Source organism: Crocodylus siamensis, chromosome 1 (genome assembly GCF_052110815.1).
Source record: "Crocodylus siamensis isolate JL-2025a chromosome 1, ASM5211081v1, whole genome shotgun sequence".
Taxonomy (NCBI): domain Eukaryota; kingdom Metazoa; phylum Chordata; order Crocodylia; family Crocodylidae; genus Crocodylus; species Crocodylus siamensis.
In genome coordinates, this window is record NC_143395.1 from 287,943,712 (window position 1) to 288,015,800 (window position 72,089).

The window sequence follows — 72,089 nt, forward strand, 5'->3', positions numbered from 1 at the left end:
GAATACTCAGGCAGGGACTTCTGGGGGGAAGACCTCCAGGGAGAGTATAGTGGCAAGACAATGTCCAGAAGAACTGCGAGGCTTGGGGCATGCTAAAGGGGAGGCCGGAGGCATGCATAGCCCATAAGGCTGGGGTGCACCAGATCACTGCATAGAGTAGAGCCAGTACGAGAGCACCGTGTCCAAAGGGACAGAAGGCAGCTCCCATATAAAACTGTATATAAAACCAAGACGTGGCGGGTGAGAAAGAGGGTGCGTTCAAGACCCAAATTGGCACGGTAGGAGCGCTGGGGAGATCATGGCCGCTCCTGCGCCCTGCCCCGTGACACCCATGAACTATGAATCAAACCACTGGCTATAAGTAGTTTCCCAATGTGTAGTGAACCATAATTGTAAGACAGCTCCAGCACGGACCCTGGAATTAACGCTTTAGGGAGTCCCAAGTCTCTGGCCAGGGCTGGGATGAAGTCTCTTTAATGAGGTTCAACCTATGAACTGTAGTTGTAGAGATAATATTTATATTGTGTTTAAAACTTTGGTTTTTTATTTGTTATTTGTGTTGTTATAGTATTGTATTTGTTGGTTTATACTTCTTGCAAAAATGAGGATTTGTCTGTGTGGAATACTCCAGTCAAATTTAGCATTCCCAGATTTCTTGATGGGGGGCTTGAGCCACTGGTATAATTCATTCAGTACCCTGAAATGTAAAGACAGCCCTTCTTGCTGCCAGCAGGTGCCTGGCAGAAGTGTTACACCTTTATGATAAAAAGTGATGCACTATCTGAATATCCCAGAGTGCATAACTCCAGGTCTTCTGCCTCCCCTTCAGTAAGAAAGTCTGTCACCGAGGCTGCACTCTTCTTTTGTAGCCCAGGCACAGCAAACCATCTCCCTGACAGCTGAGAGACTGAGCATACCCACCCCATTTCCACAGCCCCAAGATTTTGAAGCCCTACCACCCCAAGTAGGTGAAGGAACCCCACCCACAAATACCTGACCTCAAACCACAGACTTATCCCCGCCGTGGACTCAGAGCAGCTGAGCCCAACACAGCTCCTACTGGATCCACAAATCCTGTCTCAACTCCTGATTTGAAGACCAACTCAACCCACCACTACTGTTCCAGCAGAAGCCAGCCCTCTCCCACCCCTGTACATGAACATGGACAGGCCCTCCCACCCCTTCTTTCCTAGAGCCTGCTGACCCACCCCATCCCTGGACTTGACCCTGAAAGGCCGGTCTGTGTCTGTTAGGAGGGGTGGGAGTTGAAGACTCCAGTCTTGGTGAGGGCTGGGTCTATGCAGATTGGGTAGCTATGCCAGAACCCAGCCTACACAAACATCAAAGGGAACAAGTGCCTAAACTTTTGGCTCCACTGACCAGGTGAATAATGCAGAGTCTGTCCATGGGCCTGATCTACGCACCAGATTGGGGCCTGGCCCCATGCACCAGTTTATGATTCTGATCCTGGTCCTCCATGCTAGATTATGACACACAGCCCTGGCTCCAGCCTTGTACAATAGATCAGACCCATGGGGCAAAGATTAAGCACCACTGTCATAGACCTCACCCTGCTGTTCCTGGAACCCCCTGAGTATTCCCCTCTATATGGAATGGCCCATCCTGCTCCCACCATTGTTGGAGCCCCCTGATCCCCACCTCCACAGACTCATATCTGGCAGCATCTGGACACAATAGTGCTCAACCTGGAAGCATCTAATTTTGGTCCACAAACACTCAACCCAGCAGTAGTTAACCTGACAGCACCTTACTTGGAAGAGGCCTGACCCCAACCAGGCTCAACTGACCTGCACTAGAACTCGGTCCATCAGTTGGTGTCAGAGGGGAGGGGCTCCATAATGGTCTGCTGGAGAGGAAAATGATGGGCTTGAACAGACAGCAGATAGCCCCTGGGTCTACTGTCTTAAAACCTGACAGCTAAGAAAGGGGAGCAAGGGAGAGAGACAGGGACATATTGTGGGAAGTGGGGCATAGTACTCCAGGAAGACCAGCCACTCAACCCTAATCTGTGCCCTCAACTGCTGTCATTTGTCCCTAAGCAGGCAGGGAAACTGCAAAGCATGTCCTGGGACTCACATACATGGAGGCTCCTTGGCTAGGTGCCATCAGCTAAATAGGTTGCCTGCAGAGCACCTAGGCTGGCCATATAACACTTGTACAATGCTTTACCAATAGGTTTTTCTATAAGGAGAATAAAATCAGTAGAGTTTCCTTAGATATTTTGAATGCTTGTATGCACACACAATGTACTTAGGTAGGACCTGAGCATATCCTTCGTATCTTGCCCCTCAGAGATCATAAGAACAACTTAGTATCTGACTCACAATGGGGATTAGAGGGGAGTCATGTGCCCAGCAGGTCTGACTGGGGTAGTACTGGGTTTGTGTGAACACACAAAACTAACCATCTTCTAATGAACTTTCATGTTAAGGTCTAATAATCAGTGACCTTAATTCACTTTGAGGCTGATATACTGTATATACTATAAATTCACACCAAATTTTACCACAGAATAACTTGTTTATATATCTGTCTCTTTAGTCTGAGTCCAGAATTCAGTGGTCAGTAGACAAACCTATAATCTATCACATTTCCCTGGACCAGGTACTTGCTTGGTCCTCTTTTAGAGGAATATCTAATATGTTTAGAGAAATGGTAGACAAAAGCATAAAGGAAAACAATATTTAAAATTAAATAAACACATTTTTTATTAGATTTTGCCTTTGCTATTAGCCAAATACTTTTACCTACATTCACCACCTACCAGTGTAGACCTGCAGTTACTCATTTATGCTGGCTGCCCTTGTTTATCTTTAAAGGTCTGTCTCAGTGCCTCTTATGAAGCTGGTCCCTCGCTTGTTCTTCAGGACTATTACCACATTCAGAAAGATTGATCTCTCTCTCTCCCTTTCAGGCTACTCAGGGTGTTTCTGACTGGTTTGATTGGTTTCTTAAGAGTAATGCTTTTGGCTATGAACCAGAATAGCTTTTGTACATAGGTTAGTTTCTTAAGCACTGCATGCGGATCTCTAAACTGGGAGTGCAATTATTGTATTCTGGAGAAAAACACCAGGGATATCAGTAATTAAATCCTATTAGCAACGTATACTCAATGCATAATTTTTTCCTGTTAGACTCCTAAGCAATAATTAATAAGAAAACAATAAAAAATGAAGGATCTCTTCTTTTGTTGCCAAAGCACCTTAAAAACTCTTTTATGTAGCAAATTTGAATTTCCTGGAAGCTAAAGAAAAATTGGGATGGTCTTTATGTTACTGACAATATCACTTTGATAATCTATAGTTGGGTGATCCTGCCTATTTTGGCTCTACAGAAGACTTCATCAATAATTGTTTTTTTTTTCTTTCCCTTTTCAATATCCAGTAATGATGCAACAGGAAACACTTATGCATGTTGATAGCTGCATACATGTAAATAGTTCCATTCAATGTATTGGGAATACTTGCATGTTACATCCATTCATAGAAAGGTGCATGAAGAACTGAAGCTTTGGTCAGCAAATATAAACTATTCAGTCCTTAGTGCATTTTAGTCTTTCCCCATATAGTTCTTCGTAATTGATACCTATAGAGAAAGTAAACGCTTTCTAACATAAGAAAATGTAATCAATATTTTTGCTAGTTAGACCCTCAATATTATTCTGTGATGAGCAGTAAAATTAATCAAAATTTGAATGCATATTATTTATTTATTTTAAAGTGTAAAAGAATGCACATCTGGTAGTGCAAGATGACTGGAAAACCACAGCAGAGATACCTCATACAGGTAAAGCTTCTCAGTCAACCCCCATGCAATATACAATCATTCCATAATTATCAGCAAATAATGAGGTCATAATGTAATATGCCTGAGAAGATGTAGCCAGATATAAAGAATACAGTCACACAGCTAATGACTACAACCTTAATGTGGACCTTAGCCAAGATCCAGAGTAGACATAATAAGTGTTTGTCCCCTCCTGATTTTGTTCTCTCACCATGCTAATAAATAGTTAAGTTCAGATCAGAAAGATCTTGAAGTAACATGAGTATTTCTCAAAGCAAAATGAATTTGATTCTGACTTCAGATAGAAGCAGTCCAGATTAAATAGGCTGTCAATCAGCTCTATACCTCAGAACTTTGCAGATATACCATACTGATGAAGAAGCTCCTATATCCCTTTTATAAAGTCTTCAAGCACTGTCCGGCACAGCTTTGAATGAGACTTCTGCCACCAGCTGTCTTTCTTTTAACTCATCTGGTGCAGGCCATCTGTGTATCAGGCTGGCTTGAAAAGGCATTGGAAAGGAAAGGAAATTAAGGAACAGTGATACTAAGAGCAAATGCTTATTAGAATGCCCTACTCAGCCTTCTTTAGAGTATATGTTAAAGCACTCTTCTTTGTGTATAAATGTAAAAGCAACAGGATCATTAGCGCATTATTTGCTTCACAAATAGGAGGGCCTGAGTTTTGACTACTAGTCAGCCAAGGACATAACAATATTATCCCACAAAAGCTCCTGGAAACGTAGTAGTTCCATTAGTCTGCTTGGATGGACCTTCAGAATTACACCAGTATACTAACACAGAAGAGTCATCCCACTCTCAAACAAGAGAGTGTGATGATCAGTTCACAACAAATGTGAAAACTAATCTCCACACCTAATTCAAAGTGCGGGTCATCCGTAGACACCAGATATGAACAAGTTTTCAAAAAACCCAACTCAGGTTATGCATCTTACTTTGAGTTGCCTAAACCTGAGTCAGGTTCTGCTACATGCAGGTGTTTGCCTGGGCAGCTGGAGCACAATCAATCAGAAGAGAAGGAGACAACAGGATTGGCAGGTATGTGGAGTGGACTGGGGATTGTAGGGTAGTCAAGAGATTATAACAGCACAGCCCTAGGAATGAGGTGAGTGACTAGGCTTTCCCAGCCCCAGGGCTGTGCTGTGAATGCAGGCAGGTGTTCATTAGGCTACTTTTACCCATTTTAGATCAGGTTAACCTATGTCATTCTAAAGTTAGTTCACCTTCCAAGGACATTTTCTTAGGGTGATTTAGGCCTTGTGAATGCCTGCATAACTGGGCTTTTAGGTCAACCTGACTGGGTTGATCGAAATGTAACGTGTACATATCCAATAGGGCTGTGAAAAGCTTCATTAGCCGATTCAATTCGGAGGAGATTTGGCCCGATTCAGTGGCCGAATCTCTGAATTCAAATCGAAATGGGAGACCAATTAAAAGCTACGAATTGAATTGGAAGCCTCTGAATAGATTCAGAAAAGATCTGGGCCAATTCGGAGTTTTGGCCATAAACTAAACAGGCAGCAATCTTCACCATGCTGGACACAGCTGCTTCCAGTTGTTAAGTCTGCTGTGGTGGGCAGAGAGGGGAGGGAAGGGGCGTGGAGTGGGGGAAGATCAACCCCCCCACAGTGAGGGAGAGATTGGGGCTGGAGCTGGGACAAGCTACGCAGCTGAGGTTGGGGGGCATGGGACTTAGGGAGGAGGGGAGGACATGGGAGTGGTGTGTGCTCCCAGATCCATGCAGGGTGGGCTGGCATGGGCTGTGCTCTAGGTGGCTAGCTCTAGCTGCCCACCACTGGGCTGAGCTCCGTAAGGTGGGTAGAGCTAGAGGTGCACTCCGGTTGGCTAGCCCCAGCTACAGCCCGGAGTGCAGCCCTGGCTCCACCTGCCTCACAGAACGCAGTGGAGCAGGGGCTATGAGGGGGCTGCAGCCACCCTAAAAATCCCCATAGCCCCTGCTGCCAGCCCCTCCCCAGTCAGGGTACACACACACACTGCCATGCCCTGCCACTGTTCACCCAGCTGGGGTGAAACCACAGCTTGTCCAGGAGTTACAGGGAGGCTGGGTGAGCAGCAGAAGGGCATAACCCCTGCTCCCAGCACCTTCTGCTGCCAATCTGGAGCGCAGCCCTGCCCAGTGCGCCCTGTGCAGATCTGGGGGCACACATCCACTCCCATGCCCTCCTGGACTGGCAGTGCATGGAAGTGTGCAGTAGTGGGAGCCCCCTCTTCCCTGAGCTCTGTAGCCCTCCCAGCAGGGCAGCTTTTCCCAGCCCCAGCCACAATCCCTCCCTTGCTGTGTGGGCATTGATTTCCCCCCTCATGCCCCTTCCCTCCCCGCTATAGACTTACCAGATGGAGGCAGCTGCATCCTGTGCGGTGAAGACTGCCGCCTGTTTAGTCTATGGCTGAATCTCCGAATTGGCACCAAATCTTCAAATCTGAATCAGCTGAATTGAATCAAGACACCAAATTGAATCTCTGTGCCTCCAAATTGGCTGAATCTGAATCCAAAGTGAATACTTGCCACTTTGCACAGGCCTAATATCCAATGAACCAACAGCCAGGTGGGATAGTGCCATGACTATCATGATAAGTATAAGATTATTGCTTGTTAACTAAAAGATTACCAGAACAGTTGTAATGTACATGGATGTTGAAGTCCACTAGAGTAATCTTACAGGCATATTTGGTATTTAGAGAAATTTGCATTTATTTACAATAAATGTTCACCATGAGTATTGTAGCAGGAAAGATTGAAGATTTCTAATTATAGGACAGGTTTAATTTGGATGCAGATTTCATACACTTTTCCATCTTATTAACTTTCACCATGACCTCTTTTCTTGATATGGTAAGATAATTTATACTCATTCACTTGTTTAATTTGTGCCACTTACGCAACAGCTGTTAACTATGATAGTACAAACCACTCTGCTGAATTGACTTGTGATGATGTTAAACACTGTCTGTATTTAAACTCTTAATTACTTATATTGCCTTCCTGCATAAAAATGTATGAACAGAAGGTCTATCTGAAAAGATGGATGTGGCATGAAAGCCTCTGTACTGGTGTTTACTGTCTTACTGTTTCTGGAAGGCCCTGAATTGGCTGTGTAGCTTAGGGAACCACAAGGAACTCTGACCCAAATATCTCTGACTATATCTCTCTCTTCTCATTCCCACAGCCCCACATCCCTACTCCACCTAGCACCCTTCCCTCATCAACAGCAGCAAAGACAATCTAGGTGCCGTTTACCATTAGTTCTTGTGCTAAAACACACTTTCTGTGGAGATTACAACAAAATGGAGAAGTTAACGTAATGTTAATGAAGGCTCAATTTTCTTTTATTTGGAAATAAGGGAAGGAGAAGGAAAGTGCTAGATGCTGTTTCCTAGTTCTTCCTACTTCCTCCTGCAACTTCCCCTTATACTGTCTTTTGCTCCTGAATAAGGAAAGCAACATACTGTGAAGATAATGGCAGTGTTTCTTTAATTCTTCCTAATTCTCAAACATTTATATCATGAACATACATCTAAGCTAAATATGGAAAAATAAATGCCACTGATACTGTCAAAACAGACATTCTTACATTTATTTTCTTTTTTTATAAAAGTGTTTGTTTTCATGGAAAAAAAATCATGTTTTGTCAAAAAACAAAAGACCCTAAACCATAATATTTTTTTTTTAAATGTTCCCAGGGCTTTTCAAGGTAAATGAAGTTCAACTGTTTCATGTCCCTATTTTCTACCTTATCTGGTGGTTTTTGGGGTATACTATAACATTCTTTTAAGATGCTCCAAACAAGGGACTCTCATGACGTATCACCTTTGCTGTCCCAAAGAGTTCAATGAGATACAGTATAGAAAGTATAATGTGACCCATCTATAATGGCCAAATGGAGCCTGTCTATAAAGTCAAATGAGAGCTTGCTCCTGAACAGTGACAACTTGAGACATCACAGTACCATTTCTGAATAAAATCATTTTAGTTTTCAGTCAACATTTAATCACTCTCTGAGTTTCTATTCATTTTTTTTTCCAGAAGATGATCCAGGTTTTACACAATATATCAAATTGCCTAATAAAAATCAATGTGAAATTAGGATATCACAAACTCTCAGTTTACTTTCTTTATGGGAATTCCAGATTATTCACAGGGTACTAATCCTAACTGTAAGAGAGAATAAGACTCTAGAAGAAAAAATGTTTCTGTTTTTAGGTGTCATCATTTTATTTACAGGTCTTTGGGCTTTCAGTATTTTGTTTCTTTTTCCCTTCCTTTGTTTCTTGAAGTTATTCTTCACCAGGTTAGTCCAACATTTTTTGTATGTAAAAGTTTATAACTACTGCTATGACTCATTTTTGTGTCATCAAAGTTATTTTTAAACTTCTCATATTTCTGGATGCTTTCCAAACCCCCATGAAGATATTTTTGAAATTCATGCTTGGTTTCCTCTTATTTTGTCCTATGCTAATGCCAAAGATCCTCTAAAATCCCTTAAAACAGTAATTGTTAATTTTAATCAAGGACTTAATTAGAAAGTAGCTCCACTTCCTTGCAATTCAACCTCCACCCACATGATGGATGAAATAGCCCTTTTTTAAAAAAATCTGTCTTTGGGATACCATATGTGCTACTAAAATAAGCTCTCTCTTTAAGGTACTTATGAATTCAGTCCAATCAATTATTCCTATTTAGTGAAGGAAGAAATATAATAGTGAAGAACATTTGCAATTCATATTGAATATTTGCAGTCGAATAAACATAGGGAATAAAATCTTCAAAGGCTTTGAAAAGTGAATTGCAAAGCAATTAATAAAGGCTAATTTGCTGTTAAGTTAGAAGAACACTTTCAAGTGCAGTGTTTGTGCAGGCAACTGTTCACTTGGAAATTGATTAGGATGTTTCCATCCAGTGTGTAATGAGAAAACATTGACATTTGCAGTTCAGTTGTTTGAGAAGTAAAAATAGAGGACCTACAAGAAACTAGAGTTTAAAACTGTTTTCTTTGGTTGGTTTATCATCTCCATTAGTAAGACCTGTTATTGAGGTTTTCACTGAGATTCTGTTGGTGCTCAATGAGATGAGAAGGAAATTTAATTTCATTAATTGATGCCAGGTTTTGACTCAACTAGCTACCATCAATGATTATTTAAACTCATCTGGCCTTGCTTTGTGTCGGAGTATAGCTGAGAGCTGCTTCAATACAGCAGTATTATATGAAACATAGTTTTTGCTTAAATATTGTGCGTGTGCATATTTGTAAATGCACTAATGGAAAAATTACTTAAAATGTAAGCAAAAATGTTTCTTTGTCTCAAGAAGGGAAAACTTGCCTTTTTGACATGGTGTTTCCATGCTTGTGCCGCTATTTTCTCCTATTTAGTTTTTAACCATTATGATAGAAAGAGGGATAATGCCTACCATAGAGAAGTTGGTTTGTTCTCAAAATGCTTCACCCAACTCCAGGAGTATAGCTGTGCCATAAACTGTAAAAACAGACCTCACTGAATATTTCCAACATGTGTGGACTCCTGAGAAGGCAAAGTGTCTACGTTATCCCAATTCACCATCACTTGTGTGAGAGATATGGTGAGGGGGAAGAGGCTAGGAAAACGATGGAATTGATTTGATACCATGTGGACTTATTCATCTTAGTATGACTTAAAGCAGTTCTGAGATTACTTTGATATCCAGCAGAAGCGAAATAAAACCTGTAATGCAGATAGTTTTCAGGTCATTTTTGTCTCTCTCTGAGTCCTCTGTTAAAGATAAGCATCATTTGACAGCATCTATTAGGCCTATGATTCTCAGTGAGAAAACTGGCTAGATCCGGGGTGCTCAGCCCATCTCCCACAAGCTAAATCTCACCCGCAGAACCATGGCATCTGGCCCATGGGGCTCTTCACAGGTCAGGAAATCTGATAGCTGGAGAGCAGTGGCAGTTAATACTGTCACTCCTTTCCTGCTGCCAAATTCCTAAGTCCGATGCAGTTGGATCAGGCCCAGGTTAGCCTGATAGTTTTCCAGGTACCTATTATGTCAATTTCCTTATTTACTGCTAAACATTCAAGTTCCCCAACCTTTGATCTTAGACTTCTACAAAAGCATGTCATCTTTGTAATGTTACATACAGTTTGGTACCATTTTGGTTCAGGTGGAGACCATCCCTTCTGTACATGCTCCCCCTGTCCCAAAAGGTCCCCCTGGTCCCAATAAACTGAAACCTGTCCTTCCTACACCCTTGTTTCATCCATGCATTAAGACTGTGGAGCTCTGCCTGCTTATCTGGCCATGCGCATGGCACTGGAAACATTTCAGAGAATACTACCATAGAATGCCTCCAGCCCACTGTAGTTCAGAAGAGCTGATATCATCTAGGGCCTCAAACCTCTCTCCAATGGACTGATTCTAATTTTCTAGAAGACATGGAATAGTTTTTTGGTTTCCAGCCAGTCTAAAGAGCTGTGATGGTGAATGTCACAGTGGTGCTGTTATCACTTTGAGAAGTATGTGGAGAGCAAAATGAGGAAGTCTGGCCGTGGTATACAGGCAGAGACTATGAGAAGTATGCCTTGACCCCTGGATTGATTAATTAATTCAAAAACTAAGTTAAGACTCATTATAGTGTATATTAAGCAATATAGTGGAAACTGGTTTGCTGACCTGTGGTGATTTTTTTTTTTAAGATTCCAACATATATATGTCCAATAAAATTAATCATCCATTACAACAGTTCTTCTCCCTCAGCCTTTTTCCATTTGCTTATACTGCTTCTAAAAATAAAGCAAGTTACCATACATTAAAAAATATACAGTGAGCTTTCTTGCTAGATTAAACAAAAAACCCTTTAGGAAAAAAAACCCTAAGAAAACCCTTTATACAAACTTCCTCTCATCCAGGGTTACTGTAGGAATGGCAAGTTACAGAACATAATCTTTTTACTAACTGACTTATGGCATAAGCATCTTCAAAGGTTTATAACAGAGAATCAAAAGTCATAATGTTCCATGTATATTAATGCATTTCAATCAACCTTTCACTAATGTGAAAAGCATACTTTAGTTCTCCTACAACACTCTGAAGTTTGTTTCTGTAATTTATTTCTCACAGATAGGCTTATTTCATATGGAAGTCTTTAATATTTATCTTACTTGTATCTAGAATGGTTTCCATGTTTCCAGCCAGACTAGCAGAGAAGGTGTCCCCAGGGTCCTCCTGCCTACCACATTGAATTTATTTCCTCTGATGTTGCTGGGTTCCTTTGAGAATTTAAACTTGAACGCACCTAGCCAGAATCTGCTTTCATAATCAGACACACTAGCATATGGCAGACATTACTCTAAATGGATTCAAATGCCTCATTTTAAAGAGTCTCAGTACTGGGTCTATACATACCTATTACCCATGATCTATTTGCAAACCAGTCAAAATGTTGAGATCTATCAACTGTTTCCACTTTTTGGGAGCCACATGCCTAACTCTGGCCAATAGATGGACTTGAACACAGCTGGTGAACTTTCAGAATCAATATGAGAAGTCTTTAATAGAATGGTCCCAGGAAAAAAAATAAAAAAGGCCAAGAAGGATGTCATATTGATTGCATTATTAATAATGAATCAAAACACATTTTGGCAGAGGTGTAACTAGCAATTTTGGTGCCCTGGGCAGAGATGTTGAAAAGCAGAATGCAAAGAGTTTTAGTTGACTAGTTTTTTTTCCCTGCCTTTTTAAAGCCTGTTTGATTCTTTTTACTTCACATCCATGAATCTTCAATTAATCTTGACAATCCAATTGTTTTACCCTGATTAATCTACCTTGCCCCTAATTCTGCTGACTATTCTGTACATTTGCCTTGGATAACCTGGGGTGTGAAGTCTGACTGAAACAGTGAGCCTATATATAGTGATGGAGTGAATTATAGATGCCACTAAGACAAATACATTGTCTTCTTTCCAGGATTTGGTGCAGGTGGAGTGGAACAAAGTAGATAGACATGTCTTTCAGCAGAACTGGTTGTGTCACAACAGCAACATGTACATTAATCTAGATGTGGCAGGACGGCCCCTAGGGGTGCCGTGACCTCCCCTAGTGTCCTTGTCTACCGTGCCAAGTCTGGGTCTTTAACACATCCTCCGTCTCGCCCGCCACATCTTTGATCTTGTTAGTTCAGTGAAGGAGGCTGCTTTCCTACCCTTCTTGGCACGGGGCCGGACTTACTACGCTGGGATTTCCTCTGAGTCCTGGTGCTGGTCTTCTCCCGGGGCCAACTCAATACACGTGCCCCCTCCCCGGGTTGGCTCTCCTTCTGATCGTGTCCCTTCTCACCCAGCCCAGACTTCCCAACAGGCTTACTCTCCTCTCGGTGTTTCATATCTCTCAGGCAGCACCCCACTTGGGCCTGCCTCCCCTATATTCCGCGGCACTCACGTCCTGACCTGTGTCCCACACTCTCCGCGGTCTCTATGCCCGCATTCGGGCCTGTGGTCGCCTTCCGAGCTCACTGCCCACCTTGGGGCCCTCGCTCACGCCTCTTGCGCTCGCTGCCCGCACCCGGGCCTTCTATGCCCCCACTGGGGCCTTGGTCACGCCTCTTGCACTCCCCGCCCACACTCGGGCCTATCTATGCCCAACTTGGGCCACTGGGGCTCTTCCCAATTGGGGCTTCCACTTGGGGCCTGTCCCGGTAATGCCCACGCTGGGCTGGGGTCAGGACCCCCCACTGCTTAGGCCCACATTCCTGGGCCTACCCCCTACTGGGCTTCCACCTCTGCTAAACTCTTCCTGAAGTCTCCCCAATGGGCTGGGGTTGGGACAACCCCACTCGCGGCACTCTCCTTGGTGCCAGGAACTCCCCCACCTTACTGGGGAGCTCCTGCTGAGGCCTCCTCCACCCCTACAGCCTTGCCCAGTCCTCCGGTGTAATAATCACAACTCCACAAACTATGTTGGCTCTCTCCAATACCTTTCTCAGGGGTTCTCTCCCTCCCCTCACATCACATCACATCACTGCAGTGGTCAAACTGCCAGCGTAAGCTTTGCTGCTCAGCTCTCCACTGCAGAGCTCCTGCTCCTGCAGTGGCCAGAGGGGAACTGTTTCTGGCCTCAGCCTTCCCTTCCTTATGAAGGCCAAGCCTCGCCCCCTGGTGATCAGCTGATTTACTCAGCTCCAACAGCTAACACCTGCTGCCTTACTAACTGGCAGCTAAGCCACTTCCTATCTTCAGTAGCAGGCATCCTAGTGCCCTACTAAACTAGAGTACAAAACTCTGCTCAGCTTTTATGAGGCAGAAGTAGTACATGGGGCTTTATGGAGGATAAGCAGTTGAAAAGCTTTTGATCAGACTGGGTGATGGCCAGAGATATGGGAAGGAGTAAAATTGGGGGTAGAAAAATGAGAGTTAAGAGGAATATATAAAACCTGGGTAAAAGGTTGTGGCCCATATCCCATTCCACTTAGAGATTGGAAAGTAGCACATGTAACATTAGCTGGTGACATTTTGGGCTATTCCTGGATGGAGTATGGCTCACTGAAATGAGTACTTTACCAAGAGAAAGGAGGTCCTGCTTTCTAGCCCCAGGACATTTTGCATTTAGTAGTCACTGGATACAATAGATAGAACAGCAGCAAAATAGCACCTGCCTTTTCCTTTTTAAGGCTTGATGGGCTATGTTCAACAGGAGGAAGGGTAGAGTAAATTTGTTTTAATAAGGCTTTGACACTTGACTAGGAAGTGGAAGAAGTAGGTTTAAATCTCATCTAAGTAAAAGTAAAGGTAGCCTAGAGCCTGAGTCTCTCATTCCCTGGGCAAGTCCCCAAGCTAAAAGGTAGGAGGCTTGTCTTCTTCCTTTAGTGTCAAATGATATTTGTTTTTCTGAAACTAGAATTTCAGGAACTTAGACTTTATGCATTTATCTGGATGAAATAGGATTACAGCAGATGTAAGTTACCAGATCAAGTCCTTCTAAACATGCTTAGAAGGATCACATAAGTTTCACAAGGGGGTGGGTGTAGGTTTAAAATGCATGTTGGTAGTCTAAGTTTAAAATGTGCATTGGTAGTCTAAAGTTAGCCACATAAACACTACTTTCCTTCCTAAAGAAACGTTGGATATGAATTCTTTTTTCTGAAAACTAGTGCTGAGGGTGGAATTCCATAAACACAGGTGGAAATGCCATGTAAGCCTCATCCTGTTCCCTACTGCCTCAGCTCTCTGCAAGCCAAGAAGAAAGAATTGGTTGCCAAAGGGAACCACTGTACTGTTGGGTTTTTTCCTTTGAATATGTATGATTTTATATTTTTCTCAGCCTGATATCTGTGAAACTTAACCAGTGCAATGAATAGAGATAATTATTGTCCTTTCTCTATTGCATAGTCTTTAAGCATCAACATTCAAACATCTCCAATTTCAATTATTTTTGCCCATAAAACTGCCAGACAGGAACATAGGAATTACAAATGACATTTCATCCTTCAAGCTAGTAAAATCAAATCCTTTCTTTCTCAATTTAATTTTGAAAGAGAATTCAATCTGTAGTCCAACAAAAGCTATGTTTGTCTGTTCTAAATTTGGTTTGGACAGAAAAAAGGCTAAGAACTGCTATAAGGAATCATGTTATTAATCAGATTAGTCTCAATTACTTCAGTACAACTTTTGTGTCTGTGCTAAGAAAGGTTGTAGAAGCAATCAACCAGCAGTTTGGAGGGTGGCAGTGCTAAAGCTATTACTTTATTTATTTTTAAACTAGACCTTTTTAAGATGAAACAGATTGCTTCTGACTCTCGTAAAGGTGTGTAAATATTTGGAGAGCACAGTGGTCCAGTGTCTTTCCAAGCTGCAATGACTACCTATACTTCATAAGGGCAAAATAACTGTATTCTTATAATATCTCTTTAAGTGAGCCCCCAAATGAGGTAGCCAGAAGCAAGAAAGAATGTATGTGGCTATGCATGTGTGTACACACATACACACTAGTCCCGATCTTCCTCAGAAGACTGAACATATTCTTCCTGGAGAAAGTAATCTCTCTCCTTTTCTTTCATTAGGCAACCTTTTGTGCCTTTACATCATTAAGTACTGAGTAAGCGATTGCTTACAGACAGCCAATAGGAAATGTTAGACATTGCCATATGGTGATGCATATTATCAGGGATCCTGGTTTTCTCTGATTTTTAAAAAAAACCCAATTTTCAGTTTAAAAAGTTACCCCAAATCCACATTTTCCCATGATTTAAATATTTAAATGAAACACCACTAATACATAAATACAGAGAGGGATATATTTGCCCTTCATAAGGTGACCCACAAAACACTATCCACTCACATTTTTCTGAGACCCACTTGTACACTAGTGCCTATAAAGTCAATAAGGAGTAATTCCTTTATCTGTTCTTCAAATATTTGCGTTTTTGTTTTGTTCTTTTCTGTTGCTTTGTTCCAGCAATTAATTAATCGTTTTGACTCAAGACAAAAATCCAGATTGTACCACTAGGTGCCTCCAATCTACATGTTGCAACACACCTGGTCCAATAAAGATATTTTTAAAAATGTGGTTAGGGGGCTAAGATTCTTATACATAGCCAATAGAGAGAGTTAGGCACCTCCAAAAAGTGATTCAGAAACCTCAGGTGATGTTAAGTGGGAGCCACTGGGAGAATTAGCCCATAAAAAACCATAATAAGCACAGGATATGTCTTAAATACTGCCCCTCTCCGGAGATTAGATGTCTGAGCCAGACTCCAGAGTCTTCTTCTGAGAGTAGATGCTTGTTTTTGACACATAATTGAAGTAGTGATGCTTTTTGCTATGAAAGTGAAAGGGTTTTTTTTCCCTTGGGTACTTAATGAATTGCGTTGCAGCTAGAATAGGGGTATTCTGGTTTAGTTTTGGTGACTCAGAGAGCATCTACATATTACCCTATGTTGCTGTAGCAATGCACTATGTCACCTTACAACATATTATGGCAATGTAGTTATCACGTGAGTTTGCTTATGATCGGCAGCTACTTCATCATAGTGGTGAGCTCCTCCATTTTAGCATGCCACTATAGCAAAGTAGCACAAGAACTAATTGTGTGCCTCATGCACAGTGCAGTATGGGCAGAAGTGAAGCATGGCACTATAATAACGTCATTGTTGGGTGATATGTAAACATGCCCTCAGGTTCCTAAATTCTGCTTTTGACCCATTGAGGCACCTAGTTTACCAATCTAGATCTGTTCCTAATATTGGGCAATCTTAGTAACTGATCAGGCCTAACTATACCAATAAGTATAACTAGGATGCTAGTATAACTATCCTATTAATTCATCTATAGTTTAAACTATATCCCTAACATATCAATACATTTTTTCCTATAAAGTTTTTGAAAAAGTTAATCCTGACAAAAATCTATGATATATTAAGGTAATAACTATATGCTATAAATACAGTGCTCTGCTGAGTAATACATCTCTGCTTAAACTGGTCTTTATAAAATTACTTTGATTATTGAGCCAGGAATAGTTGTAATAATGAACCCCTAATTGCACTGAATATGCAGTATTCGATATATAGATTTCTGCCTTATCTTGACTGTTCCTACATTAATGTATATGCTATATATTTGTAATCTGGTTGTATTATTTGCTTCAAATAGTTTGAAGCACTGGACCAGTTTGAATGTGCATGCAGGTGCTCAAGGTTATTGGTGTGCTTGCCAGGCACAGAATAACCTTTGTGAAGATCTCTGTCATCCAGGAAAGGATGTTTGAAGGCTGAATGGTTACATAATAGTACTCATCTCTAAAGATAATTTTTGAGTAGATATGAAGAGAAATAGAGTGTACTTTATAAAGCCTTTCAATGTCATCATTATGGTCCTGTATCTTTCTCATAAAACAAAATAGAGTAGAGCCTGTTTCTATCTAACTTTCTCCTTGTGCACTGTTATGGGTCAGATGGAATTTACTTTACTAGGCAAAGATGAGTAGGGAAATATTTACACTTTTACTGTTCTGACAGAACGATCAGATGTGGCAAAATGTTTTTGAACGGTTTAGGTCAGGAAAGCAGAACTTGAAAAATAGACTTGGTATCCACATTCAAGAAAAAAAATGTTGTCTTAAGACTATTGAAAAGTGAAAAGATATAGCTCATATTAAAAATGCTGCATTTTGTCAATTGGTTGAATTTTTCATTGACACATTGAATCAGTTCCGCCATTAAAAATATTACCTTATATGAAAGTCTGAGTCCCATAAACATAGAAAGTGGGACTTAAGGCACCAATGCTACAAAACTTATACAGGGTGCATCTACACGAGATACTATGTCTCTGTAGCAATGCACTATGGCAACATAGAGTTGGAGGACAAAAGCTGTGATGTTGCAGGGACATCACCTGTAGCTATATGCGCCGTTGCTACAGTGATGTAGTGGCTAAAAATAACTGTCTGCTGTTGGCTTTAGGAAGTACTAAATGATGCTGCAGTAACAACAGTGCTGTACGGGTATGTATAGATGCACCCACAGGAATTTTTTTTTTCAAATGAATAATTTAGTCAAACTTTGGGATAGTACTTGTATGAATACAATTGAAAACATGCTTAAGTGACTGCAGCATGAGGACCTTGTTTTTCTAAATGGAGCTCTATTGAATCTTTTAACCTTAGCCACAACCATGGGTCATTTCTAAAAAAGGGCCACTTCCAAAAGCGTTACAATGTCCTGCAGTCATTTGTGCATGCAGCTGGTATGAGAGGTTTGAATGTCTTGAGTTAATTGTTTCTGCAATTAAAAAGTGGTAGGAAAGTACCATGCCTCAGCTTTTCCATGGTAGCTGGTCTTAAGCCTGATTTTACTCCATTGTGGTCATGACTACATGAGATGTTTACCATGGAGCCAACTAATTAGCTCCACAGTAAATTTCTCAGCATCTATATGTGTGCCCCTATTACGGTGCAGAAAACTAATAAACCCTGCTTCAGAGTGGTTTCATGTGCAGCAGTGCATGTTTAGATGCTGACCCAACTGGCTGGGGTATATGGGTGCTTCAGTGCGGGGGCTGTCTGCTAGCTAGCCCCACACTGAAGCACCCTTGTGCCCCAGCCAGCCCCTTCACAGAACATTCAGCTTGTTTGGAGCTGTCCTAGGCTGGCAGGCTGACCATGGAACCCCCGCCAGCCAGGACTCCTCCAACTCGACTCAATGTGCTGTGCATAAATAAATTCCAGAGCTGATTGCTCTAGAGTTAATTGCTCCCAGGCACATATTCAAACAGTGCACCCAGAAGCAAAAAACTCCATAGCAATAAGCTCCAGAATTTATTGCATGTTTAGATGTGCCCTGTGAGAGCTAAACCAATGAATCTTATTCCTGAAAAAAAAAACCAACAAAAAAAGAGGGTTAAGTGGCCCTGGCTTTGATCCCATTTACTAAGGGATAATTAGTGGTACACTGCAGACAAACTAAGATGTGTTAACATGAAATCTTCTGTTAGTTGCAGACCCATGTGCTGTTCATGGTCCTGCAATTGCCCTACTTACTCCCAATGACCAACCAGTACTTGTAGCGGTTTGGCCTCATTGATGATGCACCTCCAGTCTCACCTACTGTGAATTATCTCCTCCCAGTGCTATCCTACTGGAGGGCTGTACCCACAGGGTGGTGCTGGATTGGTCTTATTTGACCTGGAGGGATGTGGGCAGTGGGGTTCCACAGGACATGGTCCTCAGGCCTGAATTGTTCAACATCTTCATCAGCGACTTGGACGAAGGGGTAAAAAGCACCCAGTTCAAATTCTCAGACAACACTAAGATGTGGGGGGAAGTGGGCATGCTAGAAGGGAGGAATAGGCTGCAATATGACCTAGACGGGTTACAAGGGTGGGCGGATGAGAACAGGATGGGTTTCAACACTAACAAGTGCAAGGTACTGCACCTGGGGAGGAAGAACCGGCAGCATACCTACAGGTTGGGGAACTCCCTTCTCGTCAGTGAAGAGGCAGAAAAGGATCCTGGAGTCGTCATTGATTCCAAGATGAACATGGGCCGGCAATGTGGGGATGCGGTCAAGAAGGCCAACCACACCTTGTCATGCATCCACAGATGCATCTCAAGCAGGTCCAAGGAGGTGATCCTCCCCCTCTATGAGGCACTGGTCAGGTCGCAGCTGGAGTACTGCATCTAGTTCTGGGTGCCGCACTTCAGGAGGGATGTGGACAACATGTAGAGGGTCTAGAGGAGAGCCACTCGCATGATCAGGGGTCAGCAGGGCAGGCCCTATGAGGAAAGGCTATGGAACCTGAACCTGTTCAGCCTCCACAAGAGAAGTCTGAGGGGGGATCTAGTGACCTGTTACAAACTAGTCAGAGGGGGCCAGCAGGCACTGGGGGAGTCCTTGTTCCCCCAAGCACTACCAGGAGTGACTAGAAATAATGCTCACAAGCTGGCAGAGGGTAGATTCAAACTAGACATCAGGAGGCACTACTTCATTGTCAGGGCAGCTAGCATCTGGAACCAACTTCCAAGTGAAGTGGTGCTGGCTCCTATCCTGGGGGTCTTTAAGAGGAGGCTAGATGAATACCTTGCCGGGGTTATTTGACCCCAGTACTCTTTCCTGCCGTGGCAGGGGGTCAGACTTGATGATCTGCTCAGGTCCCTTCCGACCCTACCAACTGTGAAACTACGAAACTACTTAATGTACCTTCAGGTCTCTTCTTATGTTGTCCATCAACTGTTAGTGAGTGTAACAGGGAACCAGCATCCTATAACAGGGAAAGGGCTACAAAGCCAACCATACCAGTGAGGGCCATTTAAGAGAAGGATTTTTTTGGACCTTTTCAAAGGTAGCTGGCAGGACTAGGACTAATGAGCAGCCCCTGTGTTCAGACCAGCTAACAGGCCAGGGTGGCCAGAAAGGGTAGGACTCGAGGTAACTAGGCTTGCCCTCAGGCTGGAGGGGAACTCTGTCTCTAACTTTGGAAGAGGCAGGATCCCTCTAGGGAGGCTGCAGTGATGCCTGGAAGCAAACAGAGAAGCCCTAGTATCTAAGGACCAAGAGGAGAGATTTTTCTGGCTTTTTCCTTTTTTCTTTCACAGGACCTAGAAGGGATGAAGGATTGATGTTCAGGAAGTTCTTGTTTATGAGTGCCTGGAGAGGTGGTATTTTTAGTTGAAAGAGGTTGCCTGCATTTTTATTTTAGTCTATCCAGAGGACCAGAAGTGACTGCAAGATAGATGCTGCTTTGGAGGTACCTTAAAGTACCCTGTATCCAAGAGGCCATACACTGAGAGAAAGAAGGAGAGAAGTCAGTGGAATTGAACCCCTTTTATAGGCTGGGCAACCTAGAGGGCCAGAGACCTATTGTGGAGCCTAATTCCCAGCTGTACCACTTCTCCTGAACGGCCAAGGCTAGACTAGGTGGACCCTGGGCTGGAGGGAGCAGCTAAAGCAAATTAGACCCCAGCCAAGAGGGTCAAGGTCTGGACAATTATGAAAGGCTCAAGTGGCCCAAAATAAGCCATACCCCATACCTGCTGTTCTCAGAAGCTAAGGGTGCCTCCAGCATGATTGATTCTATCAAGGTGTGGCAGGAAAGATAGAGGGAAACATCTCAGAACAGCTAGAGAAGGGGAAAGGAAAGGCTAGCCAGCTGCTGGGGCATATGTAGGGTAGCCATGCAGCCCAGTTTGGCTGGGACACACCAAGATTCCGTAGTCCAGTCCCAGATGATTGATCAAAAGTCCCAGACCAGGGTCTGGCAGGGAAGTGGAGCAACATGGTGCACCAGGCAGGTGGCTGGGTAGGCACCACTGCTTCTAGGCGGGAACAAGTTGGGTAGACTGGAACAGGCACCACCCTGCCCATAGGTGGAATGTCCTTGCTCCTCCAAAGGAGTAGTGGTGCCTTCCCAGCTGCTTGCCTTGCATAGCTTACTGCTCCACCTACCCCCCAGACTCAGACCTGGGACATAGCTAGAAGCTGAGCTAGTCAAAGAGGAACCTGAGACAAAATAGATCTTCTAGGAAGAAGGATGAAAAATATATCTTCTTACCAACTTATATTTTGGACTAAAACATTTCAAATAATGTCAAAGTCTCTAATTTAAGTGAAATGATTCCCTTTCAGATACAACAGAGGCTATGGGCCTAAATCTGATTTCACATATAGCTGTATAAAACAGGAGTGCCCCTATAGTGATCAGCAGTGCTACCCTTGGAGACAATAATAGGAAGATAAGACGCTATCCCCCCGTATATGCAAGCAGTTCTAGAGAGGTTCAGATCCCAGATATTTCAATTACAAGAGTAAGAATAATTTGCCATTATTCAGACCTCTGGCAGACAGGGTGCTTGCTGATAGAAGTAGCACCATCTTATCTTTTTTTATATGATGAAAAACCATTAATTATTATAATTAATTGAATACCTGTCAAAAAGTCATGTCTTTTAAAGTTCAGTAATGAAGGGATTAAATTAATGGAGGCAAACACAATATAGCTTTCTATTGATTTTAGGAACTCTAATGGGGCTGTGTAACATGGTCAGTATTTGCTATTACTTTGTTAATGGATTTGAACAGACTTCATGACCATATTAGAAAAAAGAGAATGGAAGAAAGATGGTGATTATGTAATAGGCTTAGTAGTTGTTCATGTCAGATTAGTGTTCAATGATTCAGCATTACACCTTCTATTTTGATCATGTTGAAGTTTACTAATCAATTAGATTGCTAGCTCTAGGGGTACTATATAGCTTTAGAAAAATCAATAATTCTATCATCTTCCCTTTTAAAGATAAGATGAACAGTTGGAACAGCCCGGACACATTACTATTATGAATTATTAGTAGTACAGAAACCAAAGATATATTAAATGCTTATTTAGCTAGGATGAAAGGTTGAACTCAGATTTTCACAACTCCTATTTCAGGAAACCATTGCACACTAAAGATCTTTTGCAGATAAACGTTTTTACTTATACATAATTTTAGATATGTTCATTGCTAAACTGGAGTCTGCAAAACTTACTGCTTATCCAACATAAAACAAGGACATGCACATCATCTGTATTCCAGAGGACCATGTTACTGTGAAGGTCAGAACTTAGAGAACTGAAGAGAAATTTTCCCAGGATATGAAACAGTATTGTGTGTATGACACCAGCTGAGAAATAATTAGCTAGCAAATATGCAAACATTGAGCTTTATATGGTCTCCTGATAGTTTGGTAGCACTACCCACAGTACTTACTCACCTGAAAAAATGTAACTTGGGCTTTAAAGAAAAACTGTGAGAAAGTTCAATTCTTCCATGCATACAGACAGAATACGGATGGTTGTTGCTCCTGTCATAACAAAGCACATACTCATGCAGTTCCAAAAGGCTCTGCTTTTTTCCATATCCCCTTTAACGCTTTATATGAAACCATGGAAAGAAATCACAGGGACTCAAATGCTACCAATATAAAGCTCTGCAACTTGTACACTCCAGTTGCTAATAGTATTAACAAATTATTTGCTCTTTGCTCATGGCTATCTGCTAGATACAGTTCTATGAATTAGGGGTGTACAAAGTGGGCAGTATTCAATTCAGATTTGGATTCAGCCCGATTTGGGGGACAATGATTCAATTAGCTGATTCAGATCATTGTTCCAGTTTGATTCACCCAAATCTGAATCTGAAGATTCAGTTCTGATTCACAGAATCAGTGATTCGGCCACAGACACAGCTTTACATCTTACATACTTCAAGGTACCAGATGCAGCTCGTGAATGCTGAGATAGTGGGGCGGATGGAGCATCCCATGCCAGCATGGGGGAGGGGGTTTCCCCTGCACTCGGTGGCGGACCCAGAAGTGGACCGGAAGTACTTCTGGTCCACTTCCAGGTCTGCCATGGAGTGCAGGAGGGGACCTCACTGTGCTCCCATGGGATGCTGCATCTGTCGCACCATCTCAGCACTCATGAGCCATGCCTGGTACCTCAAACTACATAGAAAAAATATATAAAGTTGTTTTAAAATACAGCATCCCTTCCTTTTTTGTGCTCCACAGCAAAATCTGAGAAATGTGGAAAATTCTTAAATGCCACATTGCTGCTGCTGATGCCACCATGGAAGCAGAAGTACAGCAAAGCAGGGTTCTGGCAACACTTGTAGCAGCCAGATCATCTGTATGAGACAACATTGACCCACCCTTTTGGGATATGTGCCCCAATGTCTCATACCTATGGTAAGCATGCCATGTTGACAAAAACCACTACAATCCCCAATATAAAAACAATGGGGAGAAACAAAGAAGCTTGCTTGGGTAGGGCTGTCCCAGACCTCTAGACCTGGATCCAGTGGTCCATCATCTTTCTGGTATCAGTTTTCATCTGCAACAGCTGATTCAATTAGTCTGGTACTTCAAATGGTAATATTCTGTGTTGTGAGTTCAGGATTCAAAAGATGCTAATGGCAAAAGATTTATGTTATAAAAAGATATGGCATAACATATGCTAACACTTTTTCCTGGGACATATTTGTAAGCTTGTTTCAGGTCATTCCTGGGATTAGCTGGCTAGGCCATGGGCTATTATTGATCACCAACTAGAGTGGCAGCAACTTGGCTTGGAAGGGCAATATGGCCAGATACAGATGTGAAGACACATGTAGCTGGTGTTGCCACAGACCTCTTTTGGTGCCCACTGCCCACATGCCTGGCACACTAAACCATGCATGATGCTGCTAATTTACAGAGCTGGGGCAAAATTTGCTACTGAGATTTCCCGGTAGCAAAAAAAACAAACCCCTGAATAAAAAAAGGGGCACAAAGTGGTGTGCAGGAGGACAAACATGGAAATGTAGCCCTGCTTTTCACCTCTGCACACTGTGGAGCCCCTATGCTGAGGCATCCTTCCTGGCTGGCTGGGACACAGTGTGCCTCAAGACAGGGAATCAGGCAGCCCTAGGCTGGCTGCTCCCTGGTCTCTGTGAGTCTCAACTCTGGGGCTTTGCTGTGGAACCCGCACTCAGAGCCCTCATCTTGAGGCACCCTGCACTCCAGCCAGCCACAGAGCAGCTTGTGGGGATGCAGTTTGCCTCAAGATGGGGAACCAGGTACCCCGTGGTGGCTGACTGGGATGCAGGGTGCCTCAGCATGGGGGCTCTGCTGTGCACGGAGATGGGGGACAGGCAGCACATGCCTCTCCCTGGCTGGCTGGGGCACTGGACTTTTCAGTGTGGGGGCTACATGCTGACTAGCCCCCATGGTGTGGCATCCTATGGCTCAGTGAGCCCCTTTGTAGCACATGGAGCAGTGGGGCAATGTATCCCAATGCAAAGCATATAGCTTCTGTACTTTTTAAAATAGTCATGGAGCACTTTAAATCTCATTGAATGAGCTTTAGATAAAGTGTCCCACAGCCTTTTTAAAGTCTGTGGGGGCTTCATACATATGACAGTGAGCCATTTTAATTAGAGCAGGTGTCCTGGAACTGTTTTAATTAAAACATTCTCCTCACCCTGATCACATGTATAGGCAGCCTACATCTCGTGATCTGTCAGATTCAATCAAGTCTTTCATTTCATATCCTTTTGATATTAATCTGTTTTTGGTTGAGATGCTGCTGTGCCTAAGATACATGCCTCTTGTTCCCGTTATCCTCGATAGTGTGGGCTCCCTAGCTAGACGATCTTATATACTATGCTTTCCCCTTTGCAGACCCATTACAGTGCATCATGCTATTTAAGAAGGAAAGTATTTGTACCATTTCTGCATATGGGCAACCTTGAGTACTTGGTAGTTATCAATGGATCTGGCAGAAACAATTGCTTAGTGCAGCCCAGTTAACTGAACCTAAATGCCAGTGAAATAGAGATTATATCTATAGCCATTATGGGCACATCTACACATGCAAGCATGTGCGCTTACAACAACTCAAATAAAAGCGGTGCAAATTTGAGCTGGGGCTTTTTGCCTCCGCGCACATGCTCAGACATGCACTTTGTTGTGGAGCAAATTGAGCCACTTGGGGCAAAATAACCCTGCCTGGCTCCTTCTGGATCTGCAGCCAGGGGAAGCTAGACCCCAGGGCCAGCAACTTTGCTTTCCCCAGCAGTATAAAAAGTTTCCCAGTCCTGGCCCCAGCAATACAAAAAGTTGCCCTGGCAAGTAGCTCAGGGCTACTTGCTCTCAGGAGCTTCTGGGACCCAGCTGACTGGTACCCGGAGACACTACCCTTTGTGCCAGCTGGAATGCTGAAGTAGCCCTGAAAGTTCCCTGCACCCTTTATCCACTGCAGCAGTCTGGCAGTAGGGGATGCTGCCTGGCTGTGACCTGCTGTGCACCTGCCAGACCCGGATGGGTTGTGGCTGCAGGGTTGGCCTCTGTGTGGCAGTACTGTCATTTGCGCCCCCTGCCAGGCCATCTGGGAAGCTATCACCTGGAAGATATTCTGGGTGTGGGGGCCTGCTTTCAACTGTCAAAGCATGTCCTCCTGGCCCCATTTGGCTAGGAGGTCAGCCACAGTCAGCTGTGTCCAAGGTGCCAGCTCTGAGCAGGCAGGGTCCTGCCACTAGCCTCCCTAGCAGGAATTCTGGTGTTCCCTATTGGAAAACTGAAAAATCCCTGATAAAAAAAATCCCAAAGTCACTCTGTAAAATACCCCCAAATCCATGTTCCTCCACAAGTAAAACAAAAAACCACTATAAAGAGGAGAGAGAGTGAGACAGAGACAATGATCAGTTGGACAACGTTTTATTGATATATCTACAGTGTTAAAGCATGTCTTAGACATAGAATTCATAAACTGAATTCTAAATACATTTTATGAATTCATGAATACATAAATATATATTTTTCTGCCCTCCCACAGGGGCTACAGCTCCCATACAGGGGTTACGGCCCCCCAACAGGGGTTCATCCCCCACACAAGGGCTATGGCCTCCCAACAGGGGAAAATGGTCCTTGGAGGGGCTCCCCCCCCCCAGTAAGTGCCACAAAACTCACCCCAGTCCCCAATTGCTACCCCACCTGGCCCCATCCCCCACCAGCTACTGCAGACCCCCCGATGGCTGCCCTACCCAGCCCCACCCCCTCTACCCCAGACCCTCCAATGGCTGGCCTGCCCAGCCCCACCCCTCCCTTGTACCCCCAGTCCCCTATGGCTGCCCCCCCAACCCAGGTACCATCACTTTAAAGGAAAAATAAACAAAAAAGAAATTTAAAAAAGGAAAAAAATTAAGCCTCTACTTACCCTAGAAGCAAGGGGGGGAGGTCCAGGGCCTCCCGGCACAGCCTCCCTGGGCAGCACAGGGCATCAGGGAGCAGGAGGGCCCAGGACGGGGCTTCTGGGGCTGGCTCTCTGCCCCACACTATGCGGGCAGGGCCCCAGTGACACAGACAGCAGCTCAAACTGCTGGTAAGTGCTAGGGGGTGTTGTTTTTTTAAAAACTATGGGGATGCTGGGGTGGTGGGGCATGGACTGGGAGGGACTGCGGGGCAGGAGGGGGAAAGGCTGGGCAGGGAAGTGATGCAGGCAGGGGGTGGGGCCTGGCAGGGCAGGGATTGGGGGTATTGAGGGAATGGACAGGGCAACACCCCCCGTTGGTCCCCTCCCCCCTCCTCCAGCCCTCCTTAACCCCTTACTTATGGCACTGGAGCCCTACTGCTGCACTTCTTGGCAGGTTGCGTGTTCAGCACCAGGGCAAGAGACCAACCATAGAGATGCTTTGGCAGACAGTGTCTCCATGAAGGACCCAGCCACCAATTGCCTCAGGGCATGGCCCTGCTTTTTTTAACTTTGAGTTTTTTTAGACCCCTGGATATCCAGGGGTCTTATTTTCTGCCCATGCAAAAACATTTTTTTGTTCCTGCATGTGCCTCTTGCCCCATCTCAAAGGTGTTTGAGATGAGGCAAGAGGCATGTGCATGCTCATCTGGACAAGCCCTACTATAGGATCACACTGAAAGGAAGGACTGTGCTGTCAAATAATTAAGCCAGATTTTAGACTTACAGTCCTTTGTGCTCCTGGATATTCAAAGAAAAGACTGCTAAAACCACAAAAATCTTGTCAATCATATATAGAAATGAGTAGTGTAATATTTCTATTGAGCTAAATGTTGATAAATTTACCTATTTCACTCAGTCTACTCTAAAAAATAAAGAAGTAAGTAAATTGGTGCACCATTAAAATTGTATTATGTTATAAATATAGATAAAATAAACAATTATGGATAATATACGAGGGCTTCTCTGAAAGTAAGCAAGTGCTACAGACTAAGTTTTGGGACTGAATCTCGTACTTCTTATTCACACATGAGGTATCAAATAGACCAAGTATGCATTTTAGGAATAGGACGCTTCTGACCAAAGTTAATGTTGTTTCATCTCTAATATCTGGAGAAATAGGCCATAAATACCATATCTGGAGGACACCATCTTTGCCTTTCTTTTTCATAGAGAGTGTATTATACACAAACTATCTAAATGCAAAAGAGGATAACAGGGATATTTTAGCTACAGTATAGATTTTTTAAACATTAATTCATCTGGGAAATTTTTCTTTTCCTTGATATGTTTTAGTTTTTATCTGATCATATGACTAAATTCTCTTTAAGGTGTTATTGAAATGCAATAATGACCTTCACACTCAATTATTTTCCACTGTATCCTTTACAGAGGTTTGGAAGTGCTGACATTTAAAATATAGATATAAAATTAAACCTGTGTCAAGAGAAGCAATGTATATAGCATATATGATTAGAGAAAAAAAATGAAGACAATGAAAGAGCAGGCAGTGCAATGGCAGACCAAATAACTTATCTAAATGGGGAAACTTTTATTCAATGACAGGAAATGAATCCATCAAGTTATTTGTTCTGTGCTCATCACCACAAAGAATTCTAGTGACTGAAAGAACTCTGCTTTGCTCCTATGAATTCAGTGTGACTTAATAACATTATTACTGTCATCACCATCATCATCTGGTTGATCTTTTTTCACTAGCTATCAAAGCACATTATAAAGGAAGTCAGCATCCTAAAAGGATCAGGATCCATCCCTTTACAAAAAAAGGCTATAGTACAGATGGGGAAAAACATAAAAAGGAATTCAGGTGCCTAAAACAAATGGATCAAAATGCCATTTGTGGCCACCAAATCCCATTGGTATTGGAGCTCACAAAACACCTCTCTGTTAGACACAAAAGTTCCTTAAACACACGTGTCTCTTCTGCATGTGGTCAGAACTATTCTATTATGAATAGATGGAAGCTAACCAGTATAAGTATCGGGGTGCCTAGCTCCTAGCTAAACTCAACTGAATATGGAAATTAAGCAGTTTACTACTGACATCTCCTGAGAGGTGTAATCCAGCATGCATGCATAGAACTAGAATAAAGTGCATCAGCAGGTCCTGTTTCTGTAAAAAAAAAAAAAAATGGTTGCATTTTTTTTTAAGCGGACTGCTGGAGGTGTGAATGCCCTTTTAATGGCTTGGTGATTCATTAGGAAATGGGACCCCCATGTTTTATGCCTTCCACAGCCTGATGACTTCCAGTCCACACGTCCAGCAAAATGCCACAAACTGTGGGAAGCCTCCAGTTCAACTTGTAACACTTGTTGTCACTAGATTCACAACCCAGCCCCGATACCTTGCTCTGGGTGAACATAGCCTTCAGACTGACCACAACTCCTCCAGTTGATAATAGGCAAATTTTATTGATACACAGTGATAGGAAATAAAAACAATGCAGGCAAAACAAAGTTGATTATAACTTACATTATCCAAATTCCCCAGGGTCCAGAATATATACAAGGCAAGCAGTGCATCTGGTCAATACATAAATGCCGGTTCTTTGCTTGGCTATCTGACATCAGCAACCTTGGAAGTCAGGGGCTATTGCCAAATTGCTGTTTTCAAAATTCCTCTGTTTGTATTCTATCTCCTCTGATGACTCTTCATTTTTGGGCATTGTTGATTAATCTCCCTGCGGTTGTCATAGTCTCCACATTCTTTGTCAGCCAGAATTCTATTTTCATAAACCTATCACATGCATACATCTTAATTTGGTAATTTCATCTGAAATCAGAAATCCCAAGAGTTTTTACAAGTGGGAACTGTAGCCCCAAAGCCAGGACTATCTCTATTATGAAAATAAAGTTTGAATGTTTTCAGTTTCACAAGATGTGTATGTCCGTTGGCCTCAGATACCCTGTCTGCCTTGAAGACTGTGAAACTGTATGACAAACAGGCTTTTAGAAATAAATTAATGCTTGGCATTCTCCTAAACCATTATTTCATAGATTTAATAGATATTAAGGCTGGAAGGGACCTTGCAAGATCATCAGGTCCAGCCCCCTGGAGGAAGTCAGCTGGGGTCAGGTCACCCCAGCAATATAAGCATCCAAGCATTTCCAAAGTAGATGCTTCCACCATTTCTGGGAAGAGTCTTTTCCAGATTCTGGAGAATTGGACAATAAAGAAGTTTTTTCCTTATGTCCATATACAATGGTCTTCCAGCAGTTTGTGACCACTGACCTTATTTTCTCTTGGGCTGCCCTGGTGAACAGACATTCTCCCAATTCCTGATGCACACCTCTTATGTACCTATGGGCTGCCACCAAGTCACCCTTGAGCCTTTGCTTCTCCAGGCTGAAAAGTCCCATGCTTTTCAGCCTCTCCTCATAAGGCCTATTCTCTTGACCTGGAATCATGCACATGGCTCTCCTCTGGACTCTCTCAAGCTTCTCCACATCCTTTCTAAAGTGTAGAGTCCCAAATTGGATACAGCATACTAGCTATGACCTCACCAAGGCTGACTAAAGTGGGAGGATGTCTTCTTGGGTTTTGCTTGAGATGCATGGGTAGATGCAAGCCAGAGTTTCATTTGCTTCACTGTGACATCACATTGGTGGCTCATGTTCATTTTGTGGTTGATCATGACCCCCAAATCTCTTTCATTCTGAAGCTAGTGAGTGTTGCATTGCCAAGACTATAAGTTTGATGTGGATTTTTTTTCTCCTGAGATAGAGCACCTTGCATTTTTTCATGTTGAATGTTATCAGGTTTTGAGCTCCCAACCTTGTGAGCCTATTCAGGTTGGCCTGAATTGCCAGCCTATCCTCTAACATGACTGCACTTCCCCATAATTTGGTAACATCTGCAAACTTAGCCAGTTCGCTTCTGTCACCCAAATCCAGATCATTAATGAATAGATTAAAGAGTACTGGTCTGAGTACGGAGCACTGGGGGATGCCACTGGTCACCATGCACTGTATTGACTTGGTTCTATCGACTATCACTCTCTGGGTCTAACCACAGTGACAGTTTCCCAGCCATCAGACTGTAAGGTTGTTGAGGCTGCAGCTCCCCAATTTTACCATGAGGACATAATGGGAGACCAAGTAAAAGGCTTTTTTGAAATCTAAATATATGACATCAACCTCTTCTCCTTTATCCAGGTAATGCATCACTTTGTTATAGAAAGAAATGAGCTTGGTCAGGCAAGACCTACCTGCCACAAAGCCATGTTGGCTCTCTCTCAGAACTTTGGCTTCCATTAGCCTGTTGTTGATGGTTTATTTGATGATTTTTTTCCCAAGGTATTTCCAGGGATTGAGGTCAAACTGATTGGCTTGTAGTTCCCTGGATCTTCTTTTCTTCCTTTCTTGAAGATAGGCACCATATTGGCACTCTTCTAAATTCAGAAACCTCTCCTGAGTGCCACACGTTCTCAAATAGCCTTGCAATTGGTTGTGCTATGATGTCAGCCAACTCTTTTAGCACTCTTGGGTGCATTCCATCTGGACCAGCTGCCTTGTGGACATCCAGCCTCTCAAGCTGTTTCCTCACAAAATCTTCACCAATTCTAGGCATATGATCACCCTTACCTTGGCAGTCTTGCATGCTGGTGATTCATACAGATGAAAATTAATAATTGAGGAAACTAGCTTTTTCCAGGATGTCAGTTGTCAGATGCTCCATTTTGTTCTGCAAGAATGTGATGTTGCCCTTCTTTTTTTTCCCCCAACTTACCACATATTTGAAGAAGGTCTTTTTATTGTCCTTGATTCCCATAGCCAATTTGAGTTTGGTTTCAGCCTTGGCTTTTCTGGTCCACTCCCTACAGGTGCAGACCAGTGCTGCAGAATCCTCCTTCATGGTAATTCCCAATGTTCATTCCTTATAAGCTTCTCTTTTCAGATTCAAGAGGTCCATGAGTTCCTTATTGAGCCAAAGGGCCTCTCAGCCCTTTTGCTACCTTTCCTACAGGCAGAATGAATTTCCCTTTTGCTCTTAGGATCAAGTCCTTAAGGAGCAACCACTCATTGTGGACTCCCTTCCCTGTCAGATCATGGTCTGTCAGGACCTCAACAACCAACCTCCTGAGCTTGGCAAAGTCAGCTTTCCTAAAGTTGAGGATTTCTGCATTGCTGACTGATTTGCCAGCTTTGCCATTGACAGATAAATTGATCAACTTGTGATCACTGTCACCAAGCTTCCCTTCAATCCCCAGGTCACTGACTAGATCATCCCCTTGGGCCAGTACCAGATCCAGCACCACCTTATCTCTAGCCGACCAGTAGACTTCTTGAGTCAAATACAGCTTGTCAATGCAAGTGAGAAAGCTTTGTGACCAATCAGATTTATCTGAATGCTTTTATCCCCATAATCCTGGCATTTGTGTACAGGGAGCTCAACCTGCCATTGGAAGTCCTGGGCCTTCCTGTCCTCTTAAAAGACTCCTGTCTTTGGGATAGAATAGAAGTGAGTTCCTTTGTGTTACCTGACCTGCTGATTCTGTGGTTGTCACTTCCAGGACTTGCACTAGTGATTGTCTGCTCATCTCCTGGCAGTCTTAAAGCCCTGTCAAGCAGGTCAGCCATTCTGGCTGAAAAGAGCTTCTTTCCCATTGGAGGGAGGTGGAGGCCATCCCTTCCCAACAAATTCGTGCCTCTTTCTCTGAAGTGCAGACTGTGATTGAAGTATGAATTGTTCTAATACAATGTCTGTTTTACCTACAAACCAATTCCTAAAAGCAAACCTCCAAATACCATTTTCTAGCCATTAATACTGTGTAGAGAGAAATACATGATTCATGAAACCAGAAAAAATAAATGCAAGGTGAAACATAGTTCTGTAGCCTACTTTTTAGAGCAGTCACATAGGTGGGGTCCTGACCTCTGACACCTGCTCTATGAAATATTTCTGTTTTGTTTGGTTTGGATTTGATCCAACATCTCTGTAATGAAAAATGCATAAACAGCCCTGGAAGCAAGGACTGGAATATAGTATCTTTTGGACTCCTATACATGTGCAGGGAGGCTGCTCCAATGTGCTACAAATACAGTGCATTGGAGCACACTCCATTAATTAAGTCTGCTGGAGCATGGTAATTACTGTTGTCCAGCAGACTCCAACATCAAATATATCAGTGTCCCACACTGAAAAATGCTGGTGGGGCACTTTAAACTGAAGCTTGTTTAATGAGCTTTAGTTCAAAGTGCCCCACTGCCACTTGTCAGCATGGGGATGGTAATACACATGATGTTCCGGGCACCTTTCATTAGTGCAGCTTTCAGAGCTGCACTAATTAAAGTATCCCCTCCCCACTTCCCAGAGCACATTTATAAACACCCTTTATTCTAAACTCAGCATCCTAATTCAATTTGGAGTAATGTAAGCCCTTATTGTATTTATTTCCATGATTTATTCAAAAGAATGTATTATTGTTACAGTAGCATCTAAAAAAAACAAAACTATTAGAAATCAGGATGCCACTGTGCTTTGACATCAACAAAATGTAAAACATTACATTAATCAATGCCTTCTCTCAGTTGCATTGCTATGTGAAAAACATTTGAGAATGAGTCTGGAATGGTCCAAAAAATAACAACAAAAAAGGTTAGATCTATTATAGGATCCGTATATGGTAGATTTTAGCAACTAGAACAGGAAGACTTCAGTACCAAGAATTAAAATGTGTGGATTAGAACCTTTGTAAAACACCTTTGTATTTCTGCCACAGGGAAATATTTTAAAAAAAAATTTTGCTTGTAGACCTCTACAGGACCTATGATTGTCAAGGGACCTGCACTCTATAAACCTTGCTGGTTTTCTATGTACATTTCCATTTTGTTGTGTTTTTTTTCTTCCTTAATACAAGATGAGAACAAGATCTAGAGAAGAAAAAGGACAGCAGGCCATACCTTGGTTATCAGAAAGAATGAGTCAAGAAATAGGAAAGAAACAAAAGATGAACAGATGGGTCTCTTTGTATTAATTATAAGTGGAGGTATTAAAAGAGAAGAAGAAAATTGATTATACGAATGATAGGGCTGATTAATTATATTTTTGAGACACAGAAATAGGCTACTTTGATGATGGTATCCTCATTATTAAGATATTGAACCCAAATATTTCTGGCACACATCTTATTTTTCTTCTTAAAAGAAGTATAGGCCTCAGAACATTGGAGAAGATACAGTATAAAATGTATCAGTTAAATGCTTTTAATTAATCAATTGCTCATGTTTCTCGTGGTTTTTAAACATAAAAAAACCACATTCTGGCATCACATTCTGGCCTTGTATTTGCCTCTGTGAGATATGTGCTGGGTGCAACAAATCTAGAGGTCATGCAGAAGGGTGCAGCATAGAAAAAATATGCACACAAAAATAATTCATTTCTTAATGCTGAGCTGACTTTGGGTAGACACTGAAGGAAAGGGGGTCTTTGCCATCTCTAATATAGCAGCAAGTCAAAATACAGCAAAACACATTTTCTCTGGCATGAGACATATCTATCAGGCCCTGCTGGTTATAAGAATTTTAGAAGTGTTTCCTGCCACACATTCTTGGATTCCTTTCTCTACCTAAAGAAATAAAGATAACCTCTGGCTGTTCATGTGTGTATGAATGAAACAATTATCTATTGACCCAAACCATTTTTTATAAAGTCATTCTGTCAGTGAGTATCATAAACATCAACAAACATAGCTGCATCTTCTGGAAACAGCTTATTGTCCTAGTGCTTTAAACACATTGTGAAAAGGGAACATGCATTACACATTCAATACCATTATGTAACACTCAGTTGCAAGCAGCAAAAAAATGATTATCGCCCTTGCTAATCTACTCAGAAGTAATAGTATAGTAACTATTTTATTATAATTGGGTCCTAGTCTTAGATCATAGTACACAATGCAATAAACACACTTCGAAAAAAATACAAATTTAAAACAAACACAATTGGATAAAATGAGCAACATTTTTAAAAGGAAGAAAGGCAATGCTTATAAACACATTATTTCATTACTTAGATCCTGAAGAACTTTCATTTTACATATTTTTTCATTGCTTTTGCAGCTGTTTAGTCATAAAAGGGTCACAGCCAATATAAGCAAAATGTTTTTCCTAATTTTTTAACTAATGCAGAAAGGCATCTGAGATAAAAAAGTAAATTAACTATTGAATTCTCATGACCAGGGATCCTGGTTTTCTCTGATTTAAAAAAAAATCTCCAATCTTTGGGTTTAAAAAAAAGTAACCCCAAATCCACATTTTTCCGTGATTAAAATGAAACACCACTAACATATCGATATAGATATATGTGGATTTGGGGTTACTTTTTATATAGTGGTGTTTCATTTTTTAATTAAAAAAATGGGGATTTTTTTTTTTTTAAATAAGAGAAAGCCAGGCTCTGCTCATGACACTGAAAGCCAAATAAATTCAGTGGTGTAATTTATCTTCAACCTGGCCTAATGTAGACAGCCAAAAATTTCCTTTCTGAAAATATGTAAACTTTCTACCAGACATTCTGCCTATTATTGGAGTGGGATTTAATGTTTATGGGTTTCTACTGGCTCAGCTCAACTCAACTCATACTAGCTCAATCCCAATCTAGAACCAATAATTAGGGAGCTCATGGTGAACAAAACTTCCCCACTCACAAGAAATTAATTCCAGGATGTACCCATGAAAGAGCTTTATTGAAGGAAAAGAAAAAATTGCTAAGCAATTTAAAAATAAAGAATTTTAGTAAAAAACTATATAATAAATTTATAGTAGGTGAAGTTACTTTTGAAACAGTTCTGAGGGATCCTGAGTCCTCCAATTATCTGCAAGTGTCTAAGGAGGTAGTTAGTCACTAGTAGCTAGTTCCTCTAGTTAGATCATCCTAGTTAAGAGTTCAGCTTTCTGGAGGTTTGACCTCTTACCCATGGGATGCACATTTTCTGGGGTCTACTAACTCTTCCAGCTGCACTAGTAGATATGAAGACCCACACTGGAGTCTGCTGTCTGGACTGCTGTTCTTCTCTCAGTAACTTCAGACCCAAGCAGTACTTTGTGCTGCCACTCCAGTACCCCTCACACTACTTTCATGTCATCACCTCTGCCACTTAGGATCCAAGTGATCTCCTTAAAAATCTTAATTTGCAGAACCTCTAGAATGTTGAGATCTGGGTTTAGGTAAATCTTCAATTTCTGAACCATTTCATATTTGGGACAGACCTAAGTTTTGAAAAATGAGAGGTGGTTCTATAAAATAAGCATAACTGAAAATAAGAATGGCTTGTATAATTCTTAAAATTCTTCTCTTTATATCTTCTAAGAACACAAATAAGGAAAAAAGAAACAAGGAACTCTGTTCAATACTGTGCCCATCAATGAGGCTAGGTTATGCAACCTAGGTTTGGGCTGTGCAATAGTACTTTAATTTTCTGACTGTTCCATTGTTGGCAATGCATAACATATAGATATGCATATAGATAACATCTGTATGTTATTGATACAAGGATGACGATCTTCCAGTAAATACGGAAGTCATTAATGAGGCTACAGATAACTGTAGAGGCTCATCTGAGATCCATATATGAGATTGCAAATGTGGCAAATAGTTCTGGATGGAAGAAGTAGATTCTGGTGATCTTGGGAGGTAGCTCTTTCCCTTTGTCTCTCATCTATATGCCTCCATTTATTCAAAATAATTGATGTCTTGTTGTATGTCATGGCACCATTGGGGATGATTCAGTACTTCAGTCTCCTAGGTATTTGTGGAGAAAACTTACCTGAAGCTGGAGAGAGGTGGTGGGATGCTGCGCAGGTGGCTGCCGGAGGTGAAAGTGAAACTGTGGTGACAGGAGGCATCATAGTTCAAGATCAAAAGGAAAACCCGTGGTGGAGCCAGGATAAGCTGGGAATGGCTCCCGTATCTGTTTGGGCGTGCTTTATAAAAGTGTGCTGGGGCAGTTGGCCATGCAGCCACCCAGCACCGGGATAAAAGGCCCAGCAGGAAGGAAGCTGTGGGGGAGGGGACCAGAAGAGGTGTCCCCAACCGGCTCAGAGAGGTCGAAGGGGACTGAGGGGCTGGCAGCAGAGGAGATGTGGTGGCGCCCCAGAGGGGGAACCACAGGAGACATGTTGGGCCAGCAGGGGCCCAATGAGTCACCTATGAGGCTGGCATGGGCAGAGGCCAGAAGCAGCAGTGGTTGAGAAACTGGCAAAGACAACAAAACCCAGATGCAGGTGATGGGCAACAGGTACAAAACCCAGGGAGGGGTTAACTCATCAAGGGGACCCAAAGCCTGGGTGGAGACCGACGCCCCGTAAACTGGGGAACACTGAAGGCAGTGGTGGATGCTCGGTGCAAGTACCATCTATAGCCCACAGTCACAGCCCATAGGAAACCAAGTGTCAGTGAGGGCCAGAACTCCAGCCCTGATGGATAACACCATGGTTGGTGTTAGGTGGGGTGTAGGGAAGGTGGAGCCCTGAAAAGCAATAGTCACAAGGGCGACTGAGGGGGAGTACCGGGGAGACGGGATCAAACATCTTCCGCCTGCTAAAGGACCAATAACCATCAAAGATGTGGCAGGCGAGACCCTTGGGGAGCTAACCCAAGGCCACTCCCAGTAACCTGGCTGTGCAACCCAGAAGGTGATGATGAGATTTGAAGGAGACCCAGATGTGCGACACTTGGGGTGTGGGGAGAGGCATGGAACAATGCATGGAACAGAGGCATGGTAACAAATGTTGGCAGACTAACAGAGTGTAACTCTGGCTCCCTCAGATCTGGTTTTGCTTTCTTTCCTGCCACAGCTTAATGTTTAAGTTAATACAGTTAAGGAAGCTGCCTTCAGTGAAGTGCAGTTTGTCCTTTGGGTCCTTGCTCTACCCTGGTGGTCATTAGACTGTCAGTCTACCTAATTCTTGAACACTAAACTTAGCACAATGCTCTCATGCTCTCTTTCTACCTCACTGGGGCTTCTACTCTTCTAGGCCCTCATTGTTGCCTGTCCCAGACAGGCCACATTTCAGTGCTCCAACCCCTCTGTAAAAGTATATTACTGCACTGATTCCCCTATCCTGCCTCATGCTCTCATTGCACTGGGCTCTTGGACTGCATTCCCTCACTAGCACCCACCTTTACAGTACCCTTTGTAGGGTAGCACCCAGCTTTACAATGCCAGTTGCGGCCTCTTTCTTCCCTATAGCCACAATGATCCTCATGGAATAACACAGACTCAAAACAGAAATTAAACACAAAGCAACTTATCCCTGCTCCCTGCAGATCCTTCTGTGAAGGAAATCTTGTCCAAGTTCTGCCAATTATCCAAATCAGCAACAAGGGTTCCCAATCCCTTCATTAGCTGCTCAAAGCCCTGAACCTCAACTTTTAGCAAAGTTGCATTCCCCTAACAAACCTTCTGTAACAATGACCTTTCTTCCTTCAAGTAGCAGGGGTAGAGGTACCCTTCTATAGTAGGCATCCAACTCTCATCAAGATTTTCCATGGATCCTCTCTGTTGATTTACTCTAAGACCTTAGTCAGGTCAATGAAGGTCATGTAAAGATCACAGTATTGCTTATGGCACTTCTTCTGCAGCTATCTAGCCACAAAGTTCTTTTCTACTGTACTTTTGAGTGATCTGAAGTCATGCTGGGATTCAGGCAGAATCTCCTTAATGAGGAAAGTTGAAGAGAATGAGAGCAAGAATCTTCCCAGCTATGTATGGACAGGAATGCAATACCTCAATAATCAGTGTAATTCAATCTATCCCCTTTCTTGAATACATTAAAGATTCTGGCATCTCTTAAGTCAATGAGAATCTGTTCATGTTTTCAGATATTCATGGTAATATGTAGTTGGTGAGACAGTTTTTTCCCCATCTTAGTTATAAATTTCAGCTGGTATTCCATCAAGACTACACGTATTGTTGTTCTTCATCTGCTTAATAGCTTTCAAGGCCTTTTGATAAATTGGTGGATCTGCAAGGTAGTCCTTAATCAGTTGTTGTGTAATGGCTTTGATAGTATTTGGCAGTACAATCTCAATTCATAATTCTTAAAAGGGCTCCTTCCACCCTGCATTGATAACAGAATTATTTTCAGGATCTCAGATGGATAGCTCATTGTGAGCTTAGCCCATGGATAGCTTCAGTTGGGCTGAAGAAACTATGCATGTTATGGATGTTGGTAAAATTTGAATGTCTTTTGCCTTTTCCTCCCATCACTTGTCTTTTCACTCTCATTTTTTTCTTTGGGTCTCAGCTTTAATTTGATTATAAGTATCTTGCTTGAGTTTGGATTTGATTTCTATCAAGTTTTGAAGGGTCTCTTATTTCTGTTAGTAAGAGCTTATATTCCACTATCATTCTCATTGAACCAGACATGATGGTTCCTTGTGAAGAAGCCTAGAAATTCTTTGCCTGCTTCATAGATGCTTTCTTTGAGGCTCTCCTGGTGTTCAATGGTGTTGAGATCATCAAGGAGATTGGAGAGTTTCTCACTGAAGCATTGCTGAAGATGATCAACTTTAGCAGCATCTTTCAAGCACTCCTTGGCCAAGTCCACACATGCAGGCATGTGTGGTTTGTGGTGTGTGACATGGCACTGTTGGTGCCTGCTACTTTAAGAACTGAGCCAAGCCGCCAGCAGGTGCTCGACTGTGGTGGCCATTTTAGATCTTTGGCTGCCTATATAAACAGAGCATTTTGCTGCTGGCAGGGCAGGAAGTAACATTGCCTGGCTGCAAGCTCCATGCAACATCATGGAGATAAGGGCAGAAGCTGTAGGGGATGGTTAGGAGGCTCCTGATCCTGGGCATGACCTAAAACTGCACTCTGCTGGGAGTAGGTGGTCTGGTGGGTCTCCCAGTAGTGCAGAATTTCCCAGGAAATACCAGGCCAATTACCACCTCAGTGAAAGGTGGGTTGGGGCATCTTAATAACCCCAGCTCCCACAACCAGGTGGGTTACCCCCTAGTAGGGGCCAGAAAGCAGACCCAGGAGAGAGAGTGGGGCTAGAGGCTCAGAGGCCTGACTTAGAGTACCCTCAACTGGTCAATGCTGGGGCCAGGACCAGAACAGACAAAAGGGCCAGGGTCCCACCATGAGGGATGCCCAGAGCTGAGGGCCTGGGGTTTCCAACTGGCCTTGGAGGTGAGGCCAGGGCCTGTGTGGCCAAAGGTCGGGGGAAGATGTGCCCGAGAGGGAAAATGATTCAGGAAGCTAGTCAGCCCTGAACAAAGGCAGAGTAGGCTGCCTGGGTGGAGAGATCCAGTTGGGGGGCCAGATGGGAGGATTCTGGGGCCCAGTCTGGGGCTGATGATGTTAACAGTTGTGGATGCCACCTGCAATGCTTGGGCTGTGGTGTAGGGGAGGAACGAAGCTGCAGATTGCACCCCCTGGCATCGGGGCAGGAAATGGGCAGTCTCTCGCCTAATTAACATCCTAATTAAATATCATCAAGGCGTGACAGGTAAGAAGGTGGGCAGTTGAGCCAGAAACAGGTGAGTGGGCCAATGGTAAATTGGCCCTGAGACGGTCCCCCTGCTACATGGTGCCACAAACCTCTTTGTGGAACCACAAACTGCATGTGTTGCATGTTAAACCATGTACAGGACTACTAATTTGCAGCATGAGGGCAAAATTTGCTACCAGGAATCCCCAGTAGCAATAAAAGACCATGGGAAGAAGGTGTCCCAGAGCACACAAAAATAGCAGAAACTGAGGCAAGCACAGAGATAAGAGAACAGGCAGCCTAGGGCCTAGAGATACCTGCTCCTCCATCTCCATGTATTGCAAAGCCCCAGTGCTGAAGCACCCTTCACCCCAGCCAGCCACAGAGCGTGCTGCTCCCAGCAATCTGGGGCAAAGGGTTCCTCAGCTCAGGAGCTTCCTGCTGACTAGCCCTGCCCTAAGGCACCCAGTACCCCAGACAGCAACCTCCCCCCCCCCACTCCACCTTCCCCGCTATCATCTGGAGCCCATCTGGAAGCCAAGAAGATCTGGGCACAGGCAATTTATGCATGGAGAGACAAGGTGTCCTACAATAAAGGGCACATGTAGGGGCATGCGCTGCAGCACAAAATATTAGCACAAATTTGTGCCACTTTTATTTGTGTTGCTGTAAGTGAATGACACTGCTTATCTGGACATGGTCCTTGGTTTACACTGTTTTGAGGTGATGCAAATTGACAAGATGGAGCAGTCATCTGCCCTATTCATATCTCTGATGATAGACATAACAACTTTTCCAGGAACACACTATGCTGCCAGTGTTCTAAGTGTGGTACATCCATGATGTCTTCAATTTTTCACTTGGGCAGAATAAATAGTCTGTGATGATGAGACAAATTCCATTTGTATTGATTTTCTCCACCCTTCCTTTTCCAAGTGTTCTTTTTCATAGCTCATAGTCCCTGACCATTCTAGTGCAGAAATCATCAAGAAGAGTTATTTTATCTTATCATTTTTGGAGACAAATGACAGGCCTTGGTTTAGTTTAGAGTAGAATTTGTATTTTTTTTTCTTAGACTAGAATTCAGACAATAGTACTTTATTTGTCTAATATTTTGCACTCAGGCAAAATGATCTTGGCAAAAAGGTACCTAAGATCTGTAATGTATGCATCAACTTCAGAGAAGCCTGGGGCACCAAAACCATCCTGTAGGTCTGTGACAATGGCAGCAATACACGCCCCCTAAATATCTCTTGACCCCTGGCCAACCCAGAATGAGCCAAGCAGAAAGTCCTGGGGAGTGGAGAAACTTACTGGGGAATCACCAGGACTGGATGTAGCTGAAGCTATGGCACATGACCTCAACACCTACAGTTGGGGTGTGGCTGGAGTATAGGGGAGATGGAGCCCCATTATTGATCGCATCCAGACTGTGAGTACCGCTAATGGGGAAATCCATCATTACATCATAAACTTCTTAAAGTTCGATTAACACCAAGTCATGGCAAGTGAGTTGATGGAGAAGACCCTGCTCGGGGTACTCTCGAGATTGGTAGTTGAATAAATGAAGGTATTACAATGTCTAAAGAAGAACCATCACAAATTAATCCTAAATTTTGTAGGTGACATACTTAATTCCATCTAAAACCACCAGAACTTTATTAAATTCAACAGTAATATTTATAAATTAAATAAAAAATGTTATCAATGGTAAAATTGTCATTCCTGAATATTTTTCCTCAGCAAATATACTATAAACCTTTACAATAATATTAGTAGACAAATTTAGGAGGAAAATCCCTTCATAATTTATAATGCTAAATAATGTTACTAACTTAGATCCAGCCATTCTGTAGGATAAAATCCTCCCCAGGAGTTTTGTAATGCTGTTGTTGGTTTATCAGGCTTCACAACTGAGGCTATTTTGGAAAGAAACAAGAGAGATCTATTAAAATAAATTGTACCAAAAGGTTGGGAGACAGAATAGCATTATAAAAGGTCTTTCCTATGTGTGAAAATGGCTTTGACATTTATTATATTCTTATCACAGCTCATTGCTACAATCTTCCAAAAAAAAACAAATGATTTTTTCTTTGTGGAGCAAGTTTAACTTAATGCAAAGTGGATTTTTACGGCTCCAAATCTTTCTTATGTCCTTATTTTATATGTCCTTTTGTGAATAACTAATTTCCTAACAGAATCATGGGAATTGTTATTTTAAACATTCTTTCCCTTAATCTGCAACTAGTTATTTATCATAGAAATATTATGCAAGTTTGCTTTAGTCTTTTAAAGGAAAGGAAATTTTATTTCTGCAGAACAGATCATCCAGTAGTATCTTTCATCCTCACAGTAATCTCCACAATAACCTGCTCACCACTTTTGGAGATTAGGAAAGTTACAGATATTTTTTAACTGATAGAGACTTTCTGATTCAATTGTTTTGGATTCAACTGGAACTTCTCCAGCTTTTCATTTTATGTTTATGATTGACTACACTTAGAAGCAAAGACAAAATGACACCTACTGAAAATCTAGATGTGCACAATCCTCCCAGTGTAAATTGTCTAACACATTCCAAAACCTCCCACTTTTATCAGACTAGAGAAACCCACTCTGCCTGAACTAATAAAGGGAGATATTTTTATGTATTCTCCAGAATTATTAGCAGAAACCATCCACAGATAAATTAATGGTATGGTGCTAAAAAATATTTCATAAATCAAATAATCTTTGTTCAATTAAATGTTATGTTGGGGTTGGGAGGGGAGAGGAGGGGTTTATGGATGGTGTGGCAACCCCCCCCCAAAGAACTCTGATGGGAATATTACCTGTGAGGTTCGTACCACTTATCTGAACAAGGTGTTTGGTATGCCTTCTGTTCAGAACAGTATAATAGTTCTGGTCCACCTATGTCCATGTGGAGCACTGAAGAACATGTAGCACTGAAGTCATTATGTTCTTATTCCTTCTATTCTATTCTCTAGCTCTAAGGTTAGCAAGCAGCTTTATGAACAGTGCTTTGTTCCATCAAACATGTTTATGTGAAAATACGCATAATTTAAGAGTAATACATTCTAAGCACTTTTGCTTTGTGGCCCAGGGTTTTAATACCTCTTGAAAAACAGAATTTTTTTGCAACACTACACATGAGGCTATGGACATTTGGAGCCATTTGGAAAGGAACATTTCAAAAAGGGAGCTGCTGATTGGGAGCGTGCTGCAGCTGTTATGTTCTAACATCCTTGTGGACCAGTTGGGAATGATACAAATGTAACAAAAATGCTCTAACTTTAACCCTGTTAAAGTTGGAGTGGGTTTCTTACATTTGTATCATTTCCAGTTTGTCCATGGAGTTTCTCTCAAACTTTTGAAAGGGCTCTCAATGTATGTGTGGCCATACCATGTGTTAATGGAACATGAAGTGTGTAATTCTGTACACAGAAAATTGAACTTAAAATGTGAACAGATTATTGAAGAACATTGAAAGAAAAAGTAAAGGTTGAGTTAAAAGGTTGGTAGACATAAAGCTTGACTTCTATACTGTAGGATCCCTCTTACCATGGTTATGAAGTATTGCAATATTATGAAAGTCTTAATCTGCCTGTCTGTCTGTCTGTAATGCATTATTTGCACTCTGCTTGGCTGACAAACAGCCAATCAGTGTATGAAGAAGCATTTGGACAGGTGGCTATGCACTGCCATGATGGTGCGGACACAGGGGACAGAGCAGGGGAGTAAAGCCAACACAGCCGGCCTCACCCCACTACCCTGCTCCCCGGAGGTGATGGCAATGGAGTGGATGGAATGGGGGGATGGGCGAGGTCAGCAGCACTGGCCCCACCCCCCCTTGCCCTTCTTGCAGGTGGAAATGATGGAGCAGGGGTGGGGGGGCATTTTCACTGGAGCTGGCCTCACCCCCCCATCCTTGCTCCTTTGTGGTGGTGGCAGTAGCAGCATGGGGGGGAGTGGGGTTGGGACACTGTGGGGGGGCAAGACCACCAGCGCTAGCCTCAGTCCACCCCTCCCCACTTCGACTGTTGCCACCTGCAGGGCTGGTGGCAGTGAGGGGAGAAGCAGGCCTGATGTGGGGGGGAAGGAGCAGGTGCATCACCACAGTGGCGGTGGCAGTGGGGGAAGGGGAGGAGTGGGCCCAGGCCTGACACCTGTGGTGGGGAATGGGCCTGATGTGGTGATGAGGGGGGAGCAGAAGGCCTGGTTCGATGCAGCTGTGGGTGAGGGAGGGGAGAAGCAGGCCCAGGCCTGACACTGGGGGAGGGGTGGAGAACAGGCCTGATGCAGCGGGCTCAGCCTGACATGGCCTGGTGCAGCAATGGCTAGGGGAGGGGAGAAGCAGACTTCCTTTCCCCCTCAGGCCTGGGCCCACTCCTTCCCCACTCCCTTCCCTTGCATCAGCCTCGAGCCCGCTCCTGCCATTCCCCCACCATGGCTGGGTCGGCCCAGGCCCGCTGCTCCCCCTCCTGCTCTGGCAGCACAGTTTCTCCCTACCTTTGGGCCCAGTCCTTCCCTGCATTGGGCTGCGGTGGGGGGGGGGGGGAAACAGGCATAGACCCCAAACAGCAGGAAGGAAGGGGGGAGTGGGCCTGCATGGGGGTGTGGGCACAGGGCTCTATCTATACCTGTTCCCCCACCCATCATTCTTTATGGGCAATTGGCTAGTAAACCTTATAAACAAATTTTGGTTTGACTAATGCAGACTATCTAGAGGTAGAGGAGGGGGATTTAGCATCACAAAGATAATAGGCATCAGTTGCATAAAATAGTGAGTATGGGAGTGGATAAAAGGTGTTGAGGACAGATGGAAAAGGATGGAAGATAAAATATGATTAGAAAGAGTAATAAAATCAGATGGTGAAGCTACTGAACAAGATTGAGGGAACTTGTATTAATATTAATGCAATATAAAATGCTAATAAATTAATAAAGAGGTTAACTGATAAGCATGGTATCGTCTCAGATTGCTGGAAATGATTCTTGTCTATTCTATGCTGATCACATAGAAGTGTAGTTATTGTAGCCATTGGTAAACTTTTCATCCTACACATTAAATTTTCATTGTGGCTACTGTGTCTAGGGGAACAAGTTTTGGCTGGAGAGAAATCAAGAAACCATCATAATGAACAGTAGGAAAATATGCACTTAAGACTTAATCCAGAGCAATAATCATGAAATCCCTATAACTAGGCCATTTAGCTTCCTGTCACCTTATAGTCATGTCAGCTAAAACTGAACCTATTCCTACCTTCTTCCTCAGGTCCCTTACATTTACTCAAGAACCTATGCACTATCCACTCTCCCCTACAGAAACAGCTTTTCAAATGACTCCTCCTTCTGCTATTTTATAGACTGTTCACTCCTTTTCAGCACTAAGGTGGCAGCTGCTTCCATGCAGGTGATAAACTATCCAGGTACTATGTACTCTGTAAACACCAAAACCTCCCAAACCGGGAAGAGCAGCTGGGAAAAAATATCATTGAAAAGTTTGCAACAGAATAACTTTTGGGTAGTCTGTATGGAGTCAGAAGGGTTTTCACTTATACAAATTCCAGGTCAAACTAATTACCTTGGTCACCTGTTCCTTCTGGATCATGGTTAAAAAGGTCTGAGCTCCTGAGCTCTTAGGCTAGGGCCATAAATTACATATAAACTGGTATAAGTGATTGGAAACTGATTCAAATCTGTAACATAACAGAAGTTCAGTGCACACAAACCATTTTCAAAATGGCCAAAACAAGTTTAAGGTAAATCTGGATGGATGTAGTATCAGACTTCACTGATTTAAATTCTGTCCCAGATCCAGTCAAATTCAAGCTAACTCATGGTCCCCCAGCATCCCAGGATGCTTTGCACCTACCCTGCAAATCCCCCCTCACAGGGTGTGTCGGATAGCAGTGGCCCGCGCTGTCTGCTCCAGCTGAGCAGGGAGGTGTGCTCAAGTGCTCCCCAGCTTCTGGTCTGGGCCACTGCAGGCATGTGGCTGCATTCCTGGAATCAAAAGGAATGTCTGTTCATTTGCTTATTAATTCAATCTACACACCTTAGATTAACCTGAAAACATTACATCCATTTAGCTTCTGGTTTTTTGCCTGTCTGTACTTAGCCTTTCTCACCTCACTTGTTACTGTTACCTTTACCCAGTTGATCAATCCTCTGTTTGCAACTAATAGACAGTTAAGATGAATACTGTTCTCACTTCCAACTCAGTCACCTCACATAGCCCATTTTGGCCCATTTTGAAATCACCAAACAGATTAGGTTGCCCACTTTCCACTCCAAACCTCACTTGCTTATATTCTAGTTGCACGAACCAACACTTCTTGCCAAACAGATACACCATTGGTATGACTCACTGCTCATTTTCCACTTCAGATCTACTTCCTCTGCTGGCCTGCAGGCAACTTTCCAAAATATTATACAAAAAAAGAAGAAATGAAGTGTAGGCTTCTCATAGACAATGATTAAAATAAAAAATTCAAAAAGGGTGAAAGGTCTCCAAGCCAAGTTAATAAATCCAAGTCCCAGTTACTCACACAGACAGTATTTTCACTACCTTTTTTTTTTCCTTTAACAATGCAAAAAGAATAAAAATGAAGAATGTAGGGAGCTAAAGTGATTGTCATTCTAATTCCATAGGAAGTGCTATGTAGAAGAACAACCCTCAACATTTTCAAAAAAGGGAAAATTCTCTTTCACAATTTAATAATAGTACTTAAAATCCACAGTGAACAGTTAGCTCATCAAACAGGGAGTAAATATAATTAAGTTAAACATGAAATATGGTGAAGATGTATTAAAATATAAATAATTACTTATACTTCAGGCAAACTGGAACACATGGAGTGCTGACAGGATCTGGTCAAGAGATAAACTAGATTTCTGATACAATAATCAAAAGAAAAATAAGTAACAGCAAATAGCATAAATTCATCTACAGGCAATACAAGTGACAGAAGCACTAACAATTTCAGGATATGCTCACTGTCAGAGATCCTTATATATCCATTAACACCAAAATCCAGTTGATTGACAGATAACATTCTAATTGCTGAGTTATCCTCTTGGATTATGCTTCAGTGGCCTTGTATGTCAGGCCAGATTAATAAAATAGGCAAGGTGGAAACAAAGCTTCCATTGCTAAAAGAGAAAAATAAAAAAATGTCTAACAAGCTACATTGTTTAGTATATAACATGGGTTTGAAGGTCATGGCAAGGAAGCAACTTCTTCTGCCAAATGCATTTTTATTTTGTATAATGGAAAAATGCTTTAGTTGTGTCAGCAATGGTGATTGAACTGTATGACAGAGACAGGAATTAATTGTATGATAAATTGAAAAGAAGGCTGGATTATAACATTTGTAGGAGTAATTTAATTGGGCTTATGACCTATTTGACTAGCAAAACAGACAGAGACGAGAAGGTTGATACTGCTTATTTCAGTTAAATGTTCTAAGATAAGAAATCTTGCATGCCACGGTCTGTCTTGATATATTGCCCTGTGCACAGATAGTTTTTTTAAGTAAACTTCCTAAATGTCTGGTAATTTACTATTGTTTTGTTTCTCCAAGGTTGTATTTTTTTCTCTTTCTCTGTCTTAAGTATAAATATGCTTGTAAACTTAGAGAGTGCAAGAAATCCTTTGAAGCAGACAAGTGGGTGCTGTATGGAATTCTCCCTGTGATCACAGTATAGCCCTAAAAAAAGAATAGCTGGATCTGTCAGTTCTGATTCAACCACAATGCGAAGTTTGATTTCTTCCACACATTTTTCTATCTGCCTTTGCAAGATTCCTTTTTTCTCAAAGTGTTATATTTTATATTAACAACACAAGTTCTTGAGACTGGGAAAGTACATATGGCGCAATGCAACTTTTCCACTCTGATCCTGGGGCCAATCTATAGCAATATAACTTAGAACTGCCTCAAAAACATCTGTAAATAACTCTTAAACAGCCCTTACCCTAACCCTGCATCACCTGCATGCCAGGGGCTATTTTTTGACACTGTCAAAAACTCTTCCATGATGAGATGAGATGTTGCAGGAACTGAAATAATTTTGCTGGTAATGTATCATCTGAAGATTCGCCTATGTAGGCTAAGTACAAACATGCAGGGGCATTAAGGGGAGGTTAAATTGGTTCAAAATGGGGGCCCAATGTAAGCTAAGTTGGAATGGGAGGTTAGTGGGGGTGTTAGAGGGCAACAAAGGTGGGGCCGATCAATGGTCCATCAGGAGATAGGGGGATAGGCATGACCCATGGGTGGGGTGGGGTGAGGTGGGGTAGGGCAGCAGTCATGCTCCACAAGGGATGTGGGGTAGGCATAACACACAGGTGAGGTCAGATGAGGGAGCAGGCGCAACCCACAAGGGCTGGGGTGAGGGTGGCAAGTGTGACCCATGGGAACAATCAGGGGATGAGGAGGCAGGTGCAATCCCCAATATATTGCTGGGGTCCAGGACGATTGGATCAGATTAGGAGGCCTAATGGGGTCTGTGGGGGACTTGAGAGGATTAGGGACTATATTTAGCCCTCTGACTCCTCCTGGTGAACCATAATCTTCATCCCTCCCACTTCTCCCCCTACTGGGACTGACTTACTCAGCTCCAGCAGCAGCAGCGGCACCTGAAGCAGCTTGCAGGATGGGGGTTGTGGGAAGTGGCTGGGGGGAAGAGGGGGAGGAACCTAGAGGCAAAAAATGGCCCAGTATGGGGTGGAAGGGCATGGAAATTACATCTCCAGGGCTCAGGCTGATGGTTGAGTTTTCCCAGCCCCGGAGCCAGGCAGGGATAAAATATAGAAGTTCTATTCATTGGTTTTATCTAATTCAAGAAAGTTTGATACTACATCACTCCAGGTTTCTCTTAAATTGAGTCCTGCAATTTTTAGAAAGGCTTGTGTGCATGGAACTCCTGTATAGTTAAAGCTTTAGACTGATTTCCAGTCACTGAGACTGGATATGTAAGTGTAAAGTCGGCACCAGGACAAACTAAGCTTAAATTGGGCAGCATGTTGAACCCAATTAACCATAGAATCATAGAAAATTACAGTTGGAAGGGAACTCAGGATGTCATCTAGTTCAACCCCCTGATCAAAGTAGTAGTGCCATCTCCAACAATATCGTTCCAGTGAGGGCTTTGATGAGTCGGGCCTTACAAACCTCCAAGGATGGAGATTCCACCACCTCTCTAGGTAACCTGTTCCAGTGCTTTACCACACTCCTAGTGACAAAGTTTTTCCTAATATCCAACCTAAACTTCCCTTGCTGTAACTTGAGACTATTTCTCCTTGTTCTGTTATCTATCACCATTGAGAGCAGTCTAGCTCCATCCTCTGTGGAACCACCCATCAGGTAGTTAAAGGCTGCTATTAAATCCCCTCTCAGTCTTCTCTTCTGCAGACTAAATAAACCCAGTTCCCTCAGCCTCTCTTCAAAGGTCATGTGCCCAGCCCTGGAAACATTTTTGTTGCTTTCTGCTGAATTCTCTCCCATTTTTCCACATCTTTTCTATAGTGGAGGGCCCAAAACTTGATACAATACTTCAGATGTGACTTCATCAGTGCAGAATAGAGCAGAATGATCACCTCCCTTGATCTGCTGGCAATGCTGCTAGCCTTCTTGGCAACTGCTGACTCACATCCAGCTTATTGTCCACTGTAACCCCTAATTCCTTTTCTGTAGAGATGCTGCTTAACCAGTCAGTCCCCAGGCTGTAGCAGTGCATGGTATTCTTCTTTCCTAAGTGCAAGATTTTGCACTTTTCCTTGTAAGACCTCATGAGAACTTCCCCAAATATCTGTTCTTAGCTGTAATGTCTATTTTCAGCTGGCTATTGAAGCCAGATTTCTATGTATTTCATGCTGCTAGAGTAGTGGAATGTGAATTTAGCAAGTCTGACTGTCTGGTCCAAAACTTCATTATAAAAATACAAATTATAGGCATGATACTTTAGCCAGAACTTCTGTGTGGATACAGATGTTACACTTAATGTGCTTTAAGCACACAGAAAGCACTTTACAGCTATAACAGACTTCCATGACACATAAAGCACTTAAAAATGGTGGATCCTGCTCTAATTTAACCATGGATGGATATGTACTAACCTAAAGTACTTTCTATTAGAGTGCTTTACCAAATATCTGTGCCAGATCCCATCGAGGTTAACTTAGAGTGTGATCACTGCCATCCCAAGTGGCTTTGCACAGGGCTGTGCTCTAGTCTTGAGCAGACTCCTGTGCTCTGCCCAACCACCAGGCTGGCTCCGCTCCCTCAGATGTCACTGACCTATGTCAGTGATAGCCCCATGTGTAGCTTCTTGGGGTGGGTGTGGAGGAAAGGGGCTTTCTGTCCCTGCAGCCACCCCAGCACCTGGTGGAGAGGGGTGCAGGGGAAGCAGTCCAGGGTCTATTTCCCTGCAGCAGTCCTGTCTGGGCAACAGTGCACTGTGGCCCAGCTGGGGCTACTGTGGGGGAAGGGCTCTGGGGTCTCCTCCACCTAAAGCAGTGGCATGCCATTTCCTGAGCCCTTCCCCTGCAGTAGCCGTGGCCAAGCTGCACTATGCTGGGGGGAGAGGTCCCTCCCCCCCACATGGACCCAGTCTTGCCCACTGGATCCCAGCTGCAAGTTGTCAGGGGGCCCTTGTGGCTGGGGTCTCCATTCCCCTTCTCTTTCCCCTCAGCTTCTGCTGATAGTTGCCAGCTGTCAGGGGGCAGGGCCTGAGTGAGAAGCTGCTCTGGCAGTACCTATTGCAGGCAGGCTGTGAGCCCCTCTACTGAGCAGCAAACATCTATTTGGTTGCCTCCTACTCTAACTTATTGAACTTTGAGTAAAGTGTGATAAGTTAGAGTGCTTCTGCCAGGAACTTGTTGAATGTCTGTACTTAACCTCTGACTATAGCAAGAAGACTTCACTGACAGACCAGGCACAGCTTTAAGCATCTCTATTAAAAATCTATATACCAAACCCTGTATCTCTAACTCCTTGTATTTGGTTGTACCAACTCATTTATCTTGTACTGCTCCAGGGTTGAGGATTACTGAGGTCTGAGACTGATGGATGTAATAATCTGTCTCAAGTTGCTAAGGAGAGATGATTAGGGAATCATGCATAGTAGCTAAAACATTAATAAAACTGGGTTTTTTTTCTTAATGTATTAGTGCTTTTATGAAGAAATCTACCACACAGACTTCACACTTTGGTTTTAGACACACTAGATGGAACAGTTCACCTGTGAAGGGTGGCTGCTACAGTATGTTCCTTTCTGAAGTGTGAAACATTGATGAGGTATGGAAATCTTTTCTTTTCTGCCATCAAGTGAAAGAAATGCCATCTCTTTTCATGGGTGAAACAATCAATGATGCCTTTTGTTCCAGATAATATGGAGGTATTTAATTTTTCAGGTTATGCATTTACAGAAGAAAAATTAGGCTAGGGTTTGAGAGGATTCTCAAACTTAAACTCTCAGAATGCCATCACACTACACATGTATGGGAATCTTTATTTTCAGTACATTGCTATATTGTTTCAGTGACTCCATGGGCCTTCATATGGGGCAGTAGATTTACAAACAAAATCCTAAAGCAATTCAAGTAATGTACACTGGTGTAAAGCTATACATTACCTGTTCACTCCTACTTTACAGCTGTGTAAAGACGGATTACACAGAAAATGTGTTGTAGATCAAGGCTTGTAGTGTCTAAATAGCTTAATTCAAGCTATTCACTGCAAGTAGATTTAGATGTTCTTAATTTCCTCTGTACTATACTTAGCCCATTGGCACTTTGTGAGTGTTATGTATTTTGCAACAGATAGATTTGTTTTATATTATTTTAAGATCTACCTCCTATTACAGGTAAGCCCAGATTTGAACACCAGATCCTGACAGATGGGATATTTATGAATACTCAGACTCATCCAAACTTCAAAATTTGCAGGGTAGAAAATCATGGTCTCTGTACTTTGGCCTTTGCATCTTTCACAGGAAATGGCTTTCCAGTACAACTCAATGCAGTCCATATGTTATTTTTAAATTCAGTGCTGAGAGTGTTCAGTTTGGACACAGGCTGCCAGGCTCACGTGTACGCTTTGAAGAGGTCAGCTAGGCGAGGGGGTACAGGTTACTGGGGCACTGGGGTGGGGTGGGGTGGAAGACCCAGGACAAAGTTCCAAGAGAGGAGAGAGGGAAATCCAAGAGACATAGCTCAGGGAGCAAGCTGAAATCTGAAGCCAGGAGGATCAAAGAGCTGGGTGCCAGGGTTAAGGTAAGAGACAAAAATGGGCTCAGTCACAAGCCAGAAGAATCAGAGTTGGTACCGAGTTCCAAGGAAGTTCCAAGATCGGGGTCAGGAAAAATCAAAGTCAAGGCAAGAGACAGCCATAAATGTGTAAGGCTTACCAGAACAGACTGAGGCTGTTGTCAAAGCATGCCTGTAGCCCGATGTATGCTTAAAAGGGCTGACTGGTGCTCCTGGCAGCCAGTCTGGTTTCAGAGAACAAGGGCAATTGTATTAGACTGGGACCAAGGTCAGGTGTGGAAGTTAAAGCACTCAGGCCGGCTGGGCTTGAGTGACCAGAGGCCCTGATAATTACCCAAGCCTCTGTCTTACAACGTGGAAGGGGTTACAGTGAGACTGATATAATTGCAAAGTGCATGAGCATGTGGAAACAGAATAAGAAAAAATAAGAATCTAGAAGCAAGGACTTGTTAAATCCTGTTAAGTAATCATGCATTGATCTGGGCACCTTTCATGCTGGTTTGAGGAAGCAGGAAAAAGGTAAACTGTTTTGTAGTGTATAGCAGATGCTGTTCACTGTTCTTTCACCCTCATCTCATTTCACTTTGCTTCTCATAGCTGGGCAATTGAGTGATGCTGTAATAGGTTGTTCAAGCATGCACATCAAAAAAAGCCAGCAGGTTCTTGCAGTTTGACCTGGCATCTAAAGGAAGCTGCTGTCAGAAATATTTGAACTGGATTTTCATGGTATCTTAGAAGTAGTTTAAAAATTAATAAAAAGAGGAAGCGTGGAAGACTTATCTCTATTAGAGAACAGTGGCTTCACATTTGGCTCTCTTTATATACGAGAGAAGAGGCTGCCCAGAGTGATTGATTATCTTGGCAGAAGTGCTCTTTGAAAAATGAGGAATCTGGGGCCTTAAAACAGTTTTCTTCCTTGTGTTGTATCAGTGATAGGAATGATAGGCAGGAAAAAGCTCTTTCAAGCTGGCCTCCAATCTGTGCACGGTTGAGAAAGGCACTGGTTTGATTACACTTACAACAGCCAGTTATCTGTATATACACTTAAATAAATCACAAGCAGCTTTTTTGTTCTACGCTTAGTTTTCTTCAGAGCTAGTTTCTATAGATACTCTTAGCTTCCTGATGCTGGTGCCACAGTATCTCAAAAGGTACATTAAAAAAATGTACAGCCAATGAAGCAAGCAAAAGAAACTAGCTTCTTCCTGTGACAAGAAAGGTTCAGCTGTTATTAAAAGAGGCAGCTTCTGAGCAAGGACTCAAGAGTCACACACCTGCCCTCAGATCCAATATACCTGCTGTCATATACAAAGCAGTCTGCAAAAAAATCTTTACACAATATACTATTAAAAATGCAAGCTACTCTTGTGAGAAAATCCCATTTACAGCCTTCAAAACAATACACAATAACACCTATTAAAAAGTACTAGACAACTACTAGAAAATGTTTCACCTTAAAGTGACTCACAGAAGAAAGTTTTATTAAAAGGTGTCTTGACAAGATAAAGAAACACAGAACTTCTAGCAAATTACTGGCTAAATCTGATAATCCCAAAACCAGTTTGAGAAAAGAGTGGCCTTTGGAAACCTATTATTCACAAATTGTAGAAGGGAAAGAAAAATACAATGCTTAAATCCAAGCTAAAAAACTAAAATGCCAATACAAAATGAATGTGACCTTCCTAGAGAATCCTGTGTAGTTGCATCAAAATGTATTAAAATCTTAATGATGACACCCTACCAAGCTCAGTGCATAATATGGCTCACCTGAATTTCTGCCCCCTCCTTTTTTCAGATTGATTTATTGCATTAAATTACTATTAAAATTGCATTAAATTAATATTACTTCCTATGGTAAATGTAACAATGAACTGTCAATATCCTTGTATTATTTTATGCTTAGTTTATATAGCCATAGGTTGTAATCTATATTCACTGTGGCAACCTGTAGTTATTTTTTATTTAGGTCACAAACAAATGATTGTGACAGATGCCAAACCACACATACAAATAAGGCATGCAAGACTTATTTGAGAAGGAATGCCTTACACAGGGCTGTTCTTGGTTTTGGTATAGAATGAGCTAATAGAACAATATACTAGATTGTCTCAATTTTTAATAGCTTCTGCAACGCAGAAACTACATGAGAGATTATAACTCAGTTTTTCTCCCTAACACTAGCTTATTTTGGTAGAATATCAGTGTTTAGTTGGTATATATATAGAAAATATTGCTTTCAGTGTTCAGCCGATTGCATTCTACCCTCTCAGAATTCACATATGAAGATGGAGCCGCAATATGACTGGCGGTGGCGGGGGCTTGGGGTGGCTGCACAAGGCAGAAGGCCTGGGCACCAACTTAGAGGAGATACCAAAATGGTTCTGTCACCCTGTAGTGTTTGCTGCAGTGGAGCAAACTGCCAATATGTAAGAGCTGGACAGAAAGAGCTATATGCTGCCTCTCCATAGGAGCTAGGTATAGGGACACAGCAATACAGCAGCAGAAGATGCTGGGGTCTAAGATGTGTGCAATGTGCTAGTTATGCCTCTAATATGAGGAGTTGGCCAAACTTCATCATCTACCTAAGCTTGAAGAAGTCTGCAAAGAAGAGAACAAAGTAAAGACCACTAGCGTAAGAAGCAAGAATGGTTTGATAGGAATGTTTTTCAGGTTGTGAGCCCACACTGTTTTTGAATGTGTACAGTGTCTACTGAAATGGGATCATCCTGAAATACAGTGAGAGAGTCATTGCCAAATTCATCTGTACAAACTGTAGGGCAGTAGCAGCCTACAGGAATGGTAAGACAGTGATCATAGAAGAAGGGTAATGGATAGAGATGGAGCATTAATTTGAGTTTATTCTTATATTAAATAAAATACAGGGACTTTTAAAATAGTGGTGTACATTTCCATTATAGGAGTTCTACTGACTGCACAAACTATCTGAGCATTGTGACTTACAGTTGATGATCACTAGATGGATTTACAGCCCCTAGTTCAAGGCTGAGTAGTCCTAAGTCCATGAGTTTTCCTGACTGTATAAAAACCTGATTTGTTTTTGTTCAAGCTGATATTAGAACATTTCTTCAGCGTAATTAATCTGCAGTTTGTACACAATAGCAGAAAGGAATGTTTTGATTAACTAAGCTGGATTTAATTATAGCTTTGCAGCTAAATAAAGGAAGAAGAAGAAAAAGAAAGCAAATAATCTAAAGCATGAACATTTCTTTATTAAAACAGCTACTGTACACTAAGCTACTTAAAAATTTAGTAGTTACCAATCTGTCTCTCTCTCCTTTATATGCAATACCCATGCACACATCCCTCAGTTTCGACAGTGAGAAAATAGTTCAACTTATGGGGAGGTTTTAAAATTAAACCATGGAACAAATGGTAACGGTTTTCAAGATCTGGGCAGGAGGTATTATCAGGATGTTACAAGTATCTAGTCCTCCACAGTGGACCTCCCTCCCACATGGACATTGTCCAACCTGCTCCCACAGGGATTGTCCCTTCCTCCCATTTCCTATCTTCCTACAGACCCCTCCTGAAAGCCCAATCCATGTCTCTCTAGAAGAGTGGATCTGGGGTTTCCAGTCCTCATGGGGACTTGCAATACCCCTGCAGGGGTGAAGGTTACTGGATTCTGGGCAATGCCCATGCTGGGGGGGAAGGGTCTGGTGTCCCAGTCTCTTTGGGTCTGGGCAAGGTAGTATCTAGTCCTCTGTTCCCAACTCCCCTCATACACAAATAATTCCAGGCCCACCCCCATGGGGAATAGGTGCCATAGACCCTAAAAACCCATACCATGCCCCTGCAGGGGGTGCAGATCTGGAGTCTCTGGTCCCTGCAGCATGGGGGTGGGTAGCCTCCATACAGGAGGTGGGGAGTGTTTGGGGTCCATAATGCCAGGGTGGGTAGGATATATGCATGTTTTCTGTGGGATGGGGTGGAGTATGGCAGACCCATGTCCTATCAAGCAGGACCCAAATCCATTAGACACCACCCCCTCCCATGTACAAGAAGGTAGGTTCCATGGAGAAAGTTTGGTAGGTCCAAGAAGGGGTCCTGGGTCCAGCTAGGTCTGGTCCATGTAGGGGATGAAGGGAGGGCTAGAGTCTCATCCTGGTGGGGGCAGGGTCCACATTGCTTGTGTATGGGAGTGTGTGTGGTCTGGTGAATCTAGGTCCAATCAAATGGAATTCAAATCTGCCAGATCCTGTCCCCTCTTCTACTGAAACCATGGTCCCTTCACCCTACTCCCTGCACAAACAAAGCCTGGGGTTTCAGATAGGATCTGGGGCAGCAGAGATCTGGGGTTCTGGGAATGGGGAGGGAGCAGAACCAGTTCAGTCCATGCTGTTAGGGAGCTGGATCCAGCTTATTGTTTGGCACAGGGGCTGTGGGGGACAGGATCTGGCTCAGTTATCAGTGTGAGGTCTGGGGTCTTCAGAGGAAGTCAGAGGATTTGGGGAATGGCAGAGGTGGGGTCTGCTGGGTCCAGATCATTGTCAGGGGTGAGTCAGGGGCGTGGGGACTATTGTGGAGTCATGGGTCTGCAGGGCATGTCAGGGACTTGGAGACCAGTGGGAGCAGGGTCTGGATCCCTGGAGGGGGTGAGTCAGGGGACTGGGAACAAGTGCAGGGTTTGGGGTTTGTAGGGGGGTTAGGATGTTCAAGGATCTGCATGGAGTCTGACTGGTATCTGCAGTGGAAAACAGCAGGGACCTTGGGGACCAACTGTGATGGGGTCAGCAGTGTCTCAAGGCAAGCAGAGTCTGAGGGCAGGTTGGGGGCAGAACACTGTCTGAGTTCTGTGGGATCCAGGTATAAGGGTGCTGGTGGGTCCAGGAGGTGCTGGCAGGTGGCTTTCCCCTGCCTGCTCAACTGCACAGCACCTGGGCTATGCAAAGGAGCTATGCAGAGGGGCTCAGAGTTCCCAGCCCCTCAGATGTCAGGGAGAAGGGCTTGCTATATCTTGGGTGGCAGCACTAGACTGTAGCCCAAGTCACAAAGGGACTGAGAGGGACTGGGGTGGGGGAGTGGAGGGGACAGGGTTGGAGGTGGTCAATGCAGTGGATGCCATCAACTGCGGATGTGTGCAAGGAATTCATTCACATTTTTGAATCCCAAATGATTAGCACTTCAACTTTGTCCGACATGGTGGAGATTTCCATTGAGTTGTCCGTTTTTAAAGCAATTGAAATGCTTTGAACACTTATACACAATTCCTTTCAAGTGGCATAACTGCAGTTCTACAGTTGAAATGTAACATTTGTACATACCCAAAGTAATCTGTCACTCATGAGCAAACAATGGATTTGGGCAAATTCATGTATGCAAAATCCATTGTTTTGCTATGCCTATTGTTCACAAGTAGAGAAAGTTTCAGGTGATTCTAGCCATCTACAGGATCACATTTTGTTGAATGAGGGAGTGGTTCACTCCATTTCCAATGTTTCTACAACTTTTGTCATCAATTTTAAAATAACTCCATTCACTGTCATACTACTGGTACTACACTTGCCTTATTGAGGTGCTGTATCATCTTTACATCTGTGATCAGGCCATGGTACTATCTTATTTTTTCTCTGATGAGTTTTTCTGCACTGCATATTGACATCAAACAAGACAGCAACATTGATGAGTAGTTCTGACCTGGTCTTTTTACCTATAAATATGATAACAATTGTGTGATACATTGCAATCTGTGATGGTTCTTGTAAAGGTTGGTTATTCCATATTCCAGTACTGCTGTATCCTTTACAGGTATTGGTTTTTTGTTCGGTTGTTTTTTTTAAGCTGTTTGCAGCTGGACCACTGCAGTATACTCTTCACTAGTGAGAACCTGGCTGGACTGACATGCTAGACTGTGTTACTGATGAAGACACGTAGTATACACATGTTCAACACATTATTTTCAGGATACTTTTTTTTTTTATCCTAACTTGGTTATTGCATTAGTCCCATCCTGGATGGCCCACACAAATGCTTACCTTGAATAATTTGCAAGTCAATAAGCTATCCAGAATGGGACGCAACACATGATTGGGCGGTGAATGTCAACGGCTATAGGCTGTACAGGAGGGACAGGATAGGAAAGAGAGGTGGGGGTGTGGCGCTCTATATTAAGGAGGAATACACATCCTCGTTAATTAGCAAGGAGTCAGGGGAAGGGCACGCTGAAGTGCTTTGGGTTACAGTAAATGGCAGTCGAGGGGAAAGAGACTTAATGGTGGGAGTCTAGTACAAACCTCCCAACCAGGGAGAAGAGCTTGAGCAGGAATTCTTGGGTCAGCTCACAGAGGTAGTGAAGGCTAAGAATGTGGTAGTCACTGGGGACCTGAACTTCCCGGACATCTGCTGGGAAGAACAGTCAGCCAGGTCTGAAAGCTCACGTAGGTTCTTGTCCAGAGTGCAGGACCTCCATCTAACCCAGGAGGTGCACATCCCCACCAGGGGAGATGCCTTGTTGGACCTAGTGCTGGCCACGGGTGATGACCTGGTGAGAGGGCTGCGGGTGCTCGACCACCTGGGCGACAGCGATCATCACTGCTGGAATTCACCATCCAGTGCAAGGTGGCAAAGGCCTGCAGTAAGGCAGCTGCCCTAGATTTTAGGAGGGCAGACTTCAACGAGCTAAGGAGGATAATTGGAGAAGTGCTGAGGTCCCGAAGGGGAGGGGAGCCAGGTGTCCAACGAGAGTGGTTGCTCCTTAAGGAGACAATCCTCCAAGCCCAAAGGAAGGTAATCCCAATGAGGATCAAAGGAAGCAGGAGAGCACACAAGCCTCTGTGGCTCACCAAAAGCATCCGGGAATGTCTCCTTGCTAAAAAGGAGACTTACACCCAATGGAAAGAAGGTGTCATCACCAGGGAGGACTATTCTGTAGTTGCTCGGTGATGTAGGGGGGTAGTTAAGAAGGCCAAGGCAGAGATGGAACTGGGACTAGCTTCCCAGATTAAGGACAATAAGAAGTCCCTTTTTAAATATGTAGGGGGTAAAAAGACGGTCCCGGGTAATGTGGGGCCCTTGCAGGACGCCATGGGAAACTTGGTCGTCACACCAGATGGCAAAGCTAACATGTTTAATGATTTCTTTGCCTCCATCTTCCTAAGTAGGGACCAGAACAGCCACCTCCCTGCTGGGCCCTCCTTGGGCCTCGGGGGAGGCACACCTGGGCCACGGGTTAATGAGGATTTAGTTAGGGAGCTTCTGGAGGGGTTGGACATATTCAAGTCAGCTAGTCCAGATGGTCTCCACCCTAGAGCTCTAAAGGAACTGGCCGAGGTCATTGCAAGTCCCCTGGCACAACTTTATGAGCACTCGTGGTGCTCTGGTGAGGTACCGGAGGACTGGAAGAGGGCCAACGTGGTCCCCATCTTCAAAAAAGGCAGGAAGGAGGACCCGGGAAACTATAGGTTGGTTAGTCTTACCTCGATCGTAGGCAAGCTGTTTGAGAAAATTATGCTGGCACACATCCAGGAGGGGCCAGCAGGAGACTGCATGCTTAGGGGCAACCAACATGGGTTCATCAGTGGCAGGTCCTGTCACATCAGATCACCAGCTCGTTAGATGCAGGGCTAGCAGTGGATATAGTCCTCCTGGACTTCCAGAAGGCTTTTGACCCCATTCTCATTAAGAAACTGGGGGGCTGTGGTGTAAACACTCACACAGTCAAATGGGTCACCAACTGGCTGAAGGTCTGCACCCAGAGGGTGGTAGTGGATGGGTCCTTCTCAACCTGGAAGGACGCGGGCAGTGGGGTTCTGCAGGGCTCGGACCTCGGGCCCGCGCTGTTCAACATCTTCATCAGTGATTTGGATGAGGGGGTAAAAAGCACCCTGTTCAAATTTGCTGATGACACTAAGATGTGGGGGGACGTGGGCACACTGGAAGGATGCAACAGGCTACAATCAGACCTTGGCAGGTTACAAGGGTGGGCGGACAAGAATAGGATGGGTTTCAACACAGACAAGTGCAAGGTGATGCACCTCGGGAGGAACAACCAGCACCATACCTACAGGTTAGGGAACTCCCCTCTTGTCAGCACGGAGGCGCAAAAGGATCTTGGGGTCATCATTGACTCCAAGATGAACATGGGCCGGCAGTGTGGAGAGGCAGTTAGGAAGGTCAACCGCACCTTGTCATGCATCCACAGATGCATCTCGAGCAGGTCCAAAGAGGTGATCCTCCCCCTCTATGCGGCACTGGTCAGGCCGCAGATGGAGTACTGCGGCCATTTCTGGGTGCCGCACTTCAAGAGGGATGTCGACAGCATGGAGAGGGTCCAGAGGAGGGCCACCCAAATGATCAGGGGACAACAGGGCAGGCCCTATGAGGAGATGCTGCGGGACCTGAACCTGTTCATCCTCCACAAGAGAAGGCTGAGGGGGGATCTTGTGGCCTGTTATAAACTAGTCAGGGGGGATCAGCAGGCATTGGGAAGTCACTGTTCCCCCGAGCACTGCCAGGAGTGACCAGGAATAACGGTCACAAGCTGGCAGAGGGTAGGTTTAGGTTAGCTATCAGGAGGCGCTACTTCACAGTCAGGGCGGCTAGGGTCTGGAACCAGCTTCCAAGAGAAGTGGTGCAGGCTCCTACCCTGGGGGTGCTTAAGAGGAGGTTAAACGAACATCTTACTGGGGTTGTTTGACCCCAGTATTCTTTCCTGCCATGGCAGGGGTTCGGACTAGATGATCTGTTCAGGTCCCTTCTGACCCTAGAAACTATGAAACTATATGTTAAGGAAGTACATGTTAGGACTGCAGTCCATTAATCTCTGGAATTGTTTAATCTTCAAACACAGTTCTTTATTAATATATGATCATTAACTTCTACAGAGTCTACATCAGAATGATATAACAGATGTTTCAGACATTCAGAACCAAATTAGGGTGTGTACAGTAATACTGAGCTTTCATAATTCAAAATAATAATTAGTATTTTTACTTTATAAAGGAGAGTTGAAGTATAAAGAAGTGAAAATATTTGCCTAAAGCCATATGGCAGACCATTTTTGGGGATAAGTTTCAGGTTCCTGAAGTCATAAAAATCATAGAGAAGTAGGGCTGGAATGACTTGCCTAGATCATCTAGCCCAGTCTCCTGCCTGAGGCAGGATCATCCCTATCCAAGCCAATTTATACTAATCTTAGTTAATGTCTTAGTAAACTTCTTAGTAAAATTACTGTCAACCATGACACAACACCAGACATAACACTCTAAACTGTCATGTATAAGTCAAGGGGATTATGACAGCCAATGCCTTGCTTCTGTAAAGGTTGTTAATATACAACAGAGGGAGAGAGGGGGTTCTCCCTCTTCTTTATGGCAGGCTTCAAGTATTTGAAGACTGCTATGATAAGCTGTTAAGCACCTTATCCTCAAGCTAAACATGCCTACCTCCTTCAGCCTCTCCTTGGATAACTTGCCTTCCAAGAAATTTATCATCTTTTTTCACCTACCTCTGGACCCTATCTAACTTTTCCACATCCTTTTGTGGAACCCAAAATGACATATAATACTCTAGATAAGATCTAACCACTGCTGAGTAGAAACCAGCCATGGCTTGCATTTAACACTTCTTTTGCTGCATCCCAAAACTGAATTCACCTTTTGTGCAGCTGCTTCACACTGCATATTCATACTGAGTTTCTCTATGATCAACCAAGACTCCAAGATCCCTCTCTGAAGTGCTGCCATCCAGCCAGTTGTCACCCATTTTGTATTTGTATTTTTTGATTATGCTTCCCAAGAGGAAACACGTTCTATTTGTCAGCACTGAACTTCAATCTGTTAGCTCCAGCTCAGGTTTCCAATCTGCTGAGATCCTTCAGGACTGCTCTCCTGTCCTCTTATGTCTTCACAGTCCTTCCCGGTTTCATGTCATCTGCCAAATTGATCAAGAAGCTTTCTGTGCTAGCATCCAAATCATTAATAAACACATTAAACAGCACTGGACCAAAGACAGACCCCTTTGGGACTCCATTCAAAACCTTCTGCCATTCTGACATGGATCTGTTAATAATCTGTGATTTCCCTGACTTAATAAAAATATTATATAAACCATTTTATGAATGAGAATATATATATATAAAGGGAAGGTGGACAAAAATGCCTATGCTTTTCCTCCTTGCTCACTCCATGTCCCAAGAACACACTTTGACCATCCATTTCTTCCAATCACTGTGGCTTTCTTCAGGGAAGAATTATAGATAGTTATTCTCAATATTAAATTAACTTCTCAACAAATTAGACACTACCTTTGCCTCTACTGAGTTTAGTATTCTAAGATTACTTCTTTCACAATTATCTTCCAGAGTGTCAGCTTTACAATGCTATAGAGCACCATCTTTGCTTAATGTGCTTGTGATAGATTTGGGGCTTCCAGCCTCCTGCATGTAGGATTAGTACTATTACTTGTGGCTTTATGTCTGGTTCTAATGAATCCACAGTTTTAATCAAACATAGGCTATATTCTTCCTTGCTGGCATATGTAGGTAGAAATAATAATCCTCTTTGCTTTCAGAAGGCTCTGCTTCTTCACTGGGGATTATATAAAGAAAGCCCCCAGAACACAGAGAAATCCCCAAACTTTCAGATGAGGCCTGGAATTGGATCAACACCACTGGCCCTAGACTTTCACAATAGCTCATGCTTTGGTCACTTGCTCATAGAGACTAGGGACAGAAGTTACACAGAAACCAGTTTAAGTGATCAGAAATTGATTTAAACCTGTAACAGAATATAAGTTCAGTGGACATAAACCCGTTTCAAAATGGACAAAACTGGTTTAAGATAAACCTGGTTGAAGGTAGTATTAGAGTTAACTGATTTGGGTGAAACTGATTTATGGAACGTGTGTCCCAGACCAGAATGAAAGACCTAGGTTCTAGGTTCTCCTTAAACTTAGAGGGCTGCAACCCACGAATCTCACTGTGCAGCAAAATGCCCTAACCAAGGGAGCGCCATTCTTTCCGTTGAAAGTGGTGTACTAAACACCTAAGGGGAGGAAAATACGTGGTGCCTAGAGGGAGCCTAGCTCTATGGTTCACGGGGTGCATCTACACAAAATGCTAAAAGCATAGAAGACTAATTCTACGAAGCATTAGCACAGTGGCAAAACCTGTACTAATGTGGTAATGCTCAGTAGATTTAGTTTAATGTGCATTAACGTCACTTTAAAAGTGTTCTTCTGTGCAGTAGCACAGATTACAGGTACTAGACTTAATGTGCTGTAATTACATAGATGAATGTATAGAGAAGCTCGGGGAGTTAGGAATAGCTTTTCAGAAGCATTGGCCTTACTCCTGCTGCCACTGGTGATTCTGCATTTTGCATTGGATAGTTAACAATGGCCACTTTGGGAAACATATGGAAATAAGATCTAAAATGTGTATAAATGGGGAAAAATGCTCATCATTTACAAATATACACACCACTTAAGTGCTATTAGGTAAAATAGAATTTCAGTCCCAATGGCTAGAAAAAGCTTATCCCAAAAGTTTATTTATGTATTTTTATGTATTTTCCCAACACTACCAGTAGAATTGAACTTACACAGACTTTTCTGTCCTTTGATGAATTATTTAAATAGTCTCCATGTGGCAACCTGCCCTCTACCCAAATAACCCAGAAAAACAGTGCAATTCCCATTTAGACAATATCTCAAAATGCAGTTCAGCAACAGTTTAATTTTTTTAAGAAATTGAAAAAGGAGGCAAAAAATAATTTACTCTGATTTGTCTATGAAATATTGCACCTTGCACCATCATATTACTTTACTTCTATTTAAGTAGAGCATATTTAACAAATAACCAAAAAGAATGGTACAGGTTTTCTGGTAGTTAAATAAGAAAGTGATATCCATTTTAGAAGCACAACTTAAGCACAAATTAGATGCATTTTCACAGAGAATTAATAGGTAATTCCACAGAACTACCATAGTATGGAGTCCTAAATAAGGTATATGCGGTTTCATTTAACTTCCTATTCCAAGTAAGCATTATAAACCAATGTTCCTGTTTATTGTGAATAGTATTATCTGGCTACATCTTTAAGTAAGGGAAGAAAGTGGATCCAGGGAACTACAAACCAGTCAGCCTCACCTCAACCCCTGGAAAAAAATCATGAAGCAGGTCCTCAAGGAATCCATTTCTAAGAATTTGGAGGAGAAGGAGGTGATTAGGAACAATCAGCATGGATTTGCCAAAGGCAAGTCATGCCTGAACAACCTTATTCCCTTCTATGATGAGATGTCTCGCTCTGTGGATGCAGGAAGAACAGTGGATGTGATATAGCTTGACTTTAGCAAAGCTTTTGATGCAGTCTCCCACAACATTCTCACAAGCAAACTAAGGAAGTCCATGTTGGATGCATGGACTGTAAGGTGGATAGAAAGCTGGCTGGATCATTTGACTGAGAGGGTAGTAATAAATTACTTGTGTTTAGTTGACAGCCAGTATCATGTGGAGTGCCCCAGGGGTCAGTCCTGGGACTGGTTTTGTTCAATATCTTCATCAATGATCCGGAAGATAGGATGGAGTGCACCCTCAGCAGATGGCACAAGCTGGGAGGAGTAAGAGATACACTGAAGGGTAGGGCTAGGGTTCAGGGGGCATGTCTACACATGCACATTTATTAAGCAATAACTGAAATTACATCTACATGTGCACACCTGAACTGCATAGTAAATATGGTGACATATCAACTTGAGTATTAATTTGATACCTGCATCACGCAGATATCAAATTTATGCCCAATTAGTTACTGAGCAGTTATGTACATGTAGATGAGTTACTGTGCAGTAATACAGGAGGCTTCCCTGCTGGATCTGCCTAGAAACTAGGGCTGGCCTGAGCCCTGCCCTAGGGTTCCTGGCTGGCTGGCTCTCCTGGCTTCAATTTGGGACTAAAGTTATTCCCAAGGGCTGGCAGCCAAATAGACAGAAGCTGGAGCTTCCCCCAGTGGCCACAGAGGCACATGGCAAGCTGCTCTGTCCTGGGACTAAATTTAGTCCCAGATCACCTGCACATGTAGATGCTGGTCTATTCCTGCTTACTGTGCAGTACCTTACTGAACAGTAAATTTAAGCCAATGTTAATGCACGTGTAGACATGCTCAGAGAAACCTAAACAAATTGGAAGATTGCACCAAAGAAAATCTCATGAGACTCAATAAGGACAAGTGCAAAGTCCTGCACATAGGATGGAACAATCCCGTGCACTGGTACAGGCTGGGGACTAACTGGCTAAGCATCCAGTCTTAAAAAAGGGTCCTGGGAATTACAGTGAACAATAAGCTGAATATGAGCCAACAGCATGCCTCTGTTGTTAAGGAAGCTAGCAGCATAATGGCTACACTCATAGGAATGTTACCAACAAACTGAGAGAAGTGATTCTTCCCCTCAATTAGGAACTACTGAGGCCACATCTGGAGTACTATTTTCAGTTTTGGGCCCCCCACTACAGAAATGATGCAGACAAATTGGAGAGAGTCCAGAGGAGGGAAACAAAAATGGTGAGGGGGCTGGGGAACATGATTCCTGAGGAAAGACTGAGGGAACTGAGTTTATTTAATCTAGAGAAGAGATGACTGAGAAGGGATTTAATAGCAGGCTTTAACTACCTGAAGCGTGGTTACGAAGAGAATGGAGCTAAACTATTCCCAGTAGTGGCAGATGACAGAACAAGGAGCAATGGTTTCAAATTGCAGCCAGGGAACTGTAGGTTAGATATTAGGGGAAAAAGTATCTTACTAGGAAGGTAGTAAAGCACTGGAACAGGTTATCCAAAGAGGCTGTGGACCCTCAATCCTTGGAGGTTTTAAAGACACAGCTAGACAAATCCTTGGCTGAGGTGAGATACTTGTGGATTTTATCAGGGGGTTGTACAAGATGACCTCCTGAAGACCTTTCCAAACCTAACTTTCTATGTTTCTATGATTCCACATTTGATTTGTGACTGCTATAATAAACAATATTGTATAAAGGTAAATGTTTCTCCTTTATTCTGTTAGCTAAACTATTTGGTTCTTACAGCACCTATTGAGCATTTTTTTCAGATTTCAGGGCAATATTTTATACAGGTTATGTATAGAAATGTAGTATCGAGTTTAGTTTCATCCCTTATTTACTTGTTCCTGGAAGGTGAGGTATACAAATTTGCTAGATAGTATATTCAAATAGGGACTGTGATAGCTTTAAAAAAGTGTCAGTATATACTGATATGGCTATAAGAGTGAGTGAAATATTCACTACACTTGTCAAAAGATTTGGGAACCTTATGCATAATGGGATTTGTATATGTAGATATGCAAAATAAATTCACTAGAATACAATATAATGCAAGCAATTGGGTTACCTTTTTAACATGTACTGACAAGCCTACTTTTATTTCTACACCACTCTCCCCATACCCCAAGTACACTTCAGATTTGAGCCCTTTATTTCCAGCTATGTATCACTAAGTTTTGTGTCACTGTCATACTTCAACAAAATGCGTATGGTCAGTAACCCTGAATCATATACTGCCACCTTTTCAATTGATATGGTTTGCTGGAAAATCACACTTTACATTTGAAAGGCATCTTTAAGCCCAGAATGCCTAATAGCTTGTGTACATATAGAGGTCTTTAAAGTAGGGCTGTGTGAAGCTTTGATCACTGATTTGCTTTGGAGGAAATTTGACCTAATTTGGCGGTGGAATCTCCAAATCCAAATCAAATCAGGAGACCGATTAAAAGGTCTGAATTGAATCTGAAGCTCCAAATCAATTCAGAAAAGATTCTGAGAGATTCAGATTGGCTGGGGAGAAGTAGGCACAGCTGGGTAGCTGCAGGTTCTCCCCTGGCTCCTCCAGCTGTGCCTGTCTCACTCCAAGTGAGGGGAGCCACGGGAGAAGTCTCCATGGCTGCCCTATCCAGCCCCAGGTCCCACCTGGCTCCAGCTTCCCGGCACTTTAAAAAAAAAAAAGCCCTGCACTCACCGGATGCAGCAGCAGAGACCAGTGCCTCTGAGGGCTCATGGCAGAGTCCTCCTGCCTCTGCAGCACAGGGCAGCAGGGATCTCCCACCCCCACCTGGTACCCATGAGGCAGCTGCCTCATAGCATTGGTGCAGCATTGGTGCAGCTGGGGTCACTGGGGTTAAGCAGTGCTGGGCTCTGGCTGAGACATGGAGCCACCCCAGCTCCCAGACAGCACGTGGAACCCTGCCAAGCCGTGCTGCACCTATGTCACAAGTGCGGGGCTTTTTAAAAAAAAAAAATTAAGTGCCGGGAGTCTGGGGCTGGGCAGGGGATGGGACTGAGCAGGGCAGCCATGGGTGTCTCCCATGGCTCCCCAACCCGGGGAGAGGCAGGCACAGGCAGAAGAGCTATGGACGAACCTGCAGCCACCCAGCTGTGCCTGCCTGTCCCTGGCTAATCCAAATCTCCTAATCAGTGCCAAATCAGTGCCAAATGTCTGGGTCTCTGGTCCTGGCACTGTTCAGCTCCCTGGTTCCCCAGAGAGCTGGGAGCAGATCAGCACTAGGACTGTGGAGCATTCTACCCTTTGTGCCAGCTTCTGGCATGGGAGTTGCTGCTCTGGGATCAAAAGGGAGATGGGAATCCAGCCCTTGCCTGTCCCTCAGAGCAGCCCTGCACTGCACAGAACTGGCTGCTTCAGAGAGTGGGCAGGGGCTGAGAATCTAGCCCTCACCTGTCCCACAGAGCAGCCAGCTCCACATGGACCTGACTGCTCTGGGGAGTGACAAGGGACTGGAAATTTGCATCTCCTAATCACTCCCCAGAGCAGCCAACTCCATGTGGTATGAAGTGAGGGGTGGATTCCCACCATGTAGTATGAAGCCAGCCCCTGCTTGCTTTCCGAGTCTCAGCCCCTCCTTGCTCCCTGAGCAGCAGGCTCCATGCCACATTGGGCAGTTGCTGATGAACCCTGTGTCCCCCAGTCCTGGCAGGATGTTTGCCCACAGGTGCCCCACACCCTAGACAGCTCCCAGCAACTCCATGGCAGGCAGGGAAGTCCTGCTTAGCAGGGAACTTGCTGGCAGCTGTGTGTCCATATAAGCATTGGGACAGGAGAGCTCTGCCTGCTGTAGAGGCAGCTCTTTCCAGGCCCCGTGCACATAAGGTCCCCTCCCAATGTGCACATGACCAGGAAATAGATACTGCAGCAGCTGGCAGAGCTTTCCAGATGCTGAGTGCACTGGGACTGCCCCATTCCCTTTGCCATCCCCCCATGTAGCACTGGCAGGAGCCTGGAGCTCCTCCTGGATGCTTCATGGTGGCAGAGCAGGGTCTAAGCAAATCTGCTCCCAAGAAGGAGCAAGTGTAAAGGTGCTCCCACATAGGCTTACTGAGCAGTACTTTTACTGCACAGTAAGCCTACTTCAAAATAAAAGCATATATAGATGTGACCACTGTGTGCATCTACACATGCAGTTAATGCTATTTAGACTTACCATGCAATAATTAACTTCACAGTAAGACAGCCATGTGCACCCCGTTGGGAGTAGATTTACTCCTTATAGGATTAAGCAGATCCAGGCTCACTCCTGCCCTTCTCTGATCCCCTGAAGCAGTCAGGGGGAGCTACAGGCTCCAGATGCAGCTATCCAGATGCTAGGGATGCCTGGGAGTTGTGGGGGGGCAGACTCAGCCTGGCAGGTGTCTCTGGGGGGAAAGACACAGTCTGGCAGGTCGTCTCCAGGGAAGCAAACTGTCTCTGGACCTCAGCCTCACCTCAGACTTCAGTGAGGTCAGTGTTCATCTCTGCCACTAGTTTTGGCCATAGGCTGCTCTCCCTGGGGTTGGGAACACTACCATCACTGGTGCTGCCTCTGGCAGGGACTTTGGCTAATGTTGGGTCCAGGCATGTACCTACAGCAGAGGTACAAAGAGCCATCCCTGCCCCATGGGTAGGAGGACTCCTAAATACATTGCTCTCCCCCTGGCAGGTGGCTGGCCCCCCATGGGTCAGCATTTACACATGCACTACTGGACATTAGCTAATGTACAGTAAATTTACTACCTGTTAGCACAGGTAGTAAATTTACTGTGCGTTAGCCTGTTTTAACTGTGCAATAGTTCAGTGCATGATTACATAGTGATTCCTTACTGCAGGGTAGGGTAAAGCCTTATAGGTGAAATGTGCTCACTTTCACCTATAAGGCAAGTTGCTTTAGAACAAGGAGTCTAATACTACAGGCCATAGATGAAGTAAATATAATATATAAATTACCTCTCTTGTTATTTTTAATGTTGCATTCTAATGTTGTTACCATCTCAGATATTGTATGGATAGAAAGAGCCATGCCTTCTCTTGAACAAAACAGCAATTCCTATACCTCTAAAGTTACACAACTCTAGAATTAAACTTGTCCATGCTGATGTCAACAATTAAATTTCCATTGTTTTTAATGAGACAAGACTGTACTCCAAAAATGTGTAGGGAAGAAGGTATAATCATGCTTTTAATATTACTACTCTTTGTGGAGTTTGTTGTTAAGGTTTTTAAAGTTAGTTGTTGATCTAATTCACAGAAAAATATAGTATTCATTTAAGCATGTGCATTTCTTAATCAAGCCTTATTTATCAAAGTTCAGAATAGCAAATACCTTATTGTCTAGGAGATATTAACAGTTCAGTAAAAAAACCATAATAAATACTTCATCTCAAAATTATTTCTTTTTATTTATTTGACAATTGTTCAGCATTCAATAATTGCATTCAGAAAAGTGAAATAAGTGCATTTTTTAAATTAGATTGGATTTAGAAAAGTAAAAAATGCTTTTCCCTCCAGTAAATGTGTCCATATGCATAAATTAAGCAAATATGAGCTCATGGAAAATCAATACTAAAGGCTTCTTCTTCCTTCTTTCTTCCTCCTTCCAACTTCTTTCCTTCTCCCTACTTCTTCCTCCTACTTTTTGGTAACTTTTTTCACCAAAAAAACTTTTAGGCGGGGGATATAAAACAGCTATGAAATTAAAAACAGTATACAGTGGGATTGCAATATTCTGCCCAAAGTCTTTGCTAACACTCAACTTTACAGAAATTCATCTTGTCACAATCTGGAGTTGGTTTTAGAAGGCATTAGCATAACAAGGTGTTGTCATTTTCATTAACTAATATTAGGCCAGGTCACTGAAGTGAAAAATAATTTATTCAGGTGAGCATCATTAACCAGCAGCACTTTTATTCACAGTTGATGCTTGTTATATGTTTATTTATATAGAATTAGCATAGAATATTGGTAGCCAGCTCTGAGGCCCTACTACATATGCACCATAAAACCCCAGGAAGATATGGGTGAGGCAAGTGAAACACTGAAGAATGCACCCATGTTGTTATAATACATTTTATTTATTTATCTATGCATCTTTGTATTTTAAGTGTATCCTCAGCCTCAGTATCTCAGCAATTTCTCACTACTATAGGACCTTAAGTAGCTAAAAAAAACAACAGATAAACAAAACATCATTCTCATATCCATACATAGTTAGATGCTGTATTTCAAAACAGGGCTATACAAGTTAACAGTGAGAAAGATTAATCAGTAATAGCTCAGACCAGATGGTTGTAATAATCTCTTCTATATTTAATCCAAGATGGTCTGCATTCATAATTTCCAGCATTAAGTACTTTTACACAACTACTAAGGAATAAATGTATGTTTTAATTTAGAATGTGTATATATGTGTTAGAAAGAAGGATTAAAAAAAGAAAAAGACAGCTAAACAGTATTAATCTAATGTGTCTGCTCTTTTTACCTTGTATCACAGAATTTAGAAAAGCTATATACCTTACAGTGCCATTACTCCAATAACCAATATAGGCAGGACTTGTGCAGAAGTTGATCTTCTTTTTAGACTTTTTGCAGATTTGGTTGGTTGTTTTGTTGTTGTTGTTCAGCTAGGAGGTTTTTTTGTTTTTACAGTTTTATACTTGTTAAATATGAAGAAAGACATAATTCAACAAAGAAATGTGGCTGAGGTTTGCATAGTGGAAAACACTTGATTGTTTCTTCATAAACACTGTACTTTAATTTTAATTTATTAATGAAGTGACTCAACAGCTTTGGCCATTTTTGCTTATACCTTGACCATGAGCTATTTGTTCCATTTGATTCTCTGTTCATTCAGGCAACATGACCAAACATGCCTAGCACACATTTTGTATTTAACTGATAGCCTTTAGACAAAGAGGGAGATATCCACTTCTCATTTCTCTAAAAGTGTAATGTGGAAGAATCATCTGGGCTCTAAAAATACTCACATTTAGAACAATCTTTTGAAACAGAATTTCCACATATATTTCTAAAATGAGTTTGATGTGCTCACAACTTTATTCTTAAAATACATGTTTATATCACAGTTTCACCCCCACTGATGCAAACTCCATCTCTCTGAACCAACCCAGTTTAAGGTAGCCCTGTCTTCGCCCAAGAAAGAGCAGCCATTTGGACAGACCTCTTCCTTCGTTGTGGTAGTAAGAAGAGGTACAGGAAAACTTCATTAATTCAAAACACAAGGGACCAAAAACTAGAAACCTCAAAATAAATGGGTTGAAAACAACCATACTCACATTAGTTTGACTATATGCAAATTGGTAGAGACTCAGTTGTCTAGGAAGCCATGCAGGCTTTACATACAATGTTAACATAAAAACCCATTGCACAATCACTGTTTTAGTTTTAGTTTTTGTAACCTGCTCTAAGTTTTAGCATAAGCACTTAATAAACACACACTCATGCAAACTATATAAGATGTTAGTTCAAAGCCAAAAGACTTGGGCTTTTTAATGAGGTTCATGTGGCTAGACCCCAGCAGAGTCAACAGTGTTCCAAGCCGTGATGACCCCACAGCCCAACACTGGTCAGTATCTATGTCTACTCCCTGCACAAAGGGATAATTAGCCCCTGCCACTTGTGACTGAAACCAAGTGTTCTTGTCCCAAGTCATTTGACCCTCCAAATATTTATATGCATACATGGTATATTTCCTCCAGTCTAGTTCTGCCTCATGGACAATGGGGCCACACTAATCACATGTGATAGGTTGAGAGAGGGGGGTGACAAACCTCTCTTCTCCAAATAGGTTTGGTGAGGTTTGCTGGACATTCATGGCTAATAAAGAAATAAGAATCATTGGAAATGAGAAAAAAGGCACCACCGCTGTGGAAGTGAAGAGGAGGTTGAAATGTAGTTGATGTAGTGGTTCACCATGATTTGAAAAGAATTGGTACTGAAGGGGATGGAGCACAATGGGTACTAT